A 72,089-nucleotide genomic window follows, 5' to 3' on the forward strand; every position below is an offset into this window, starting at 1 on the left:
GCTAATGGTGCCACGTCACCACGGTTACTGTTGCTAATCTACCGTTAGATCAAACCGGTCCAAAATTCAAATTCAAAGTTTGGTAAATAATAAAAGTTTTCAAACATTAAAATAAAAATGTTCGGTTTGTACTAAATATTGCATGTGTAAGTATGGTGTAATAAACACATTTTTATAAAATGCCTAAATAATTTAAATTGAATAAAAACAGGAAAGAAAATAAATAAAAGAAAGGAAATACAAAAGAGAAAACAAACAAAAGAAGAGAGAGGGAAGAAAACCCCCTGGACCGTGGCCCAACTGGGCCAACCCACCAGGCCCAGCCGGCCACCCACCCCCACTCCTTATCCCCTCACCCCCGTAACCCACTCCACTGACACCCCACTCCCCCCCCCCCCACGAAAATATCTGCCCCCTCTCTCCCCGATTGGATCGGGATCGGGGGAGGAGGTCGCTGCCCCCACGCCAGGACGCCGTCGCTGCCGGAGCTCCTCGTCGGACGGCCTCACCGGAGCGCTCCCTCGCGGGTCTGCCTCAACAACATCGACGCCGTCGTCCCCGTCCCCCCCCCCTCGACACCCACTGCCCCGTTCCCTACGCCCCAATGTGAGCCCGCCGCCGCGCTCGTCTCCGCGCGCCCTCGCTCCCTCTCTCCCTCCCTCGCGCGACCCCGCCTGCGCGCGCGCTCGCGCTCGTCACCGCGGCCGCTACCGCCGCCCACGCGCCCCCGCTCGACCACACTCCGGCCGCCCCTGCTCCCCCCCCCCCGCTCCGCCCGCCTCCTAGCCGTGGCCAAGCCCACTCGCGGATGCGGCTTGCCAAGGCCACGACGCCGCGCCCTTGCCTCTACCGACCGCGGGCGTTGCTTCCCCCCCTGAGCCCAGCGCCGACCGCGCCCGGCCCCGCCGCTCACCGCACCGCCTGGGGCCACAGCTCCCCCCGCATGCTCTCTGCCGCTTGTCGCAGTCGCCGCTCGCGCCTTGCTCCCGCTTCCCGCCTCGTTGCTCACCGAGGCCACCGGCCCGTGCGGCCATAGCCTCGCCCCTACTCGGGTCGTCCTGGTCCTGACCGCGCCCGCCGCTGCCATCCCGCCGGCGTCCCCCTCCGGCGAGCAACCGCGCCGTGCCGTCCCCTCGCGTTGGCCGTTGCTCGGGCTGCGGTCGTGCCCGCAGCAACCGTTCGGGCTACACCCGATAACCACGCCCGATAGGCCCCCTGGGCCTATGACGTTGGGGCCCCACGCCCAGAAAAAAAGGAATTAAATAAAAAAATTAATCAATTAAGATAATTAATTAAAATAATTAATCTAAATTAAGCCTAATTAATTAACCTAATCACTTTAATTAATTTAACTAAACATGTTTAGTTAACTAAGTCAGTGACCAGTGGGACCCACACGTCAGCGATCCAGTCAACACCTCTGTTGACTGCTGACGTCATGATGACATCAGCAAACATTGTTCTGGATAATGTTGATTTAAATTAATTAAATAAATTCTAGAAAATGATTAAATCTTTAGAAAATCATATAAAATAATCCGTATCTCGGATGAAAATACTTTCTACATGAAAGTTGCTCAGAACGACGAGACGAATCCGGATACGCAGCCCGTTCATCCGCCACACATCCCTAACATATCGAACTCGCAACTTTCCCCCTCCGTTTCATCTGTCCAAAAATGCGAAACATCGGGAATACTTTCCCGGATGTTCCCCCCCCCCCTTCGCCAGTACCACCTACTGCCGCGTTAGGGCACACCTAGCACCGCTCATTGTCATGTCATGCATCGTCATGCTTATGTTTGCATTGTATTTACTGTTTATTCCCCCTCTTCTCTCCGGTAGACTACGAGACCGACGCTGCTGCTGCCCCGTTCGACTACGGAGTTGACGACCCCTCCTACTTGCCAGAGCAACCAGGCAAGCCCCTCCCCCCCTTGATCACCAGATCGCCTATTCTTCTCTATACTTCTTGCATTAGAGTAGTGTAGCATGTTACTGCTTTCCGGTAATCCTATCCGGAGGCATAGCCTGTCCTTGATACTACTGTTGTTACCTTTACCTGCAATCCTACATGCTTAGTATAGGATGCTAGTTTTCCATCGGTGGCCCTACATTCTTGTCCGTCTGCTGTGCTATACTATCGGGCCGTTATCACTTGGGCGGTGATCACGGGTATATACTTATATACTCTATACATGATACCTGTGGTGACTAAAGTCGGGTCGGCTCGTAGGAGTACCCGTAAGTGGATCTTTGTGGCGGAGCGACAGGGTAGGTTGAGACCACCTAGGCGAGAGGTGGGCCTGGCCCTGGTCGGCATCCGCGGATACTTAAAAATAACACGCTTAACGAGTTCTTGGTTTTTGATCTAAGTCTGGCCATTTGGTCTATACGCACTAACCAGCTACGCGGGAACAGTTATGGGCACTCGACGTTGTGGTATCAGCCGAAGCTCTTCTTGACGTCAGCAACGGAGCGGCGCGCGCCAGATTGGACTGGAACGCCTGCTAGGCTAGGTCTTCTTCCGGCCGCCCTCGCAACGTGCAGGTGTGCAATGGGCGATGGGCCCAGACCCCTGCGCGCATAGGATTTAGACCGGCGTGCTGACCTCTCTGTTGAGCCTAGGTGGGGCTGCGACGTATTGATCTTCCGAGGCCGGGCATGACCCAGAAAAGTGTGTCCGGCCAAATGGGATCGAGCGTGTTGGGTTATGTGGTGCACCCCTGCAGGGAAGTTTATCTATTCGAATAGCCGTTTCCCTCGGTAAAAGGACGACCCGAAGTTGTACCTTGACCTTATGACAACTAGAACCGGATACTTAATAAAATACACCCTTCCAAGTGCCAGATACAACCCGGTGATCGCTCTCTAACAGGGCGACGAGGAGGGGATCGCCGGGTAGGATTATGCTATGCGATGCTACTCGGAGGACTTCAATCTACTCTTTTCTACATGCTGCAAGATGGAGGCTGCCAGAAGCGTAGTCTTCGACAGGACTAGCTATCTCCCTTATTCTGGCATTCTGCAGTTCAGTCCATTGATATGGCCCTTTACACATATACCCATGCATATGTAGTGTAGCTCCTTGCTTGCGAGTACTTTGGATGAGTACTCACGATTGCTTTCCTTCCTCTTTTCCCCTTTCCTTTCTACCTGATTGTCGCAACCAGAGGCTGGAGTCCAGGAGCCAGACGCCACCGTCGACGACGACTCCTACGACACTGGAGGTGCCTACTACTACGTGCAACCCGCTGACGACGACCAGGAGTAGTTAGGAGGATCCCAGGCAGGAGGCCTGCGCCTCTTTCGATCTGTATCCCAGTTTGTGCTAGCCTTCTTAAGGCAAACTTGTTTAACTTATGTCTGTGCTCAGATATTGTTGCTTCCGCTGACTCATCTATGATCGAGCACTTGTATTCGAGCCCTCGAGGCCCCTGGCTTGTATTATGATGCTTGTATGACTTCTTTATGTTGTAGAGTTGTGTTGTGATATCTTCCCGTGAGTCCCTGATCTTGATCTTACACATTTGCGTGTATGATTAGTGTACGATTGAATCGGGGGCGTCACAAGTTGGTATCAGAGCCGACTGCCTGTAGGAATCCCCCTTTCCACACTCCTTGGCCGAAGTCGAGTCTAGACATTACAAAACTTTTACTAACATGGCTGTGTGTCTTACGGGCCCACGTCGCCATTGGGTGGTACTAGGATCTTTTACTCCTCGACCTTTACTCTGGGACTCTGAACTCTCTTCTACTCGGGTTAAACGAATTTACTAACTCTAACACTAGGATCCCGTGACCGCATTCACCCCAAAGTTGGATAAGCCATAGTTATTACTTAGAATAGTATTTTGAACAATTCACACACTGTCATTTGACTCCTTTGAAACATCTTTGCTTTCAGATGGAACCCACGAGGCAGGTCGTGCGCCACACGACGGCCATTGGTGCCTCGGAATCACCTGCTGTGCTAGCTGAGATTATGACCTATCTGGGTTATCGCTGGCACCCTGAGTTAACCAGGAGCAGTACCGTGCCATCGTCCACCTCTACTCGCGGGAGTATGACTCCACTACTGTGCTGCACACCGCTCATGGTGTTGGAGTGACCATCGATATGGCTATCCACGATGCTACCTATGCTGCTCTGACACGTCTTCGTGGAGAGTATCGGGAGTTGGACACCTCCCCTTTCAGGCACAGTGCTATCGCATCTGATGTTGGTGCGGAGGGATACTATACTGCTGCCTACTCCACTGTCACCCGAGAGCCCTTCTACCATCAGAACCTGGTTCTGCATGCTGATGGGCTGGATCGAGCTAACCGTGCTCTTCGCCACGAGTTGTACACCACCCGTCAGCACCTTTACCGTGCTCTGACGCTGTTGCACCCCTTTGTCCGATCTAGGGAGCTGCCCCGTTCTGCGATCTACCCAGCCAGGACTGTGATGCCCCAGGGTGTTGGCTGGCCAGATGTGGGAGGCCACTCTCCCGCACTTGGACCTCTTCTGCCACCTGAGCGTCAGGTTCTGCACAAGAGTATTCGCGGACCCCAGGTTGCTGACGTGGAGTTCCCGATGCGACACTACTAGATTTCAAGCTACACCTACCTCCACAGTACCTCTTGGGACTGATGTAGGCTTGCTTGTTAGTGTTAGATGCATTCGTCGCGAGCCTGTGTGCCGCCTATGTTGTTTTAGTCTATGTACTGAACTCTGTGTACTGAACTCTATGCATGACCCCTTTTGTAAGTTATGCCGACTACTATGTAGTAGCTATCGTGCTCCTTTCATTAGCATGTTTCATCATGAATGATTCTTGTCTTTGCAAATTTCTCAATGCTGAACTACCCCTGTTATATATTAGCAGGATGGTTAGACCAAGTGGTCGTGGTAGTGGTGGCAGTGCCCCACCACCACCTGAGTACATGGCTGGTATGATCCAAAAGTTCGAACTGAACCGCCAATTCATGGAAAATATGATGGCTCAGTTTCCTCGCCCCAATATGGACCAGCAACCAACCCCAGTAACTCTGCAGGATTTCATGCGCCTCAACCCAACCGTGTACCGCAGCTCAACTCAGCCTCTAGATGCTGATGACTGGCTCCATGACATCACCTATGAGATGGAGTCGGCCGATGTAGCCCCTGCCAGCTATGTCACCTTTTGCTTCCTTCTTCCTGAAGGAACCCACAGCTCAATGGTGGGACAGCCACAGGCGTACTCTGCCAGCTGGAACAATCATCACCTGGCCAGACTTCCAAGCAGCTTTCTGTGCCCGCTTCATTCCTCAGGGAGTCATGGACCGGAAGAAGCGTGAGTTCCGCAACCTCACCCAAGGCAACAAAACTGTTGAAGCTTATCAGCGGGAGTTTTTGGACTTGTCCCGCTATGCTGAAGAGGACATTGCAACTGATGCCCGTAGACAGGAGAAGTTCCGTGACGGCCTTCAAGCTGACATCAAGCTCGCACTTCTAGTGCATGACTTTGGTGATTTCGCCACCTTGGTGAACGAGGCCATCAATGTCGAAATTGGTCTGCAGGAATACCAGAGCTCTCACAGGCACAACCGTGACACGGTCTCATCTTCGGGCCCGCCCTCACAGAAGCGTAAGATATGGATCCCGAACAGCATGTACCGTCCAAATGCATCTGCCCCAAGGCAGACCTATGCTGCACCTCGTCTGCCTCCACCACCATCTAGGCAGTCAAGACTTCTAGCTCCACCACCCCAAGCTCCTATTCCCACTCCCAATAATGGTTTGTGCTTCAGGTGTGGTCAACCAGGACACCATGCTAGAGAATGCAACCAGAACCAGAATCAACTGGCCCTTCCAGCAACTGGCCATGGAAGCAACCAGCCCCGCAGCAACAAGGCCAAGTCTTATGGTCGTGTTCATGCCAACCACGTTGATCTCAATGAAGCTCAAGACCAGCCTGCTACTGTGATGGGTACACTCCTCGTAAATTCAGTACCAGCATCCGTTTTATTTGATACAGGTGCATCACATTCATTCTTGTCAGAAGATTTTGCATTCATGCATGGCATTAAAAGCGAAGACATGAATGCTTCACTATTAGTACACACCCCTGCGGGCCAATGTCGAACCTCCATGATTTGCAACGACGTCCACGTTGAAATCGAAGGACTGGAATTTCTTGTCTCTCCCATTGTACGGAAGTCCTGTAGCATTGATCTCATTCTGGGAATAAATTGGTTAAAAGCGCATACTGCTTCAATCGTTTGCACCACTAAGACCGCCCATCTCCTACACCCTTCAGATGAAATAGTTACTTACCAAGCTCATCTGGTGCAAAATGCCGAGGCAAGGCTCTATGCATTGAATGATTGAACGCTGCACCACTCGAGGGCTTTGAAAACATTCCCGTCGTGCGTGAATTCCTCGACGTCTTTCCCGAAGAACTTCCAGGGATTCCCCCTGCTAAAGCTGTCTAATTCATCATCGACTTGAAACCAGGCACCACTCCTATAGCCAAGCGACCCTACAAGATGCCGCCGCATGAACTCCTTGAGCTTAAGGAGGAAATCGACAAATCTCTTCGCAAAGGATTCATTCGCCCAAGTTGCTCTCCTTGGGGAGCACCTTCTCTCTTTGTCAAGAAGAAGGATGGGACAAACCGATTAGTTCAAGACTACCGTCCTATAAACCAAGCTACCATTCAGAATAAATATCCTCTTCCTCGGATCAATGATCTGTATGATCAACTGGCGGGTTCATCAATGTTCTCTAAACTCGACTTGAGGTTGGGTTACCACCAGATCCGTGTTCGTGAAGAGGATATCCCAAAGACCGCCTTCGTGACACGATATGGTTCATACGAGTACACCGTCATGTCTTTTGGTTTAACCAATGCTCCAGCCACCTTCTCTCGTCTGATGAACTATATATTCATGGATTACCTCGACAAGTTCGCCGTGGTTTATCTGGATGATATCATGTTATTTTCCAAGAACGAAGAGGAACATGCTGAACATCTTCGGCTTGTGCTGAAAAAGCTACGAGAGCATCAACTATATGCCAAGTTCTCCAAATGTGAATTCTGGCTACCCGAAGTAACCTATCCTGGGCATGTCATCTCTAAGGATGGTATTGCCATCAACCCTGTACGAGTCCAGGCTATCCTTGATTGGACTCCTCCCAAGAACGTTAAGCAAGTCAGAAGTTTTCTCGGTCTCGCCAGCTATTGCCGCCGATTCGTCGAGAACTTCTCCAAGATCGCCAGGCCTCTGACTAACCTGTTGCATAAGGGCGTCAAGTTCCAATGGACAGACTAATGTCAGTAAAGTTTCCAGGCACTCAAAGACAAGTTGACTTCTGCCCCAGTTCTAGCTCCACCTGATACTAAGAAGGACTTCGTCATTTACTGCGACGCTTCCCGTCAAGGATTAGGCTGTGTCCTAATGCAAGACCGCAAAGTGATTGCTTATGCCTCTCGGCAATTGCGCCCTCACGAAGAGAACTACCCAGTTCACGACCTCGAACTTACTGCTGTCATTCATGCGCTGAAGCAGTGGTGACATTACCTTCTCGGTAATCGTTGTGAGATCTTCACTGACCACCAAAGTCTGAAGTATCTGTTTACTCAGCCAGACCTGAACCTCCGTCAGCAGAGATGGATGGAGCTTGTTGAAGACTTTTACTTGGGTATTTCCTATACTCCAGGCAAGGCTAATGTAATGGCTGATGCCTTGAGCCGCAAGTCTTACTGCAACCACCTCCAGGTTCACAAAGTTCAGCCCTCGCTTGTTGAAGAATTCAGGAAGCTGAACCTCCATATTGTTCCTCCGGGTGCACTCGCTCCCCCTCCTAAGGAGTTTCGCAAGATGAACCTCCGTGTTGTTTCCCAGGGTTCCCTCAATACCCTGGCCGTTGAACCAGATCTCTTGGACTCCATCAAGAGAATACATGGATGTGACTCTGAAGCCCACAAGATTAAGCGCTACCTCGCAGAAGGAAAGCCCTCATTCTTCACTATTGCTGAAGATGGCACTTTGTACTTCAAGGGCCTCCTAGTGGTGCCATGTGCAGAGAAAAACCTGGATATGACTCAGGAAGTTATGAAAGAAGCTCATGATACGCCTCTATGTATCCATCCTGGTAGTACAAAGATGTACCAAGACATCCGTCAAAGATTCTGGTGGTCTAATATGAATCAAGACATTGCTCGTTATGTTGCTGAGTGTGACGTTTGCTGTCGTATCAAAGCAGAACATCAAAGGCCTGCTGGAACTCTGCAACCTATCTCTATTCCTGAATGGAAATGGGACCATGTTGAGATGGACTTCGTCATTGGATTTCCCAAATCACAGAAAGGTAATGATGCTATTCTTGTCGTCATTGACCGACTTTCCAAAGCTGCACATTTTCTGGCGGTCAAAGAAACGATCACTGCTAGTCAGCTGGCAACGCTCTATATGTCTAGGATTGTTTCACTCCATGGTATTCCATTGGTTATCAGCTCAGACCGTGGCAGCTTATTCACTTCAAGATTCTGGGCAAGTTTCCAAGAAGCTATGGGAACTCATCTGTCATTCAGTACTGCGTTTCATCCTCAGTCGCAAGGGCAAGTTGAACGCGTCAACCAAGTTCTCAAAGACATGCTTCGAGCTTGTGTTATTTCCTTCGGCAAGAAATGGGAGGAATCTCTCCCGTATGCTGAGTTCTCTTATAATAATAGCTATCAAGCTAGTCTGAAGATGGCCCCCTTCGAAGTGTTATATGGACGAAAGTGCCGAACCCCTCTGAACTGGTCAGAAACTAGGGAACGTCCACTCTTTGGTCCGGATATTATCCAACACGCCGAAGAACAAGTCCGCATTATTCGTGAGAATCTCAAGACTGCTCAGTCACGTCAGAAGAGTCAGTATGACCGTCATCATAAAGACATGGTCTATCAACCTGGCGAAAAGGCTTATCTTCGAGTCACACCAATGAAGGGTGCTCACCGCTTTGGAATCAAGGGCAAACTAGCTCCTCGATATATTGGCCCATTCACTATTCTCGAAAGGCGTGGAAAAGTGGCATACCAACTGGAGCTTCCGTCGAACCTTTCTCAGGTTCACGATGTGTTCCATGTGTCACAGCTCCGCCGTTGCTTCAAGGACCTAATCCGAGCAGTGGATCATGGAGTGCTCGAATTGCAGCAGGACCTCTCCTATAAGGAGCATCCAGTCCGCATTCTCGACCAAGCTGAACGCCGAACACGTCAGAAGGCGATCAAGTTCCTCAAAGTCCAGTGGTCGCACCATTCTGAAGATGAAGCCACTTGGGAACGCGAGGATCGCCTGCGTGATGAATACCCCGCACTGTTTCCTTCTACCTCCTAAATCTCGAGACGAGATTTCTTGTAGTGGAGGAGTTTTGTAATGCCCGGATAATCAAGCTACAGTAATACCATGCTAATGGTGCCATGTCACCACGGTTACTGTTGCTAATCTACCGTTAGATCAAACCGGTCCAAAATTCAAATTCAAAGTTTGGTAAATAATAAAAGTTTTCAAACATTAAAATAAAAATGTTCGGTTTGTACTAAATATTGCATGTGTAAGTATGGTGTAATAAACACATTTTTATAAAATGCCTAAATAATTTAAATTGAATTAAAACAGGAAAGTAAATAAATAAAAGAAAGGAAATACAAAAGAGAAAACAAACAAAAGAAGAGAGAGGGAAGAAAACCCCCCTGGACCGTGGCCCAACTGGGCCAACCCACCAGGCCCAGCCGGCCACCCACCCCCACTCCTTATCACCTCACCCCCGTAACCCACTCCACCGACACCCCACTTCCCCTCCCCCACGAAAATATCTGCCCCCTCTCTCCCCGATTGGATCGGGACCGGGGGAGGAGGTCGCTACCCCCGCGCCAGGACGCCGTCGCCGCCGGAGCTCCTCGTCGGACGGCCTCACCGGAGCGCTCCCTCGCCAGTCTGCCTCAACTACATTGACGCCGTCGTCCCCGTCCCCCCCTCGACACCCACTGCCCCGTTCCCTACGCCCCAATGTGAGCCCGCCGCCGCGCTCGTCTCCGCGCGCCCTCGCTCCCTCTCTCCCTCCCTCGCACGACTCCGCCTGCGCGCGCGCTCGCGCTCGTCACCGTGGCCGCTACCGCCGCCCACGCGCCCCCGCTCGACCACGCTCCGGCCGCCCCTGCTCCCCCCCCCCCCCCGCTCCGCCCGCCTCCTGGCCGTGGCCAAGCCCACTCGCAGATGCGGCTTGCCAAGGCCACGACGCCCCGCCCTTGCCTCTACCGACCGCGGGCGTTGCTTTCCCCCCCTGAGCCCTGCGCCGACCGCGCCCGGCCCCGCCGCTCACCGCACCGCCTGGGGACACACCTCCCCCCGCATGCTCTCTGCCGCCTGTCGCAGTCGCCGCTCGCGCCTTGCTCCCGCTTCCCGCGTCTCTGCGAGCCGAGGCCACCGGCCCGTGCGGCCATAGCCTCGCCCACCGCCTGCCCTTGCTCGGGTCGTCCTGGTCCTGACCGCGCCCGCCGCTGCCATCCCGCCGGCGTCCCCCTCCGGCGAGCAACCGCGCCGTGCCGTCCCCTCGCGTTGGCCGTTGCTCGGGCTGCGGTCGTGCCCGCAGCAACCGTTCGGGCTATACCCGATAACCACGCCTGATAGGCCCCCTGGGCCTATGACGTTGGGGCCCCACGCCCAGAAAAAAAGGAATTAAATAAAAATAAATAATAATAATATAATTAATCAATTAAGATAATTAATTAAAATAATTAATCCCTTTAATTAATCTAAATTAAGCCTAATTAATTAACCTAATCACTTTAATTAATTTAACTAAACATGTTTAGTTAACTAAGTTAGTGACCAGTGGGACCCACACGTCAGCGATCCAGTCAACACCTCTGTTGACTGCTGACGTCATGCTGATGTCATGATGATGTCAGCAAACACTGTTCTGGATAATGTTGATTTACATTAATTAAATAAATTCTAAAAAATGATTAAATCTTTAGAAAATCATATAAAATAATCCGTATCTCGAATGAAAATACTTTCTACATGAAAGTTGCTCAGAACGACGAGACGAATCCGAATACGCAGCCTGTTCGTCCGCCACACATCCCTAACATATCGAACTCGCAACTTTCCCCCTCCGTTTCATCTGTCCGAAAATGCGAAACATCGGGAATACTTTCCCGGATGTTCCCCCCTTCGCCAGTACCACCTACTGCCGCGTTAGGGCACACCTAGCACCGCTCATTGTCATGTCACGCATCGTCATGCTTATGTTTGCATTGTATTTACTTTTTCTTCCCCCCTCTTCTCTCTGGTAGACTACGAGACAGACGCTGCTGCTGCCCCGTTCGACTACGGAGTTGACGACCCCTCCTACTTGCCAGAGCAACCAGGCAAGCCCCCCCCCCTTGATCACCAGATATCGCCTATTCTTCTCTATCTGCTTGCATTAGAGTAGTGTAGCATGTTACCGCTTTCCGTTAATCCTATCCGGATGCATAGCCTGTCCTTGATACTACTGTTGTTACCTTTACCTGCAATCCTACATGCTTAGTATAGGATGCTAGTTTTCCATCAGTGGCCCTACATTCTTGTCCGTCTGCTGTGCTATACTACCGGGTCGTGATCACTTGGGCGGTGATCATGGGTATATACTTATATACTCTATACATGATACCTGTGGTGACTAAAGTCGGGTCGGCTCGTAGGAGTACCCGCAAGTGGATCTTTGTGGCGGAGCGATAGGGCAGGTTGAGACCACCTAGGCGAGAGGTGGGCCTGGCCCTGGTCGGCATCCGCGGATACTTAAAAATAACACGCTTAACGAGTTCTTGGTTTTTGATCTGAGTCTGGCCATTTGTTCTATACGCACTAACCAGCTACGCGGGAACAGTTATGGGCACTCGACGTCTTGGTATCAGCCGAAGCTCTTCTTGACGTCAGCGACGGGGCGGCGCGCGCCGGATTGGACTGGAACGCCTGCTAGGCTAGGTCTGCTTCCGGCCGCCCTCGCAACATGCAGGTGTGCAATGGGCGATGGGCCCAGACCCCTGCGCGCATAGGATTTAGACCGGCGTGCTGACCTCTCTGTTGAGCCTAGGTGGGGCTGCGACGTGTTGATCTTCCGAGGCCGGGTATGACCCAGAAAAATGTGTTCGGCCAAATGGGATGGAGCGTGTTGGGTTATGTGGTGCACCCCTGCAGGGAAGTTTATCTATTCGAATAGCCGTGTCCCTCGGTAAAAGGACGACCCAGAGTTGTACCTTGACCTTATGACAACTAGAACCGGATACTTAATAAAATACACCCTTCCAAGTGCCAGATACAACCCGGTGATCGCTCTCTAACAGGGCGACGAGGAGGGGATCGCCGGGTAGGATTATGCTATGCGATGCTACTCGGAGGACTTCAATCTACTCTTTTCTACATGCTGCAAGATGGAGGCTGCCAGAAGCGTAGTCTTCGACAGGACTAGCTATCCCCCCTTATTCTGGCATTCTGCAGTTCAGTCCATTGATATGGCCCTTTACACATATACCCATGCATATGTAGTGTAGCTCCTTGCTTGCGAGTACTTTGGATGAGTACTCATGGTTGCTTTCCTTCCTCTTTTCCCCTTTTCTTTCTACCTGATTGTCGCAACCAGAGGCTGGAGTCCAGGATTTGCCCACTCAACTTTAAAAGAAATGTTTGTGCCATTAAAAAGAACTCCATAACATTTCAAAAATGTTCATGTAAGACTAAAAGTTTGTTTGCGCAATGTTAAATAAATGCCATGACATATGAAAAACGTTCACTCATTTTTTTCAAAAGGAAACAAACAGGAATATAAAAAGGAAAATAAGAAGGGTTATAAAGTAGAAGAAACCCCGAAAAGCAAAAAGAGCACATGGGAAAACCAAAAACTAGTAGAGAGTAAAAAAGGAAAAACGGGATGGATGTTTTTCAAAACCAGACGGAAGGTTCCCAAATCTGTGAACCATCCAAGAAATGTGTTGTTAGGCCGATCCTGTCATGAAAATACCATAGGGAAGCACTTCATCTATCTCGTAATAAGCGAGACATAGCATTTGTGGGCGGTACCTTGGTCGGTACTCCTGAGACATCGATCATATTTTTTTGGATTAAAGAAACCAAATTTGTTTACAACCAAAACACACCAAAACCACCGAGAGAACATAGCTCAAGAGAGCCCTAAACCTAGCTGACAAAGCCAAGATAAACCACCACCACACACCCAATCCCATATTACAAAACCAAAAGGGCAGAGACCATCTAACACAAAACAAACTCAGCGCTCTGGAAGAACAAACCCACGCAGGGGAGGAATATACCGATATCGGTCATTGGGCCACACTATGCCCCGATGAATCGACGATACCGACCGACGCAGCATCACCGGGTTGCAGCTGCAGTTGCACCTGGTCGGGCGGCACGCAAGGACGGCAACATCGCTGTCCATCCGTACGGCGATGCGGAAGAGCTGAAGCGAGCCCCGAATTTGCGTGTCCCCGCTTACTTTAACTAGTTATTTCAATTTTCTACTAGCTGCTTTAACTATAACCCCATCTCTATTTATTGGCTTGAACAAGATACGCCTTATTTGAATTGACTGAAAATTATAATTTAGAAAAGAAAAGTCTTTATTTGGGATTCCTGGTATTCTACGACTATTTTTCAGACTAATTATGAATTCTTTTCTTGGTCATTGAGATTCGTGAATAATTTAGAGTACTGCTACCTCTTGAGCATGCGTTGGTTTTCCCTTGAAGAGGAAACGGTGATGCAGCAAAGTAACGTAAGTATTTCCCTCAGTTTTTGAGAACCAAGGTATCAATCCAGTAGGAGGATACACGCAAATTGCCTCGTATCTACACAAACAAATAAGAACCTTGCAACCAATGCGATAAAGGGGTTGTCAATCCCTTCACGGCCACTTGCAAAAGTGAGATCTGATAGAGATAATAAGATAAATATTTTTGGTATTTTTATGATATAGATTGGAAAGTAAAGATTGCAAAATAAAATAGATCGGAGACTTATATGATGGAAAATAGACCCGGGGGCCATAGGTTTCACTAGTGGCTTCTCTCAAGATAGCATAATCTACGGTGGGTGAACAAATTACTGTCGAGCAATTGATAGAAAAGCGCATAGTTATGAGAATATCTAGGCATGACCATGTATATAGGCATCACGTCCGCGACAAGTAGACCGAAATGATTCTGCATCTACTACTATTACTCCACACATCAACCGCTATCCAGCATGCATCTAGAGTATTAAGTTCATAAGAACAGAGTAACGCATTAGGCAAGATGACATGATGTAGAGGGATAAACTCAAGCAATATGATATAAACCCCATCTTTTTATCCTCGATGGCAACAATACAATACGTGCCTTGCTGCCCCTGCTGTCACTGGGAAAGGACACTACAAGATTGAACCCAAAACTAAGCACTTCTCCTATTGCAAAAAAGATCAATCTAGTAGGCCAAACCAAACTGATAATTCGAAGACTTGCAAAGATATCAAATCATACATATAAGAATTCAGAGAAGAACCAAATATTGTTCATAGACAATCTTGATCATAAACCCACAATTCATCGGATCTCGACAAACACACCGCAAAAAGAATTACATCGAATAGATCTCCAAGAGAATCGAAGAGAACTTTGTATTGAGATCCAAAGAGAGAGAAGAAGCCATCTAGCTAATAACTATGGACCCGAAGGTCTATGGTAAACTACTCACACATCATCGGAGAGGCTATGGTGCTGATGTAGAAGCCCTCCGTGATCGATTCCCCCTCCGGCGGAGCGCCGGAAAAGGCCCCAAGATGGGATCTCACGGGTACAGAAGGTTGCGGCGGTGGAAATAGGGTTTCGTGGTGCTCTCAGATGTTCTCGGGGTATATGAGTATATATAGGCGAAAGAAGTAGGTCGGTGGAGCCACGAGGGTGGGGGCGCGCCTACCCCCCTGGGCGCGCCTCCCTGCCTCGTGGCCGCCTTGTTGCTTCCTTGACATCCACTCCAAGTCTCCTGGATCACGTTTGTTCCAAAAATAACTCTCCCGAAGGTTTCATTCCGTTTGATATTCCTTTTCTGCGAAACACTGAAATAGGCAAAAAAACAGCAATTTGCACTTCGCCTTTGGTTAGTAGGTTAGTCCCAAAAATAATATAAAAGTGTATAATAAAGCCCATTAAACATCCAAAACAGATAATATAATAGCATGGAACAATCAAAAATTATAAATACGTTGGAGACGTATCAAGTACTATTTAGGGATAGATGGTAGATCATTTTTTATCCCCTTGAACAAATCGAAATGATTGAAGTTTTTCTATTTGAAATCGTCTTAGGCCTAATTCCTATTACTTTAGCGGGATAATTCGTGACTGCGTACTTGCAATACAGGCGTGGGGATCAGTTGGATCTTTGATTGAGTCATGTTTTTTTGATTGACCTCCTGCAGACCAGAGAGGAGGTCAAATTGAAATTGGAGTTACAATTCAATTTTGTTAAGTTATTTTACTCTGCTTCGACATAAGATAGATGGAATCATGCTCTGTAGGATTTGAACCTACGACATCGGGTTTTGGAGACCCGCGTTCTACCAAACTAAACTAAGAACGCTTTCATTCATTCAAAAAGAGAATCTTTTTCTATTCCTAATGTATCTCACGTACGTATAGTCTCCACAAATTCAAGTTATACCCACTTTACTTTAATTGATCTCGTCACTACTGCCTGTAAAGAAGAAAGAAGTAATAGGTAGGGACAACTATGGACATCACTATGGAAACTCGAAGTTATCCCAAAGGTGCAAGTATTTTGGTGGCGAGTGCTTAAGAAAATTCTGCCAGTTGAAGATACTCTCAAGAGAAGACATATAAAACAGATTAGTAGATGCAATGTGTATCTTGCGGAGGACGAAGATCTCATGCATGCGCTAGTGCACTGCTCGCATGCACGGCGATTTTGGGAGGAGGCGCAAGCTCTATTTGACTTCCGACTTCCAAGGCTATATCCTGATACTTGGTCACGTGATATTGCCTGTGACCCACGGTTTTCTGATCATGAAAGAGCAAAAATAGTCACAGTAATGTGAACTATATGGCACTCCAGGAACCGCTGGGTTCATGATCAAGACCAACTAGATCCTGCCACTGCTATGAGGAGGATTAGAGAGGACTTGGCACTTCTCGATCTCCCTAGACAACATGTGGCACTACTACCGGTCATGGCTGGAGACCACCAGAGGGGCAATGGATCAAAATTAACTGTGATGGAGCGACAAGTGTGGATACAGGCAGGGGCGGTGCGGGGGGCGTGGCCAGCTCTCTCACTTCCTTACTTGGTGCCTGGTGCAAACCGTTTGAGGGGGTTTCAAATCCTCTGATCATGGAGGCTTTGTCGCTTCAAGAGGGAGTCATCTTTGCCAAGCTAAGAGGGCATACTCATGTCATATTTGAGGCCGATTGCTTGCAGGTGGTGAACCTCTAGAATTCTCGTCACATAGACCGTTCTGTTGTGGCACCTATCGTTGAAGAAATTGGAGAGTTAGCTTCAGATTTTGCTGCTTTTATAGTTCAACATGTATTTAGGGCAGCCAACTTACCGTCCCACTTATGTGCTAAACATGCATGCTCACTTGTGGTCACCGAGAGCTGGTTCGACTCGGTTCCGTCTTTCCTGATCAGTAGCCTCTTAGCTGACTGTCCCAGGAGCACTTTTGTTGAATAATAAAGCTCTCAAATATTTCCCCGAAAAAAGGGATGACAGGCGCGAGCGCATGGCCGTGATGCATGCGCAGGCGCACCGCGCACAGCACCCGGGCACGGTGGTTGCTCGCCGCGGCCCAGCTGTCGGGCCCCTGAATCGTTGGGCTACGCAAGGGGCCTTTTTCAGGCGCTGCTCTTTTTCTTTTTTGAGGGATTCAGGCGGTGCTCTTTGTCTCGAGAGCCTTCCCCGGTGGCTCCCTCCGGCCGAGAAAAAGTTGGGTGATCCGATGGATCGAGAGCCCTGCTGCCGTAGGCTTGGCACAACCAACCACCGCCAATTTCCGACTCGGTGCTCAAGTATCCGCCGGAATCGCGTAACCACCGTACTACTTGTACCGGCACTATCAATCATGGACAAAGAAAAGTGCCGCAGGCGCTCGTGTCGTGTGAGTCGGGGATGATCTGACAGTTGCTCGTTATAACAGGAAAAATGTGCCGCCGGTGTAGAAGCACCGAGGAGCGTCGCACCAGTCACCGAATCGTAATCGCCTTAAACTGACTGATGATAACGGGCAGGGACGTAGCATTACGACAGTGCACTCGTCAAAACGGCACCAGCGCTATCTATCGTCCAATTGTACGTACAAGAAATATGTTCGCACCATGACCATGCATGCCACCCCCATATCATAAGGCCATGCTGCTATCTTATCACCCGCCAGCTGGTAGTAAGGCAGAACGAAAGCCGATCGTTCCCTGTCATCGGTCCTGTCTAACTTGAAGAAACAGAGTAGTAGTAGTACTAGTATCCAGGAGATCGGGTGCTGCACATAGAGAGCGCTACACCGCTCATATGGGGAGAGGAGAACTCCCCCTCACGTCGCCTTCCCCTGGACGACGCCAAGGCCCCTGAACCCTAGCGCCGCAGGCCACCCCACGCGCCTCCTTCTGCCGCCGCTGCTGCCGGCGTCGGCCGCGGTGGCGGCGGGCCCGGCGCCAAAGGCACCTGGGCGGGTGTTGCTGCGGGATCCCATCTGAGGCTGCAGGGGCGGCACCTCTCGTGGGAGTCCGAAGGCGGCGTCTAGGGCGGCGACCCCATGCCGTGCGGCGGTGGCCGACGCACCATAGCCGGCAGAGCGGCGACCCTGAGATGGACGGCGGCGGTGGCAGCGCCCCATCTGGCGGGGTTGGCTGATCTGGGTGGAGATGGTGACGGCGGCGGCTGCGGATCCAACGCCCCGATTGGATCCGCCGCGGGTTGGCCTTCCGCCGACTGGCAGCGCGTGGAGGGACTGGTGAGGAGATGACGGATCTCCACCGGATTACCGACGACGGCGTGCGTCTTCGTGGCGAGGCTTCGCTCGGTTCCAGCCAGCCGCAAGATCGGGACGACGTGGCTTCCAGTGAAATCGCACCTGACTGCGGTCATGGCGGACGATGGCAGTGTCTCGGACGTCGTTCCCTTCTCGAGGCATCGTCGTTGCAGGTCACGTCAACCTGATCAGGAGGTTCCGAGGGAAACCCTAGATCTGGGTCTATCGGATTGGACAATGACGACGTCGCTGTCGTTCTCCTTCCTGGGGGCATCGTTTTGGAGTAAGTGCTGGCTGGAGGGGACAAGAGGAGGTGCGGCATGGCATCTGGCACGTCGACAACGGTGGGTCTTAGCGGCATGGAGCAGCGGGGTCTCGTCGGTGGGCGTGTGTTGATGGACGAGCGTAGGATGGTGGCGTTCTCTGGCATCGTGGTGGCGTCGACGGCAGCTAGACGTGGCAAGGTAGATGCAGCAGTACATCACTGAAGATAGATTGGTGGCAAGTGGCGGCGGCGCCCTCATACCCGGCAGGCGTCCTGGTTCAGGAGTGCGCCGGACTGGTGGGTGCACCGTGCGCCATACCCGGCAGACGTCCTGGTTGAGGAGCGCGCTGGGCTGGTGGGTGCACCGTGTCCCATACCCGGCAGGCGTCCTGGTTGGGACCTCAAATCTTATATGTTAGGCCAACTCCACCGCGCGACCCCATTCTGTCCGGCCCCGTCCGTTTGGGGTAAAAGGGACAAACGAGGCGGCCCAGCGCGCGACGGTCCGGACCCATCTGGTCTGTTTTGTGTCCGGGCCGATCCATTTCGAGCGCAAACTTGCACCGAGTTTGGGTCGCGGCGGACACCAAACGGACGCGTGCCTCGTTCGGGTCGGGGCCGCGTGGCAGGCGGCCACCTACCTCCCACCCGCCTACATCAATGCGCACGCGCGGGCGGCCCCGCCTGTCATCCGCCCAGGCGAACGGTCGCGGTCCTTCTTAAATGAAAACCCGTGGACCGGTCGTCGTCCACACTGCCCCACTCCACCCCGCGGCCTCCTCGAAACCCGACAACCCCAGACCCCAAACCCTAGCCTCGAACTCGCCGGCCGGCCGCTCGGCTATGGAACTACGGCCGCAAAGGCAAGCACGACCGTGAGCACCGAGCGGCTGCTCCCCAGGCGCGGGGGCGTACGCGGGTGCGCGGCCTGACGCCCACGCTGTCGCCATCTCCATCGCCACCACCACCTCCTCGCATGACAGCGGAGGAGGAGGCTCGTCTCATGGCGCGTGTGCTGGAGGACTCCATGCACACGCACGACGAGCGCCAATGGGAGGGCCTTGAGGAGATGACGGCCCTCTCCGGGGCCGGCGATGTCGCAATCCCCGAGCTGGAGATGGTGCCGAAGGAGGAGGTGATGGAGGAGCCGCCGGTGGCCGTGTTCCACCCGGGCCTGGTGGGCCAGGGGTGGAGCTGGTTGTGCACGGCAAAGCAGATGGCGGCCGCCGTGGGGGGCGTGAACTGGTGCCCCACACCGCCGCGGTCACCGGAGCGGGACGCCTCGCCGTGGGAGGAGGTGGTGTAGGCACCTGCCACCTTCCACCACGCCGCCCCCGTGCAGCAAGGACCGCCGGCCCACCTGTGGACGCCGCCGGACTACGTCGACCTCGTCAGCGACGACGGCGACACTGGCGGCCACTGAAGACGGCGATGGCCACGGCATCGACGGGCGCGGCAGGAGCGCGCGGGTGGCGTTTTTTATTTTGTTTTTATGTTAATTATGGAACTGGACCATTTAAGTGGACCGTGAAACTAGGCCGTTTTGTGGCCGTGACCCCTAAATATGTTTTTAAGTTTTTTTAACTGCGTTTATTTACTTTTTTAGGTATTTTATTTAAGTTTTTTTTGTTTTTTTAATCACGTCCATCCCAGACATGATTTGGGGTGCGACCGCGCGTTGGGCTCACCCATGACCCAACGGACAAACGCGGACATGGGCGAACCCATTGCCGCCCCAAAAGGACAAAATCCGGCCAAACCGGATGTCCATTTGAGGTCGTGCGGTGGAGTTGGCCTTAGGTTTGGCTGCGAGGTCTGTGTATTATCCCTTCATCTATTGGATAGGAGTAGTGACAGATGTTGCCTAGATGGTGACTTTAGTTTTACTGTTGTATGACTTTATAATGTCTTGCGGGGCTACGGCCTCCCACGCCAGGAATCCTCGCAAAGCATGACCAAAAAGTTCGCATTTATTCCGCGTCCTCCCCATCACCTTCTCTTCACTCCCAGGACACTGGCCACTCCCCCGGTCACCACAGCCATCGAACCCACCACAAACACGCGCGCGCGCATCATGTGCACGTTCGTCTCGCCATCGTCGGCCATGCACCTTCGCAGCCAACTCCGCCGTGGGCGCGTCGCCGCCGCCGCCGCCGCCGCCATCCTGCTCGTGATCGGCCTCGGCGCCGGGTTCACGGGGGCGGACACCGACACGTTCATCTACGCGGGGTGCTCGCCGTCCAAGTACCAGCCGGGGACCCCCTACGAGGGCAACCTCAAGTCGCTCCTCGCCTCCATCACCGACGCGGCGCCCAACGCCGCGTACAGCAGCTTCGCCAACGGCACGGGCGACGGCGCCGCCGCGTACGGGCTCTACCAGTGCCGCGGCGACCTGGGCAACGCCGAGTGCGCGGCGTGCGTGCGGGACGCGCTGGCGCAGCTCGGCCAGGTGTGCCCGGGCGCCTACGCGGCGTCGCTGCAGCTGGAGGGGTGCTACGTGCGCTACGACGGCACCAACTTCGTGGGCCGGCCGGACACGGCCATGGTGTACCGCAAGTGCAGCGCCAGCACCAGCGCCGACGCCGGCTTCCTCCGGGACCGGGACGCCGTGCTGGGCGCGCTCCAGGCCGCGGCGGCCGACGGGTACAGGGTGGGCAGCTCCGGTAGCGTGCAGGGGGTCTCGCAGTGCCTGGGCGACCTGGCCGCCGCCGACTGCACGGGGTGCCTCGCGCAGGCGGTCGGGCAGCTCAAGGGCGCCTGCGGCACGGCGCTCGCCGCCGACGTGCACCTGGCGCAGTGCTACGTCCGGTACTGGGCCAGCGGCTACTACTTCCGGCCGTCACAAGGTACGTTACCAGGCCATGCACCTCCTCTGTTCGTCTGAACTTTGAACCGACGAATGAAATATTGCCAGAATTCGTTACTCTCTCTGAAAAACTACCTCGTGATGCCATGATGTCACCGTTAGATGGTATCAACTGCCAATTGGCGGAGCAAGTTGCAGTGTTGGAATTGATTCCGATGGGCAATGGGTAAACTTACCAAAGTTGATAAGTGAGATCGGTCGGAATATGTCCTCTGACATCCTCTTTTTCATCTATCTAACTTAATGGGCTTGCACGATGGATGGCCTTATCACAGCATGTCCACTTGTCTACTACAATCACCGTACCAAGGTGTAAACTAGGAGCACATACAGTACTTAATTTTTTTTTTTTGCGGGGACATACAGTACTTAATTAGCTGCTAGTAGATCAAATAGGTCTGTGTGTGTCCCGGTTAGCACCAGAGAAAGGGACATGAGATCAGTCACTCGATTGCAGAGAACACCAAAGCTTGCCATCATCATTTGGAACACCGCTTAGTCAGCCATATCAGCCGCTAAGCTCCACGGACACCATTTAGTCGTATCCCTAAGATATGCTAATCATCGGAATCCATTAGGCGAGACAAACAGTGCCATTAAGGCGATCTGAACTTTGACGTGACATCAACAAGTCATGATGATACGTTCTCTCGTCCAATAAAACAGCAAAGGCGATTGCCATCACATTATCATGGATTTTTTTTTTCCGAGAACACATTGTCATGGATTCGACCTTTTGATCTAGAGGTTCAAAGAACTTTCTGATGGCCACCAAACGACACTGGTTTCTTCAGCATGTCGGGCCTAGGGCTGCGGCCGCGATAGGCGCGCACATTGTGGGACTGGCAATAGACCTTGCCGGCGGGCGGCGGCTGACGGCGAGGGCCGGCCAACCACTCCTATTCTGAATATATTCCCGATAAACTAGATGAAAAGAGCCACTCGGCCAGAGTGCGCATCTGACTTTGTACTAGTACTACTGTACATGCTTATTCTAATCCGATCGTCTGGTTTTCTTTTGGTGATAAGAAGATTATTCGCAAGATGACGTGGGGCGGACTCTGGCCATAATCATAGGCATCTTGGCAGGGCTGGCCCTCATCGTGGTCTTCATCTCCTTCCTCAAGAAATCATGTAAGGCCTCCTCGAAAACTTTCTCTTGTTTTCAGTTCGTAGAGCATCTGAATGCCCTTCTATATTATACTTACCAATCGCAGCGAGTGCTTGTCAAAAAGCAGAGTCTGAAGAACTAAGTCACTAACCCGCTGAAAACTGGTGTATCAATGCAGGTTAATTAATCTAACTAGGTCGCCTCCTGGAAGAACCGTCAGTTCTCGCATACTGGCATACGGGCCCGAGACCGAACGACTTGCGAAAGACAGATCCACGCTAGCATCAAGGGAGCTTCACAAAGATCTTGATCTCATCTTGTCAGCATTAGCTTATGTAAGTGATCTTGGTAGGGCTGCCTGTAGGAGGAGCACTACCTTACTGCAATGGGTCATCAGTTTTGGTCCACTAATCATGGCTCACCTGTTTATTATTACCAAATCAGATGGCACTGCCAACCATTGTCACGAAAAAAAAAAGATGGCACTGTCATGCAAAGACATTGACACACTTTTGCTACATAGTAATAATTGCCTTTCAATTGATTGCAGTCAAATTCGATTTACAAAGGCACGACCATACACTACTGATTAACCCAATACCACAGGGGCGCCATTGTTGGGCGGTTTCTTCTTTCTTGTATGTATACGGTATACCAATGTGTGTATGTACACCATACGAGGTCTAGCTAGGAACCTCCGGAGCTCTGGCTGCTGCTGCTGCCATGTAGTAGTACTGCACTGCAAGCGGATCAGGCGCTGTAGCCTCGAACCAACGGGCTCCACCTCCCCATGTCGTAGCCGTCGCAAGCGCTGATGCTCGCCTCCTTCATCTCGGCCTCGGAGACGCCATTGTTGCACATGTTTGCGAACGCCCTCGTGTGTTTCATGCCGTACTGAGTGAGTGATCCGCACTGGGACTCGAACACTTGCACCTGACGGTTGGCATCAAGTACAGACTACAGAGTAAGCTCAACCGGAAACAGAAAGAGTGCAGAGTAAGAAACTGTCACACTCACCATCGTCTTCAGACAATCCCAATCGTCGACCAATGGCTGGCCAGAGCCTCTAGCAGCCTCGAGCACCAAAGGCCCCTTGTCGAACCCAAAGACAAGCTTCCCGATGAAATCGATACTGCTGTCCAGATGCTTCCTGTGCAGCACGGTTTCTTTGACCTCCCTGAGGGCCCTCTGCTTCTCTTCTGATCCCCCATTCAACTTCTCATACTGAAAGCGAGAAGATAGATTAGCAGACAAATTAGTCAAAACTAAACACATGAAACTTAGTAGTGTAACAGAGAAGATGAACTAGACAAGATATACTAAGCGGGATTTTTGTTACCTTCTTCCACATGAAGAGAATATCGGCATCTCTTTGCTTGATTGCACCCTTGAGGCTGGGCATAGGCAGCGGCCTGTTTCTGATGCTTGACTTCGCCGGATCGAAACCTTGGTAGAGGAAAAGCATGTCCTCCTTGAAAGTCTTGTCGCCATACTCCATGACATGAGAACCTCTAATGGACTCATTTCGGGGTGCCGTTCTCGCTTTAACCACCTCGTACTGCTGCTTGATGGTTTCGTTCTTTAGATTTTGAGTTTCACTGCAAATTAATCAGGATCGAATGGTTAAGAATAGCAAGCAAGCGTCATGATTGTGGACAACTGATACAAACTTGTACATTGTACCACATATATTACAGCTAGCTGATGCTTATTACATACCTGTCTTCCATCCAAGAAACACTGTATAAGTCACCTAAACAGGTAAAATATTCAGGAGGAGGTGGCGTTCCATCATCAGGGCAGTATGCTGCCCAGCTACTTTCTACCGCATTTGATGCCGCTGTAACATAAATATTCTGATCTTGTGGCATCAAACCCTCAAAGATGCTGCCACTTTCACACGCTTCAACATATATGACCTGCCAAAATTGTAGTAATTCTCATTAGAGATGGGACTCAAAGCATACATGCCGTTTCAGATTAAAAATATATATAGTATAATTTTGAAGGGAAAAAGAAAAGAAAGGATACATACCATTTTCGAATAGCTTTTGGAAGCATGCTTTTGCCGTAACACTTTGATGAAGTCGTCAGCATAAACATCTGGCCCGTTGGGCATACCTACATGAAAACTTGATAAAGTTAGCAAAGTTATAGCACAAAACATATCAGCTGAACTACAAGGTCGTTTATGTGGGATTATGTATGCATGTACCAAGTGAACCAGGAGACCCATGATCCGAGTAGAAGATGAAGATGTGATCCTCTGGTTTGCTGTTTATCACCTTCCTACTCCCTCCGGTAACCGCGGTTTTGTTCCCCAGGAGAACCGCATAAAAGTTCTTAGCAGTGACCTGGTCACCAGTGTAGTCCTGTAGAAAAGTTGATCATCAGTCATTGGTAGGAATTTAGGAATACATCGAACAACACTCTTGTTTGAATTAAAGGGAACTAATGATGTATACCTTGGGAACACCATGGTAAACATCTTTGCCTTTGGGATGGTTGATGACGGTTCCACGCCTTGGGTTGTCGGGGCTGTTGGCGATGTCATCGTACATAAACACCACAATGTTCTCATCCTTTAGCCCCCCCTTCTTCAGGATCTGGTACGCGTGGCACACATCGGCCTATACGTCGTGCAAGTGTGCAACACCACAAACAATCGTTGAGCAAGCACACGCTATCAGAATTTTCATATTCGAAATGGATGAATGGTATACGAGCTGCATTGAGGACTCTCGTCTCACCTGGTGCCGGTAGTTCTCGTAGCCGGAGGAGCCGGCAACGAGCACGGCCCACTTCGTCACCTCTTCACCCGCCGCCGACGCGGCAGGGCCAGGCGCAGGGGCAGGGGCATGCCCATTCTCCGTCGGCAGCCGGATCAGCGGCTCCGAGTTCCCCTTGGCCGCATCCGCCAGGAGCGGGAGGAGTCCACAAACCCACCACGCAGCCATCGCCACCCTCGAGTTCATCATGTGCGTGTGCTAGAGCCTAGAGAGGAAGAGAAGGCAGAGAGTGAAGTGTGATCGTTCCGGCGGGGGCTGGGGCCGCATTTTATAGCCGCGGCGGCGTGCAGTGCGCGCAGGGGGTGAAGTGTGATCGTCGATCGCCTGGCAGTTCGCTCGCGCGGGCGCGCAGGCGCAGCGCCTCCGTATCCGTAGTGGGATTTGCGTGGCGTGCACAATTTCCCATTTTTGACTTGATAATGCCCGCCTAAAACTAGCTAAAATGCCGTGATCTCGGCCGTGGCCAACCACGGCGGTCGCAGGTTAGCGTGATGAATTAGCGGACGATGATAAGAGGAAAGGACAGGGGAGTAGACCCTCGCACGCTACTGTTTCTTCATGATGCAGCTTTTGCAAATGATGGAAGGATGACAGAGGAGCGTGATCAACTCACGATGACGCGGACGGACTTCTCAGCTAGTAGTAGAAATGAAAACCTAGGATGTGCGAAGAAACTGCCCACTCAGCACCGGCGATGGCGGTTAGCACCATGAATTAGCCGGCGACACAGCTCCGTGGTTTGGGGCGGCAGCCTCCCAGCTGCATCCATCGCACGGAATGGGAAAGGAGAGGTACGGACGCCTTGCGCACCGAGGCTCCAAATTTGTAGCAGGTGATCTTCCCACGGTACTGCTTCCTGCAAAAATGGCCACCGGGCAGTGCCTGTTGAGGTGGCGAAAGGAGAACACGGCCTAGCTAGTCAAGCAAGCAGGCGCATGATGTGAACCGACTTTTTGAAGAAGAAATATACTCCTATATAAGTAGAATGTGCGACCACATGAAAGGGACAGCGTATGCACTTCTTCGCTGCGGCTGAAAACGTGAAGGACTCGCCTAGTCCAGATCCTTAGAGCAACTCCAAGGGGCCGACCCAAACGGACAAAACGCCGTCCGTTTGGGTCGGCCCGGCGGACACAAACGTCCGGCGCTGTGTTTGGGTCGGTGCAAGCGCCCAACGCTGGCCCGACCCATTTCGTCCGCGCGTCAAAAAAATATTGCAAGCATTTTAAAAATAAATACATGCATTTAATTAAACATAAAAGCCGGTCACGAAGGCCGGCGATAGTCCACATTACATTAATTAAACACTAAAAACTAGACGACGCGCTGCCCTAGGCGTCCTCGTCGGCGGCGGCGTCTGCGTCGGGACCGGTGAGGTCGATCAACGTCGGCGCAGGGCCGGCCCAGGGGAACGCCGTGTTCCAGAGGGCGGCGATGTCGGGCTGTGCCGCTGCCTGGGCCTGGCGCGCCTCCTCTTCGGCCTCGCGCTCGAGCATCTGCAGGCGCTCGTCCGCCAGCCGAACGCGGCGCCAGTGGTCGAGGTAGGCCGCCTCCTGCTTCTTCGTCGCCCCGAGCCAGATCGGCGGAGCGCTGACCCACTCGCGCACTACTCCGGTCCAGGAGTAGCGCTCGAGGTAGGCCGGCTCCTCTGGCTCGGCTTTGGGCGGGGACGGCGGTGTCACCGGCGGCACAACGCAGTTGCCCGCCGCGGAGAGGGCCATGGCCTCCGCCATGGCAGCCTCGAAAGCCGCTTCATCCGCCTCCCTCCACCGCTCCTCCTCCTCGCTCTCCTTAATGGCCGCCTGGTAGGCGGCCTCGGCCTCCTGGTCCTCGTCGCGGACGACGAGCGCGGGTGGCGGCAGGCTGTGGTCGACGCCGCGTCGCCTCGCCTCCTCGTGCTCGAAGGCGAACCATCGAGCCCAGTTGGGCGAGTCGACGGCGAAGTGCGGTTCGGCGCGCTGCTCCGACGTCAGCAACGCCCGCAGGCGCCGCACCTCCTCCGCATGGGCCCTCACCGTCCACTGCGCCGCCGGCACTGGGATCCTCTCCGGATCCAAATGCCAGTCATGCGGCAGCGTCACGTCGGGGTACGGTAGAGGCACGCGGTGGTGCCAGTGCCACTTGGCCTGGTGCAACGGCACGTTGATGCGCTGCCTCTGCCGGGGAGCGCGCGCCGGCGCGGGGAGGGCGGGGAGGGAGGGGGAATGGCGAGCGGGGGCCTTGCCCTTGCGGCTGCTGCCGATGCCGGAGAAGAAGCCCATGCTGGCGGTGGCTAGGGTTCTCGCCGGCGTAGGGGCAGGGGTGGCCAGATGGGGACGGGGGGTGAGTGGTAGTGGATGAGGACGGCCCCGCCGCACGCCCGGCTTAAAAAAGGACGACCGCCGTCGCTGACGCATGGGCCCAAGGTGGGCGGTCGTCATAAATTATGTTGACCGTCGTAGTTGGATGGCCGCCAGGTGAGGACGCGGCGGACGGCGAGGAGACGCGCGGCGCGTCCGCGCCGACGCATTCCAGGCGCAATTTTGGGCCGGAAATGGGTCGGTGCAGACGCCAGGCGGACACGATTTGAGTTTGGGTCGGTGCGTTGGGCCGCCACTTTTGTCCGCGCCGATCCAAACGGACGCGGGCGGACGAAATGGATCGCCCCATTGGAGTTGCTCTTATCATAGCAAATTAGCAATTAGAAAATGTAACAAATATATGTTTGTACACTGTGGTTTTTAATAGACTACGTACGTGTCCGTGCATTACCACGGGGTTCAAATATTTTTTAGCACAATATGACAACCATCCAAAGCAAATATTCATGCAAAACAAATCACAAAATGAAATAATGTTTTGCTTATATAAAGCGTAAATTGTTTGTCACTTAAACTGGAAAAATAGGTATGAGCCCGTGATTGATCTGCTTTGTTGGGTCACCAAAGATAAGTATTGATTGATATTTATTTGTCTACAGACCAGAATTTATTGCTATTTATTTACTTACCAAAGATTGGGTTGCTGAAAGATAGGAAGGGACGGGAAACCGGGAAAAACTGGTAAAGGATGGGAGGTTGGATGAAGTGACGGTGGAAACAAAGTGAAAAATGAAACCTTACATTTATTTTTAGTATTAGAACTCCCTCCCTCCCCCGCGGCCCCGCGTCGCTCCCAGGGGGCGACTCGGGTGGCGAAACCCTAGCCGCCAGCTCAAACTCCCCTCCTCCCCTCCCTCCCCTCGCCGTTGCCGGAGGATACCGGCGGGCGAAGCCCTCGCCGGTGGACGGCGGCGGCGGGGCCCTTGTCCGTGAGCTCGCGCGCTGCTGTTTTTGCGCTGGAGCGGCGGGAGCGCGCGGTGGCAAGGCAGGCGGTCGTCTGCGCTCAGGGGAGGCCGTGATAGTGTGGAACGCATGCGCGGTGGCGCTGCTGTGGCAGCGGCCGGCCGCTGCTGCGAGCTGCAGAGATGAGGGCGCCCAGATCTGGGCTGCGCATTTCTGCCCCCAACCCACCCGTCCCCCTCCTTCCACCCCTCCCGGCCGCCGTCAGTGGTAGCCGCTGGGCGGGTGAGCACGCGCGCGACAGTCCTTGACGGCTGCTGCTCTGCTGTGCCCCGGCGGTTCCTGGCGGCGGAGGCTGCGGGCCGGCGCGGCGGCGGCGCGGTGCAGGTGGCTGTTGTCGCCTGCTCGTCGCGCTCCCGGCGGTGGCCGGCCTGCTGGCGCTGCGCCGGTCGGTGCTCCTCCTGCGACTACAATGTTCCTAGGCGTCCCTCCATGTGTGCTGGTCTTCTCCGACGTTCTTCTCCAAGTCCGGTCTGCCATTGCATCTGAGGTCCTTGTTCATGGGTCTGGGCGAAATCCCCGCGCGGCGACGGCCTGCACTGCCAACGGCGACGCCCGAGGGTGCCGTCACCTCCTTGGAGGCGTTGGCATGACCCTGACCAGATCTCCTCCTCGAGCACCGAGAGAAATCCCAGGTCCGGCCTCCCGGACCGGGCAGCGGCGGCGTCTCAGCGCCGTTCCCCTTTTGTAGGCGCTGCTTTGGCTGCAAGTGGAGTTTGATGCGGCAGATGGAGGCTAGTGATGCATTGCTCTGGCATAGACTGCTACACAAGGAGCAGATCGCAATGTATGCTAGCGCCCGCGCTTCTCCAACGGTTGCTACACCAGTTCCTGTTGAGTCCTGCCCTTCACCCGCTGACTCTCTAGGGACATGGGTGAGAGGTACGTTGGCCTGGGCAGTCCTGGAGCTGCAATCGTCCCTGGAGCTGTCTGGCAATGGCAGTGACGCTGCCCTGCTGGGCGAGGCCTAATGTTGTTGTGTGCCTGTAGTTGAGGGCACCTCCTCACCTATTTGTAGTCGTTTGGTGAGGACGGTCGTGTGTATATATATATGTGTGTGTGTGTGTGTGTCCCTCCTTTCTGGAGGTTGTACCCCTGATGTCTTCATGCTCAATGAAATGAAACGCAAAGTCTCTTGCGTTTTCTCGAAAAAAATTAGTATTATTAGAGATTAGAGAAGTAGAGAAGAGATAGAGAAATGTTGGATGTTGTAGTAATGGCTTTGACCCTACTTAAGGTCCCTCTTCATATATAACTAAACAGTAATAAACTCAGCTAGCTACGCCTTCTCAAAGCGATTTGACATCCTCAACCCTCCGATCAAACTTATTGAGAGTCCAGATTACTCCAGCGTCCCGTGGTACCTTTTTTGCCCCGTCACAGCGCATTCACCGGACGACCCAACATAACCGGGCCTCTACTCCGCAAACCGACCTGGGCGCGTTGTTATTAATCGGGCTGACATCCTATGTAGGTTGCGAGTTTGTTGCGAGAGGATGACGCACCAAAGATTCTCATCCCCGTGCGGCCGGCGGCGGTGTAGGCCATGGCGATGGAGCTCATGGTTCGTACGCATCTCCCCTTTTCGCTTCCCTTCGCATAACCTTCCTGACGATGCAGATCGGTGCCGCGGTAGTACCTTCTTCCCTTCCATGGTAGAGCCTCGATGAGGGAAGAGAAGACGCCAAGGAGGCACCACCGCCCGAAAACTTCTCAGCGAGTTGTGCCAGATGCAAGGAAGGACACCCAAAGATGGTTCGCTTTCCAGTCTGATCCGTCCAAATCTCCTGCTTCTCAACAAAAAAAAAATCCCGCGCAGGCCACATACAGGTAGTGGCAGCTTCTCGGTGCTCTAACGGTCTCGCCTCATCCCGTGTATTGATGTTGATTTTGTTTATGATATATTGTACAATATTCGTGGAGCGGTGTGGCATCTCAAGGTCTAGGGTGCATCCAAACAACTGGCTGCCTTGGTTTCAATGAATTCACCACGATTATGCATGCACTTCTTGCTATCATACATGTTCATTGATCAGCATATCCTACTCCACACCGAAAAAGAAGACATACCCTACTGGAGGAAGGTTCATGTTGCTTAGTGACACTTCTGATGTGATTGTCGGCTCATCTCTCTGCCGCAATGGAGGAATGAGATTACTCAAGACAACCAAAAGGTACAAGTGATAATGACATGTTTCTACAAGTTAAGCATTTGCTACATAGGGTTGATCCTGATATTGGTTGCAAAAACTGAACCCTGAAACATTAACTTATACCATGGAGAAACATATGAAGCAAACCATCTTATCTGGTAAAGGTTTTCTGAGGCACAAGCATCTTCAACTGACCATAGGTTCAGCTCTAAGGGATGAAACAAGGTAGTGTGAAATCTTTTCTTCTTCGTTTGTAGGTGCCAATATTGGACCAGAGCCGAGAGCCATCAGATTTATTGCTGTCATGGTATATTTTAGTAGTCATTGGTGTGTGTTCTTCCGAAGATGTTTATTTTTGATGGCACTCTTATATTTTCTCTGTCTTAGTTCGTACTTAACGTTCTCTTGTTTGGATTCTATGCTGCAGTTCAGTGCTCATTGAACCCAACTTAAATTCAGCGGGGCCATTGATTTTTGTCATTTTCTTTAGCCTGAACTACCACTTAGAGATTCTGTTGCTTGTATTCTTGTACGTGTGGAAGGATGTCCACTACTGTTTTAGCATTACAGATCGAGGATGAAGTCTAAGGTTGAGTATAGCTGGCTTAACGTACGTTGCGACAACCATATTGGCGTATTTGCTATACAAATATCTATGTCGTCTTGGTTATATAATTCTTTGGTGGAGTGTGTAAATCAGTGTTTTATTATTTTATGGACTTTGCTAACTTCCATCCAGTAGGACGTTAAGCAACAGATCCGATCATAACTTACATGCATGCGGCTTTTAATAAACACACCCGAACGCGGCTCTTAATAAACACACCCGAACGTATCATGCATGCAAATAGCTTCTATGTTGTTGGCCTCCTTTCTCTCTCCGTGCATGCATGCGGCTCTTAATCATACATGCATGAAAAACAGAACTAATCATGTCAGCATATTCTTTTCAAAATTCAAAATGTTTTGTTGCCCAAACCATCGACCGAATTGAAAAGTTGTCTTCATATAAAAGATTCGTCGCGACAAGACCTTCGAAACTAGATCCCATGTTGGTATGTTTCGACGAATTTTTTTTCTAGGTCAAAAGTTACCGGACCTAGGCTAAATAATTTATCACGTCTGTGGTACGTCAGTTACCATCCATGTTACATAAAAATTATCGGGGCATAAAAATGACTCCCCCAACATTCTCTCCACATGTAAATGCACCAGAGCACATGAAAGCTGATGTCATTGTAGATTCTCACTATTTCGAAATTGTAAAATGTTCTATAGCTCAAACTGTCGTTTCTGATTAAAAAATAGTTTCACATACAAAATACCCCGCGACGAGAATTTTGAAACTAGATCCCATGTTGGCAAGTTTTGATCACTTTTTTCATCAAAAAGTTACCGTAAGTTATCAGTTATATTATATGAATATTATAGTGTTATTTATGCAGAAGTGACCGGGGATGTGTTTTCAACGACTTCTTTCCCCCGTGTCAAAGTTACGTGGTATTTGTACCTAAGTTATCAGGTCCGTGATGCATACATTACCATGCTATTTGCATAGAAGTAACCGGGGTATGTTTCAACAAATTTTTATTCGGGTCTAAAGTTACCGTGCCGTTTGTACCTGAGTTATCAGGTTTGCCGTGCTTATACATGAATTACCGGGGGGGGGGGGGGGTGTATTCAACTATTTTTTCCAACGTCCTCCCCCATCCCTCAACACCGCCGCCAAAGTTACCAGGACTAGGGAACATAAGTTATCTGGTTTGCCATGTGTGAGTTATCATTCTATTCTCACAAGAAGTTACCGGGGGTATATTTCATCAACAGCGCTCCCCTCACCCGGTCGCCATATTTACCAAGACCGGGGTATATAAGTTATCAGGTCTGTGATGTGACCGGTGTGTAAATTATCAAGGTTTTTACACATAAGCTGCGAGGGGATGTTTTCAAATAGCTATTTTCCTTCAGGTAAAAGTTATCACATTGTTTGTGTATGAGTTATCTGGTCTGTGATGTGTAAATTATGTTGATATCTACACATAAGCTATCGGGGGTGTATTATACCACATGTAGCTCGATAACTACAAAATTAACCATGTTGATAACTATAGTACATCTAGCCCGATAACTACATAATAACCATGTTGATAACTATAGTAAATCTAGCCCGATAACTACGTAGTAACCATGTTGGTAACTATAGTACATCTATGCGATAACCACATAATAACCATGTTAGTAACTATAACGCATAATAACCATGTTATGGGATGGAGCATCTTGTCCACTCTTCAAAAGTTTGGTGCGAAAGAGGATGGACGATGGAGATTCCTAATCTACTTAACTCCTCCCATATCAAGTGCAAACTGAAGCATTGTTTTAAGAAATCAGATGGTTGATTGAACACTCTTTTTCATGATCTAAGATTATTTCCTCTGAATCGTCATCATTGCGTGCTTATGAAACGATAAATAAAACAAATAAGAAAGAAATAGGGAGACAAGGACGTGATGGAGATTCCTCAAAGAACAAAGAAAAAGAAAACATCAGGGAATGGTCAAAATAGTGCGATATGCTTGCTTTTGCACAACAATTAGTCCAGCTGGGCTGGTTATTACGTGTTCCACGTTAGCTGCTTGGTGAAGGTTCGAAACACAAATTTAGCATCATTTTTTTTACTATAAAAATCCTTGTAAACAAAGTCTACCAATAGATTTAGCGCACATAAAAAAATCATGGTGGATCTTCCAATCCAGAGACAAAATCAAGGTGGTCAAGTCAACGTATCCAGAAATCTTCCCTCTAAACGCGCCACCAAGTTAGCAACTCTGAGATTTTTAATCTTAAACAGAGCCTCTATGCATTAAGAATGGAACCTGCGCATTTTTCAACAACGCAACCTGGTTGGAATGGTTAGTGTGGTCAGGAGGTCGCAGGTTCGATTCCCATTTGCGCCCCTTCCTTTTTCTCGTTCCGAACATGCGTTACACTTTAGGCGAAATAGCTTTTCCGTTATTTTATATATTTTATTTATGGATTCGTTGCATCAATCATCGCTATGTATTTTTTTATTGTTTTCTAACTTACCCCATTTTTCTTGTTGGTACTCGTATGTCATTTGTCTCCACTTCTAATTCACGGCCAAACTTTGAATACAATGTGACTTGACTCTAATTCACAGCCAAACAAAAAAAAAGTGACTTAATTGCAATTTACATCCAAACTTTAAATATGGTACAACTTTTCAATTTTTTGTGAATTTCACCGTATATATTTTCTTTCATATTTCTACATGTTTTCTTAAAAATAGGCGGGCGCGGCAACGGGAGCCCTTCATGTTTTAGTCCTACGTATGATGCCACATGAATCGGTCAACACGAGTCAAGGAGGCTAACAATAGTCCAAGCTTCCGTGAGACCAAACAATCCATCCCGGTCAACAAAAGTCCAAGCAAATTCTCATGGTCAACAAGTCAAAGTAAGAAAAACTCATAGAAAAGCTAAAACTCAAACAACGAAGCCTTTATGTTAGAATAGAACTTGTAATAGAACTAGATGACCAGTTGCGCCAAATGGCGCAGAGACCCGTTTAAAACCATGTTTGTGTTGAAAATATTTGCATTGTTTCAATAAACGTATATTTGAGTACATTTGGTAAGAACTTATACCCCTATATATAAAGGAAATTAAATGCAAATATTTTCTTAAGGTAATAATGCCACAAACTAGATCATCGGTAGGTCAAGATAGTTGAGTCTACAATTAGAAACTCCGAGTAGCCGTAAACTTGCATTAAAAAATAGTAAACACAAGTGACACAATAAAATGTACTTAATACATGAACTCGTGAACATTGTGTACATGAGAAGTTAATAGAAATAGTGGTCAATTACATCATATAATTTGGTTCTATACTCTTTTGTGTATATATCCTGAATGCTACCCCTTTGTGATCAACTCTTTGTACTTCGAATCAAATGGCACAGCTACTACCCCTTGTGGAAAAAGAAAGGACTCTGTAATACTCATAAACGTAAAAGGAAAACATCATGTGATGCATCTCAACCTGCGCAAAACAATGTAAAAACCATACATGCTATCTACATACTCTCATTGTCTAGCAAAGCATAAGTAGCTGAGGGACCCTGTACAAAAGAATTGACAAGTAGCAAGAAAGAAGCATGCCATCAACTGTCTAGACAACCATAAAACAATAAGTGGCAAAAGCCCCATCAGAATTAGGATTTGCCGACCAGTTTATGAGCTAAAGTTGAGCATTCACCAGTCGATAAAACATATTAAGCATCAGCTATTAAACAAAATCTATTTTCCTAATAAGACAACACAGATATGAAATGTGCAAACTCTATTTTGCCATCCAGTTTATGAGCTAAAGTGGAAAGCTATGGTCACAAATGCATAAATAAGCAATATAGAAAATTAGTTAAACATATTCTGTTTTTTCCTTGAAATACCTTAAGGAGCCCGCTAATTCCATGTGTGCTTTGAAAAAAAGTACAATGTATTACTTGTTTTAGTCGTGGGCAAACACATTCTGCATTTTTAGAAGCATGTGTATTTTGAAGTAATCTTCTGTGTGAGCAAGGATGCATGGTAAAAAATTATGGCCTTGCACATAAAAAAAGAAATAGAGAAGGAAAAGCAATCAAAAAAGAAAAAAATACAACGGAGCCGAATAGAACCCTTGGAAGCATCTCAGGGGAAGTAATAGGCCTAGGAAAGCAGTAGAAGACCAGCGTGCAGGGTAGCCTGCTCATAGGCGTGCATAAAACCACATTGCACTGTGTTCCATGAGAAAGCCCTCAGTGGAACCCCCTCTGGGGCGGTGTGAAGACACTGTCAAAGCCCGCTATCTTGCTCCCTCCATATGCTCTAGATGACCAGAGAGATAAAAGCGTTCATAGTTTTGTTTTGCTCACCCTGCATTCTTGACCAAGCATCCTGCCACCAGGCCTGGAGAGCAAGAGTAGTAGGGAGTGACATCGTTTCAGAATCATTATAAAAATAAAAATAAAATACCTAAAGGCCGTAAATAGAAAAGAACATAAATTCTTGAGTATTCACCGAGGCATCTATATGTAAATCTGGAAGAGACAAAAATCAAAGACATCACAACATAAAACAGGATAGAGAAATTCATCGAGATCACATGGACATGCTGGCTGCGTGTATGAGTCAAATGTATACAGAAACAAGACCAAGAGGCCAACTTGTTGCTATTTCAATGCACACAAAGCCGTATCTTGTATGAATCTACAAAATAGCCACAACTTCTGAATAAGACGGAGCACAATTCTAAAATATTATTCGATGGATGATTGCAAAACGAACAAAACGGTTATATCCTACTGTTGTTTGAGGTTTCATAATTCGAGAAGAAAAACATGATCTTTAACCAACAACACAACAATGTAACAAAACGGTTCCCCTTGTAGTGCTCGTTCTGGCCCAAGATGAGCGAACGCCTTGACTGTATGAACCGTGGACACACACAGCAGCTGGCCTGGTTGCACTCATCCAACTTGACAGCATGCCTCGAGTACTCGCTCAGGGTGCCCCTACTGGTCTGGTTCCAGACATGGCTCAGGATGAAGATGCCCAGCCGGTAGCACGGCTGTCAAGGCTCATCAGAGCCGGGTCTTGAACACGAAGGGCCGGTTGACCCAGCCCTGCCAGGTCTTGAACGCCTACAGCAGCAAAGGTGAATAATCCTCTCAGTTACTAAAAAATATGTGTTGAGGATTTGGGAATAGTGTCATTCCTGCAGCAGAAAAGAAATCACCAGCATATCTGCCGCTACTTTTTTCGTGAAGATGCCACTACCTATTGTGAAGTTTAATATCAATGGACCAATACTCATTTCAAACTACGAAAATAGAATGCCGACAGAGACCAATGATATTCAACTATCTAACAATCTCATGAGTTAAAAAGAGGAAGGCAAGAATATAGAAACATCTATGCGATTTGACTACAGTTCAAACAAAACCTACATACGTATACATAGGTAGCCATATGGAGTTGTAAACCAAGACAATGGCCACCCAAGGCAGAACATCAAACAGTGACAAAGGAACATCAAAGCATTATATAGAACGCCTGGAAATACACAGAGCAGAGAGCCTAATGCTTGAACTCTGATGGAGTTATCAATATAAGCTTTAAATACTATTGTGAAGGAGCTTTACCTAGGCTGTAGCACCAAAGACATGAATCCAAACGAAACTAACCATTATAATTAAGTCCCAAGAGCCTAGTATTTAGAAACCTATAACTCTGGGTGAACACAAGATCATTCATACAGTCAATCCGCTAATAACTAAGCAACACGTAGTAGTTATCTTCCTGCTAGTAAAGAGAACCAACCAAACAATGAATATGCCTAGCCTTCAAAGAAAAAAATTGCCTGAAGGAATAACCTTGGCAGATAATTTATAAATACACCTCGAAAATCATCACCAAGTTTAACAGGTACGTATTACTTTAAATCAAGAGAACACAAAAGGATCATGTAACATGGTTCTTACCTTCTACCATTTTGGAAATTATTGTACGCTGAAATCTACAACTTCTGCTAGACAATGAACATATGTTAAGAAGAAAAGTATAGTTTAGGAAGGTGTGCATAACAAAATATGGAGCGCGCGTCCCCTCCCCCATTCTCTTCTACCCTGTAATGACAGAGAGTAAAATTCATCAGTTCTCCGACTCTCTATGAATCAAGCTTTTGTTCCTAGGATGCACAACCAATAAAAAGCATTACAATTTTATAAGGCACGAACAACTGTACCTTGAAGCACGATCAACATGCAGGACCTAGCTCGTAATTCTATTTAGGAATCATCATCTTCATAAAGTAACAAGTAAACTTGGTCATCCATGCATCGACTGTAGCTTGCTTGCTAATTTTCACCTATGTCACAAATAAGACAATCATGTTCAAACGGAAGGTGAAAGCAGTACACATTCAGTTTCTTATTTAATTTAGTATACTAATAAAATCTCTATGAAGAAGCAGACCAACTGCTGGAAATAAACTGGCATGGAACGAAATCAATGCCACAAAACCATATAGACATGCATGCTTCGGCCTTGCAGATGATGACTGGGATATGAAAAAAGATAGAAAAATGCATTGAAAGCTTGGACCTAAAATGTAGATTACCCCTTTGATCTACCGATGGGAAATACACGTAAGCATCAACCAAATGCAATCACAGTCAAGTATGATTTCTTTAATCTATTTAGGGTGTTTTTCACGTACTGTGCAAGTAGCAGGGGGATGTTCTTCAGTAACAACATCTTATTAGCTTCAGATGACGCCCATTGACACTATACTGCTAATTTTAGTTAAGTTGTGATCCTAATATTTGGGTAAAAAATCACATGGAAAGCTCAAACCGAACCGGGATTATCGATCTGCATATTATAACCTACCAAAGTTACCATGACAATGCAGATAGTCTGGAGGCTAACTTAAGAATGTAAAAAAATATTATAGACATTTCATGACATCAAGCAATTACTGGTTGCGCTTTTAAACAGAAAATACATGATGGATCATTACATACAGCTACGATTATAAAGGTACACTATGTTTTCTAACAAATGAAAAGACAACTTTTACCGTCTATAATTATAATTCAATTCTTTGTCGATAAGAAAGCAACCATCATTGTGGATACCTTTATATGCTTCCAGTGATCCTGTGAGCATATGCTAATACTCCTTAACATAAATCTCACTTGTCATCGCCATCGTCACTGTCTTGCTGGAATAACATCCTCTATCTGCAAACTGAAATAATAGCAACATCAAATCCATCTTGAAGGTCTCACTCTGGACCTTCCCCCTGTTGATCTGCACAGGCATGGCATTCCATTAAGCAAGCAAACTCAACAATCCACACCATGCATATAATATCTCAAGTAAACTTCTTCAGGAAATTCACAGCACACTTCAACCCACTTGATTTATACACATGAACTTAACGGGATATGAGCATTTACACACAACAATTCATGGTTAATGTGGAACTGAAGCGACAAATTGAGACAATCAAAATCTTACCTTAATGAATAAGCCGGGCAAGGAGGAGACTTCAGGGGCAACCACTTGTGTAATCTGAACAACAAAATGACCATATTCATTAAATATCACATTCAACATACCCTCAAATCGACTGATGTAGATTATTGGTCTAAACTAAAAAAAGAAAAGCTAACAGGGGCTCTTCTCCTTGTGCAGACGTGTACTGAATTGGAAGGTTGACTTGCCTAAAGTACTGCCGAACGACAGCATGCATAGCACTGACCCAAACATGCAGTTACAGCTAATCAAAAGAGGAGAGCAACAGGAAGGAAGAATGAACCTACGGACGCGTGGGCTGTACAGAGCCATCTCTGGCCCAGCGCGGTATGAACGATGATCAGCTGTTCCTTCCGGTGACCCTCTCTCGGCCGCCGCCGCACATCCCTCTCCTCTTTCCTCTCTATTTCTCCCTCCTCTCCTTCCTTCTCTCTCTCCCTCTCATCTTCTCTCTCTCTTGTAGATCAAATCGAGCGCCGCCGCCGTCGCCCTTTGACTGCAGGTCGTCGCCGCTGTTGGAGAAGCTCACCTCCGTGCCCGCACGAGATGAGGAGGGGTGGGCAACGATGGCGTAGGAGAGGAGAAGCCAGCGCTGCCGGATGCCCTGCATGGGAGCCACCTTGTCTTCGGACGGGGCGTGCTCCTCGAGCTCTCCTAGGAGGCGACTGAGGTGGGAGGAGGAGGAGGAGGCGTCGACGACTGAGGTGGGAGGAGGAGGGGGCGGCGGCTAGGGTTGGGACGATAGGAGGAGGAGAGGAGGAGGAGGGGGTCGGGCGTGGGAGGACGTGGGGTCATTTCTTTTCTTTCGCTGCCGCTTTTTCGTTCACTGCCGCCCGAGTCGCAGGACTATTCACAGTCTGACGTGGATGCCGCGATTGTGACTACCAACCCGCTCATCCTTTATAAGTTCAATTAGGACTCCTACTCGGTTTGTAATAGGGCTAGGTTAGGTGCGGCTTATGCTCTTATATATACCTCTTGTACTGGCACAATATTGCATCAACAATTATTCAATAGTTATTCAATAGAATTCTACATGGTATCAGACTTTCGATCCTAGGGTATGGCTAACCCGCCAGCCCCGCCACCGCCGCCGCCGCCCGGCTACTTCGAGCCGCGCACCGCCATCGTCGCCGCCAAGGTCGCTGCGGCCACAGCCTCCCCCGCTTCTACCTCTACTCTAGATTTACTCCCACCAATACCCCCTTCCATCTTCTTCATTGACACCATCTCCGATATTGGCCCCTACATCCCCATAACCCTAGACCTTGCTGCTCACAACTATTATCATTGGCGTCACCTCTTCGACGTCCACCTTGGGCGATGTAATCTCCGCTCTTACGTTGCCGACGACTCTCTTCCTCAACGTCATGATCCGCAATGGGTCAAGGATGATCTCGCCATTATTCAATGGATGTACATGCGAGTCTCCACAGAGATCTTCAATCTCGTCCACTGTGAAGGTGCCTCCGCCGCCGATCTATGGGCGACCCTTCGTCAGTTCGTTCAGGACAACATCGACGCTCGCACCAACAATCTCCACACCGAGCTTCATAATACGGTGCAAGGTGATTCACCAGTCGGCGTCTACTGCCAACGCCTCAAGGCGATCGCGGATGAACTCCGCGAACTTGGTGATCCGATCGACGATCGCCAGCTCATCAATGTCCTCCTCGTCGGCCTCAGTGAGCGGTTCGAGAAGCAGGTCTCCTTCATCCCTATGATGCATCCCGATCCCTCCTTCGCCGAGGTTCGCTCGATGCTCCAATGGGCCGATCATGCCCTAACTACGAAGACTCCCGTCCTCAGGTCTTCACTGCTTCTCCTCGCCCGCCTGCGTCCACGCCGCCACCGCCACCTCCACCAACAGCACCTCCTCAACCATCCGGCTGGCGTCGAAGTCCCAACTACCGGGGCAAAAACCCTAGGCCGCCGCAGTTCCGCACGGTGCCCGCTCCTGCTCCGCCCCCGGCTCCACCAACTGCACCACCGCCGCTCCCGGCTTCATCAACCACACCACCACTGCCGCCCGGATGGCGCCCATCTCCTGATCCGTGGACAGGGCTAGTCCAGGAGTGGCCTATGCCCTGGTCCGCCCCTACGCCATATGGTGCCCCGTGTGACGCCCAGATAATTAAGCTACAGTAACCCTCTACTACTGATGCCACGTCACCACGATTACTAATGTTAATCTCGCGTTGATTCGAACCGATTCAAAATTCAATTTTAAAACAAAGTTAAATAATTAAAAATTTCGAAAGTCAAAACTAAAAAGTTCTAGATGTAGCAAATAATTCATATGTAATTGTGGTGAAGAAACCACATTCCTATAAAATATTTAAGTGCTCTAAAATAAATAAGAAAGCAACATAAAGAAGTAATTAAATGCCTATTTATAATTAAAAAAAATTAAACTATTTTATTTTGGATTTCAAATTTTGTGGCAGTGGACTAGATTGAAATACTAATCTAGGTACAACTTTTGTATTTTATAAAACAAAAATAAACTGGTAAATAAAATAAGACAAAAAGGGAAAATAAGTAAAGAGAAAAAGAAAATAGAAAACAACCCCCCCATGGGCAACTTTCCCCCTCCGGTTCATCTGTCCGAAAACGCGAAACACCAGGGATACTTTCCCCGATGTTTTCCCCCTTCGCCGGTATCACCTCCTACTGCGTTAGGGCACACCTAGCACCGCTCATTGTCATGTCATGCATCGGCATGCATTTGTTTGCATTATATTTATTGTTTCTTCCCCCTCTTCTCTCGCTAGACGCCGAGACCGACGCCGCTGCTACCCAGTACGACTACGGTGTTGACGACCCCTCCTTCTTCGCTGAGCTTCCAGGCAAGCCCCCCCTTTGATCACCAGATATCGCCTATTCCTTCTCTCTACTACTTGCATTAGAGTAGTGTAGCATGTTACTGCTTTCGGTTAATCCTATTCTGTGCATACTCTGTCTTTGCTACTACTGTTGTTACCTTTACCTGCAATCCTAAATGCTTAGTATAGGATGCTAGTATTCCATCAGTGGCCCTACATTCTTGTACGTCTGCCATGCTATAGTACTGGGCCATGATCACTCGGGAGGTGATCATGGGTATATACTTATATACATAATATATGATACATGTGGTGACTAAAGTCGGGTCGACTCGTAGAGTACCCGCGAGTTATTCACGGATTGGGGGCTGAAAGGAGCTTTGTCCCGACGGCCCTCTGGGTGGATCTTTGTGGCGGAGCGACAGGGCAGGTTGAGACCACCTAGGTGAGAGGTGGGCCTAGCCCTGGTCGGTGTTCGCGGTTACTTCAAAATAACACGCTTAACGAGATCTTGGTATTTGATCTGAGTCTGGCCACTGGCCTATACGCACTAACCAACTACGCGGGAACAGTTATGGGCACTCGACGTCGTGGTATCAGCCGAAGCCTTCTTGACGTCAGCGACTGAGCGGCGCGCGCCGGATTGGACCGTAAGCCTGCGCTTGTATTAAGGGGGCTAGGTCTGCTTCCGGCCGCGTTCGCAATGTGCAGGTGTGCAATGGGCCCAGACCCCTGCGTGCATAGGATTTAGACCGGCGTGCTGACCTCCCTGTTGTGCCTAGGTGGGGCTGCGACGTGTTGATCTTTCGAGGCCGGGCATGACCCAGGAAAGTGTGTCCGGCCAAAGGGGATCGAGCGTGTTGGGTAATGTGGTGCACCCCTGCAGGGAGGTTTCTCTATTCGAATAGCCGTGTCCCTCGGTAAAAGGGCGACCCGGAGTTGTACCTTGACCTTATGACAACTAGAACCGGATACTTAATAAAACACACCCTTCCAAGTGCCAGATATAACCCGGTGATCGCTCTCACCACTACAAAAAAAATACACTTCCGTGATGATACGTGTTTGTCACAGTAGGTCGCGTTTTTTTGTCATGCATGTACATCCATGACAAATTTATGACAGAATCAAGATAGGCATACATGTGCTGTCGTAGAAGTATTCCATGACATTACCAAAAATATCATCACGGAAGTGTCCACTTCCATGACGATAAATCGCGCGTCACAGAAGTGCTTTCGTCAAGGGTGACCGACACGTGGCATCCACCGTAACGGAACGCCGTTAAGCTATCGGGTCGGGTTTTGGATCCGATAACCCATTAACAGCCCCGACCAATGGGGATTTTCCACGTGTAAAATCATCATTGGCTAGAGGAAACACGTGTCGGCTCATCGTTGGGACAGATGTCATCAACTCACTGGACAGAAGGTGCCTATGATACGTCGACACGTGGCACGGCCCAACAGTGGCCCATTCCTGTGAAAAGGCCGGCCCGTTTGACTTGGTCAAAAGCTGGCGGGCCGGCCCATGGAAAGCCTGTTAACGGCATGTTCGCATATAGCCCATTTACAGCCCGCTAACCCAAGGCCCGTTACGCCCTATCCGAATTAGGCCCAGTAGCGTCATCTGGGCATCCAATATGATTCCAGCCCATTTTCACTTCTGGCCCATGTATAGCCCATGACGTCTTTCGGCCCATATGCGGCCCTTTGTAACTCTTGGCCCATTAGCGGCCCGTGCTGAAACTGGCCCGTAATGAACAGTGTATTACTTTACACCCATTAACGGCCCGTGGTGAAACTGGCCCGTAATGAACAGTGTATCACTCTATACCCATTAACGGCCCGTTATTCCGTTGTGCCGTTTCCAGCCCAAGTTAACTTTCAGCCTTCTGAGGGCCCATTTATTCTTGGGCTCATTTGCAGCATTCGATTACTTACGGCCCGTTACTGCCATTTTCTGCTTGTGGGCCAAATTCAGCCCGTCGTTACAGTCGGCCCGTTTGTGGACCGTTAGTCTGTTGGGCCATTTTCATAGCATCACCAAATACGGCCTATTAACGATGGCCCGTTATGGTCGGCCCATGAACGGACGATTCCAACTCTAGCCCGTTTACGGCCATAATGCGGTCTGTTTGGCCCATGTTTGGCCAATCGATCATACGGCCCGTATAAGGCCCATTGATGATACGGCCCGCAGAAGGCCCATTGTCTCTACGGCCCGTAGAAGGCCCATTGTTTCTACGGCCCGTAGAAGGCCCACTGTTTCTACGGCCAGTAGGAGGCCCAGTGTCACTACAGTAAATATTAGCCATGGTTATTGTGGCCTAGTTTTAAAAAGTAGGTTATTGCAACCACTAGCTAACCGCGGAAAAAGAACTGCAATGACTACAAGCAAACAAATAAACAAGACAACAAGGAAATAAATAAGCAAGCAACTAACGCTAGGCTATCATGGCTATTACACATATTACATCCACTGGGCATCAAAGTTCGCCACCAGTGCAAATATAGGGAACAAAGCAGCATATCATATACACTGGTTGTCAAAGTTGGCGACCAGCGCAAATAAATGCCACAGCAAAACAAATCCAGAACTGAAACCACTTCAGAAGATCTCAAGAAACAATATCCTGGGTACCCATAATGCTGGCAAGATGCTTAGCAAGCTTATTAACTTTCTCTTGTTTGGCGCTTAAATCCTCCAGCGCTTGCTGTTGCACCAGAAAATATGCGTCTGAATTCTACAGGGACTTCCTCAGTCCTTCAGCTTCCTGTCGCAGCACATCTGATCGATGTCTTTCAACTTGAAGTTGAGACTCAAGAAGACGAACTGATTCAGGCAGCGAGTTCGAAGAGCTTGTGCCAGCAGTAGTGGCCAGTAACTCGAACACTACATCAAGACAGGACTTTTGGGTTCCCTCACTGTCGTCAAGATAGTTTTTATCAGCTTTCTTGGAGACCAATAGGGATGTCTCACTATCTTGAACCTTATCTGCATTACTTCCTTTACCATTGGATAACGCGGTACTGTTTTCCAATATTTTGTCCGCATTCTAAAAGAGAAACAAGCAGACACATCACATGTTTACCATGTTGTATATGAAACTCATTTTGGTAAATGAGTTCAGTAGTAAAGTGGACAGGATAACAGCATGAAACAAACATATATCTATGTACCATGGTCACTTTATGGTCTATATCATTCTAGTTTTTGTTGCCAAATCAAGATAGAGACACAGTTCAAATAATATTTGTTCAAGACAAAGCAGAATAGACAGAATATAAGTGTGGGTAACTATAGAGCAATAACAACACTTGTAATGTGCATGACATGAGAACATAACTGTTTATTCAATTGAAACTGAAATCAACATAGAGCAGGTTACAACAGCAAACCAGTTAAAGAAACAGGTTTAAAACATACCTGTTGCGCCATTGGAGTTTCAATTCCATCCTTCAAATTTGAAAGTAGTTGGTATGAGTAAATACAGTAATGCAAGAGCAAAGGAGTATGAACCATAGCTACAGAACCTGACCTGAGAACAAATCTTCTTCTCCTTTAAGCGTTGAGTTGGGATTCAGAGTGGTGGTCCTCGTGCTTTGGGCACTGCAGTTCCCTTACTAACTGCTCGTGTTTGGGTGCTCTGTGGTGGAGATGGTGCTGTGTCAACTGGAACTGGGTTACTATCTGCTGGGGTTGGGGTTAGAAGGGGTGTAGCTGGTTCTCTGTCCAACTGGGTAGGGGTACAATCTGCGAGAGTCTGGGTTATGTGTGGTGGATCTGGTCCTTGGGCAAGTACAACCGTGGTTCTATCTGCATCAACTGGTAGCACTATCTTTTCTGAAGACCGTGTTGTTACTCCCTTAGATACTGCCATCACGCTCTCCAATTCAAATGGCTGATAAACAAGAAAAGTAATTGAAAGTATAGACATTGTATGATAGACAGGTGCAATGGATAGTGGGGAATAAAAGAGGGCATGAAATAATTCATATTTATGTTGTCTAACCAAACAGGATAGCATGACACAATTTCACATATATGATGGCTAACTAAACAGGATATCATGACACAATTTCACATTATGATGGCTAACTAAAAAAGATGGAAAGACATAGTTCAAAATATGAGACTATGTAAATAGGATGACATGACATAACTATACAATGTGTTTATTAAATAGGTTGGCATGCCATAATTCATATACATTCACGGATAGAATGCCATAATTCAAAATATGATGACTGTAAACACTAAACAGGATGAGATGATATAACTATATATGTCTTGATTAAATGGGTTGCCATGCCATAATTCAGATAGATGATGTGTATGTACTATGTAAACATGATGGCATGATATAATTCAAATATATGATTTATATAGTAAGCAAGTAAGTAGATGGCAATCCATATATGATGTAAAAACTAAGCAATGCAAGACAACATGCATGACATGGGTAATATAACCCTGCCAAGTTTGAGCATAGACCTCAGGGGGGAAATAGGACTGGTCATCAGTCTCTGAATCCTCCTCTGAGGAGCTCTCCGTAACCAGCAAGATGTCTGCTTCAGCAGGTAGCATTGTCTGCTCTGAATACCTTGTTTTCACTCCAGATACTTCCATCACCGCTTCAAATGGCTGATGCACAGGAAGAGTAGTTGAATATACAAACGTTGTCGACAAATGGAACACGTAATACAAAAAAATGATAGCATGATATAATTCACATACATGATGATTGGCTAAACAGCATGGCATTGCATAATTCACATATATAATGCCTTTGCAACAAGATAGCATTGTATAATTCACATATATAATGTCTTGCAACAAGATGGCAATGCATAATTCACATATATGGTAATTAGACACTGAACATGTGGCATTCACACAAAGCATGTCTAAACTAATCAAATGAGATAGCAATGCGAGACACCATACGCACGATATGAGCAACATAACCCTGCCAAGTTAGAGCATACACCTCGGGGGGGGGGGGGGGGCGGGGATAGGACTGGTCATCTGTCTCTGAATCCTCCTCTGAGGAGCTATCCGTAACCAGCGAGATATGTGCTTCGTCAGATAGCATAGTCTGCTCTGAAGACCTTGTTTTCACTCCAGAATTTGCCATCACTGTGTCAAATGGCTGATGCACACGAAGAGCAGTTGAATGTACTAACATTGTTGACAAATGTAATATGTAACGAAAAAAAGGATGGCCTGATATAATTTACATATAAGATGACTGGCTAAGCAGGATGGCATTGCAAAATTCACATATATGATGCCTGGCTAAACAAGATGGCGTTGGATAATTCACATAAACGATGAATAAACTAAACAGATGGCATTCGCACAAAGGATGTCTAAACTAAGCAGATGACATATTTGATGTATAAAGTAAGCAATGCAAGACACCATATGCATGATATAACCAACATCAGCATGCCAAGTTAGAGAGAAGACCTCAGGGGGTAAATAGGAGTTGTCTTCTCCTTCTGAATCCCCCTCAGAACAGATATCTTCCTCTCGATTACAATCCGAAATGCATGGAGGGGGGCTGCCTTTGCACCTACCATGGAGCGACGTCTGCATGAAATTTTATTGCCACGCAAGGCTCGTCTCTTTTGCTCTACATGTTCAGTTCCATTGTTTACAATAACTGTCATGCATAGGAATAAAACATAGTGAGATTATGTAAGGAGTGCATGCAGAAATCTAGAGTGATGGTAGCAACCTGTGGATAGACCCAAAACCAATAATAGTTGGCAGATAATGGCTTCAGTTAAAAATACAGATAATGGCTTCTTTACTGTTTGTTTCCCACCCAACATGAAACTCATAGTAGACACCGGAGATTAACCAGATAGTAGATAGATACTATTGATAGCGGCCCCGATATGTACCCCACAACCATTTAAAAACTCAAGTTTGACCATTACTTTGGAGCTGACTCAGAGTCTAATCGGTGAACAAGACGATAAAGTAGCATGTAATATTAAGCGATGCATAACGTAAGCAGACACGAAAGAGTGCGACCTCTCTTGCGGACCCGTGTAGTCCTCGAGGTCATCTGCTCGGTTGATGACGGTAATGCAGTTTTCATGGCTCCAGCGGCGGGGAAGAAGATCTGAGGCGGCGAAAGACAATCTGGAGGCTAGATCCCTGCTGTGCTGGACCCTTCTGTCGTTGGAGCAGCTAAGCTGGGGTGGACGACGGTGCAGCAGGAGCGGGACAAACCACCCAAGGTTTTCTTTGACAACTATCTGTAAGAGAAGTAATTCTGTAAGGGCTCGTTTGAATTGGAGGATTCCAACAATGCAGGGATAGGAAATAGACACGAATAGGATAGGAATGCACGTGCAAAACAGAGAATTTAAAAACACAGGATTTCTGCCAATCTGGGTGTTTGATTCACAACAATTGGAAGATCACAGGATGCAAAGAAGCATGGTGAGATTAAGTCAAACCACAAGAAAATGTACGGTTATAATGCTATTATGCTACTGTCTCTTAGTCTTGTGCTTCATGAATAGGAATTTGAAAAGGAGGACAAGTGAAAATTAAAATTCCTACGTTTTTTCTTTCAAGGAGACACTAAAGGAACAAATCCGTGTGCTCAGTGGGCAATATATATAACATGTAGAGTAAAAAGGAGATGCAACAAGTGTACAACCTCTTTGGCGAAGCCATGTCGATCTCAGCGTGATTGGGTTGCCGGTGAGGATGCTCCGGCTGACTTTGCTGTCGGAGGAGGGGAAGAAGATCTTAGGCGTCTGGAGATGGAGCCCGAGGTACTGCTCCGATGTGATGGAGGGTTTCATCGTTGGAGCAGCTCCGGTGAGTTGTACGACGCCGAGGCTGAAGCAGGACAAGAGAGATAACGAACAACGTTAACCTGAGTGGAATTCTAATAGCATCTCCAATAAATGACGTAAAATACATAACCACAAAGTGCTAGATGTAAAATACATCAGCCGCTCATCTCTGAACTTAACTGTCGAAACTGAACTTAACAGTCAAAACTGAACTTAACTGTCGAAACTGAACTTAACTGCCGAAACTGAATTTTGCTGTCGAAACTGAACGCACTAGCAAGGTGAGGCTACACGTCGGTCGACTGACTTTTTCATCTCTGGTTAGTCGATTTTGCAGCCGTTGGATACGAAATCAAGGGCCTGCGGTTCATCTTCAACCTCCACCCCCCTGAGCCGCCAGCCACCACCGGCCAAACAGCAGCCCCCCGCCGCCCGCGGCCGGTGGTGCGCCGCCCCGCCCGCCCCGAAAACACTCCCCACCGCCGGTCCGCCGCCGCCCCGGCCATCCCTCTAGGCCCCCCGTGCCGAGCTTTTTCTCCGACGATCCCCACGCCACCGCCCCGCCAACGCCCCGCCACCGCCGGCGACCACCGCTCCCATCCTGAACCCTAAGATAGATAGTGGGGTACCTCTCCAGCGAGCCCTCCTCGCTGCGACTGGTTCTTCCTTCACCCCGGCAAGCCCCCCCACCCCCTGAAAATCGACTGACCCAAAAGTCGATTCAGTCGACTGAAGTGTAGCTAAATCGGAGCAGCATCGCAAGCAAGAGCAAGAGCGAGAGCAGCAGCGCGAGCAAGAGCAATAGCAAGAGCAGACCAGGCAGGGGGCCGAGAGCAAGAGCAGAGCAGCAGCATGAGCGAGAGCTAAAGCAGCAGCAGCTCCTACTGATGTGGATGTCGCCGCCAAGGGAGCGACGCCGTGGAGGAAGTGGTTGGCGACGCCACCGTGGATGGAGCCGCGCCGTGTCGGCTCAGGACCGAGCGCCGGCAGCACCGTGCGATTGAATCAAGAAGAAAATGCGGCGATTAGTGTACAACCTCTTTGGTGGCGCTGATTAGGCTGCAGCTTCATCCGAGGAAACGGTGACGATGATGCTCTTCCGGTGGTGCAGGTGAAGACGGCGGTGTGGGAATGGAGGTGGTGCGAAAGATGAGGGGAACGCCGGGGCAGCTCCTTGGAGGTGGAGGACGGGGTGGCTGAACCGACGGGACGATGAGATCGACGACGGATCCTCATCCGGTACGGTGGATGAGGGACGTCGAGATGTTGCTGTGGACGACGTCGTTGGGGAAGAGGCTCCGGCTGGGTGGCGGATGGAGCAGGGTGTGGGGTTTCGTCGCGGGTTTTCGCGGCCTTGGTGTACGAATGGGTGGGCGGATGGGATGGCAGTGGGGAACCATGGCTTAGAGACGCGCTTGTCCGAAATGTGGGGTAAGTTACGAAAGTACCCCCACCGATTTGAGGCGGTTCTTTCGGTTTAGGGGTACCACGGGCATTTCGCGTGTCGGGATTTCACAGGAGGTGGGAGTTTTCGCGCGCGTTGTAATTTCAGAATAGCAAGGCGCGGGTTGAGATGGAGGGAGTTGTCGGAGCACAACGAGACAAAGATATATCTTAAATATTTCATGCTAACAAGGCGCGGGTTGAAATTTCCGGACAAGCCTAACGTGTACTGTACCAAATCAATGCGCACTACAAATGTCATTCAAAACTTTGAATTCATGTTATGTTCAATTAAAATATTTCGCTACGTGTAAAATGCATGCAACCTACTACTCAAATGAACGTTTTAGTGCATTCCAAACGTATATACTACCACTTCAATATGAACTAAATTTGAATTCATTTCTCTATTTGAATAAGATCTACAGTAATGATTGTTGTGAAGTCAAAGCATTTGAATTCGTTTCTCTGTTTTAATAAGATCTACAATCATCATTATTGTCAAGTTAAACCATCGTTTGTGTATTATCTTCACAGCACACCACATGATTAGTCTCGAGTTACATATGAACTATGTGTACTATATGAACTCGAACTAGATTTTTGAATCCACTTTATTTTGATTTCAAATCACATTACATTTCTAGCTCTAGCTAGATCTTCATAATCTAAACCATGTCTCATATGTATAATGTGTTTATCACATTATGTATGGTGCCCCGCCCCCTACGCATACAAGTATTTAGATGTGAGTTGCAAACACCACACATTACCACAAATTCAAATAAAATGTGAGAATGTTCGATATATAGTATTGTTTAGATTGTTCGATATTTAGTTGTAAGCTGCAAACGCCACACATTATCACAAATTCGAATAAAATGTGAGATTGTTTGATGTATAGTATAGTTTAGATTGTTCGGCATTTAGCTGTGAGTTGCAAATGCCATGCATTATCACATTATGGTATAACATGTGCACAGCACATGTATCACCGCTATATTCATGCATGCAATGTTTAAAACACTATGATCTCCTATTCAAATATATGAATCCGCTTTCATATCAAATTATGATCTTTGTTAGTCTTTTACACCCACACAATCCTCTAACCTTTGTAGCTACCACTAACTTTCTCTCGTGCATGCACACGCCCTCCTTGCCCTCCCCCTCCCTCGGCTTTCTATCCACCGGGCACATTCAGTTTTTTCTTTAGGTCGTTCTCCCAGAGTCTCCACAACTCCTTTTCGACACACACCGATCGATAAACCTCTCCAGCGATGCCTGCCCACAACATACACACACACCTTCAATCTCCTCCTTTATGTGTCCTTGCCTTGTGTCTCTCATGCGGTCAGACACACGTGTAAACTCTCGCCCCTCTTTTCATCGATCCCACAACCGCACACTCCTCCCCCTATCTAGCTAGTAGTTGGGCCTCTCGCACCACCTCCTAGCTCCATTCTCTCTATCTATCCGTCTTGCTGGGCCTTATTTGCCTCTAACAAATGGACGTACACCGACCGATCTCTCGCTATACATATAGCTAGCTAGGTCCTTATAACTCGTTTTTACCCACACGTCAATCGATCTACCTCATTAGTTGTGTCTCTCCCTTCCTCCGACAAACAACAATTGATCTACCGATCTAGTTAGGTTTGCTTACCAAACACATGGTTCCCCTTCATCATCCATGGATGCGTCCCGATAGATCTATCACGCACAGGCACACACAGAAACACATCCCCACTCTTATTGATAACATTGTAGTTCCACCCTCAGTTTGTCTAGTAGGCCTCTCCCACCATCTTCAAGAAGCAACTCCATCACCCATCCAGCACTCTACCCCTCTCCCTCCCTCTCCCTCCCTCTCTCTCTCTCCTCTCTCTCTCTGTCCCATCATATTTCCCGTCCTTCAGTTATGTATGGATGTCGACCGATCTCCCTCAAGACATAGCTGGGTCTCTCCTTCTCAACACATATACGAGTCGTTCCACCTCTATAGTTAGGCCTCTGCCTACCCCTCCCCCACCCGCCTCCCCCCACACACACCGATACATCGAGCGCTCTAGTCATGTCTCCCTGCCACACCCAAACTTGACATGTGCCCTCTAACATTCCGGTAGGCCAGTCGCCCTATATCTTTGACTTGCACACACACACAATTTCGATGGCTCTCTTCATCGATCTCGCACCCACCCACTTGATCCTCTCTTCGACTCTATCGATAGCTATGACCGCTCCCTCTCTTCTCGTGGATTGCCCAACCCTCTATGTATGATATGGATAGGCTTCCATTTCACACACATTGCATGCAAAATTTTGTTTGAGATGTCATCGACACATATTCCCACAAATAATTCACGAAATCAACCCCCCACCCGACCCCCACCCCAAAATAAAAAACACTCACGAACGTGGTTTGTATCTCTCACACACACCCATGTAGGTGGGGGACATGCACGAAGAGAAGAGGTGCATGCATGGCGCACGTACTCCCGTCTCTTTCCCAACCACACCCACGCGGGTACACGGTGGAGCTCATTTCTGTACGAAAAAGGCAGCCCACGTGGTAATTTGGCACGTGTACTGGTTGTCCACCTTGTGGAGGGAGGATCGTCTACCACGGGTGAACAAACAAATTGCGACTTGACGTGTTATGTTAAAAAAAGAGGCAAACCATGTGGGGCCTACCTTAGAGGCAAGGCTCTATACACTGGAGTACTTTTGATGTGTCCCGTCAACTCGCAGAACGAGGAGAAGCTTGCTTAGTACGCCGTCTCCCCCCCCCACGGGCGCGGTGGCTCGCAGGATGAGGTGAAGCTTGCTCCGCCTTACGCCCGCTCCCTCGCCCATGCGCGCGGTGGCTCGCAGGACGAGGAGAAAAATTTACTACTCCCTCCGTTTACTCCTCGTCCCTACTACCTTGGTTATAAAGATTATATCATATTGTTTGGAATATATATGTCCTTTAGTAGATTTCAATATGAACTACTAGTACATACTCCAAACACTGATGTATATAGACGTATTTTAGAGTGTAGATTCACTCATTTTGCTCCGTATGTAGCACTCTCCCTCGCCCCTCGACCCTCGCCCACGTGGTGGACGTGCAACAATTCATTCGGTCTCATATAGCCAGAACGATATATACTGCACTACCATTATTGCTCAACTTCCCGAAGAGGCGAAGAGCCAATCGCAAGGTTAATATTTTGGAGATGCCAAGCGCAAGGTTATAGGAGAACGAGTAGTAGGTGCCGCATCATTTATAAATAAAGTTTTTTCTTCTTCAGTGGCACGTACGCAATATGATAGGTTCATATGGAGAGAAAAGGAAACCGCTCCACTATATACATAGTCAGGACGGGCCAGCCTACACGGTTGCTTGCTGGGGTTGCTCTCTTCACACTCTCTCGCACAAAACGACTGTGGCCACATCTCTAACATCCCGGCGGATCACGTCCGCTTGGGGAAGGGGTGGATGCTTAGTGTAGATGCGGTGGCCGTCGCCGACGGCGAAAACCCACTGTCGACACGTCCCGATCAGGGGTCCCCGCCGTTCTCTCTCACAAAGCCGGTGAGGTTGCCTTCGTCCCTTGCTTACTGCCGCGACGTGGGCAGTTGCCGCCTCCCGCCGCCCTCCTCAAGGTTGAGCTACCTCCCTCAGGTACAACTCCCTTTACAGCCGGCTTGCACCACTGCTCCAGCTGCCCACATCACTCCCTGTGGATATTTCTCTACTTCTTTGCCCCGCACATACCTCTACTGGCTTCTACGTACTCTATTTGTGATGACTTTATGTCTCATCAACTAGTCCCAGTAATCTTATTCTAATCACGCTTCTTCAATTTCTTTGCCACAGGGATGCTCATCTCGATTTTGGTGAAACTGCACAAAATGATCCGATGGTCAAAAGGTTGCAAACTTCATTTATTAGGAAGCTTGAACGTTGCCAGCAAATTGAAGCCTGGTCAGGGTTCACGGTTCAAGGGCTAGGGACTGCATGGATCGTTTTTTTCTTTAGCTGCCTCTGTTCCAAAATAAGTGTCAACTTTAGTAGTAGTACAACTTTGTACTAAAGTTTGCACAAAGTTGAGACACTTATTTTGGAACGGAGGGAGTACATATTTGCTATGATCTGTCAATCATTGAGATGCAATAGCATGCATGTTAGTCTCCTTTGTATTTGATGAAATGTTGCAACGGGCAACCTTGGACGCAAGATACATGTAACAGAAGCTGGAAGCTTCATAGCATTGTACGAATTTATCTCGCTGATAAATTACAGTACGTACTATACTAGTACTTCCTCCGTTCCTAAATATAAGTCTTTGTAGAGATTTCACCATGAACCACATGCGGATGTATATAGATGCATTTTTAGTGTAGATTCATTCATTTTGTTCTGTATGTAGTGGAATCTCTACAAAGACTTATCTACTAGTAATAGCTAGCCCCCACTACTAGGAATTATCTATCCTCTCCTTGAGCCACATCATCAAAATTGATGCAGCCGTTAGATGAAGTAAATCAGTCCATAATAGCCGTCTGATCTAGACGTTGAGAGGCTCCGCACTAAGCCACATGCAAGCATGCAGAAATACCGTGGCACATGCATGTGAGTGGGTTTTAAATCACATCAACATGTCTTCATGCAAGCATGCACCGGTAGCATGCATGTAAGTGAGCTTTTAAGTCCCATTAACATGTCAAAAAGAAAAATATAATCCCATTATGCAGTAGGAGTTGGCTGATCTTTTTTCCTTACGTGGGATGATCTAAATGATGATGGGAGTTTATTTAGTTTGGCTACCACATTTGTCATGCGGTTATAGAGTTTTTTTTCGTTCTATGAAATCGATAATTTTGGGCAGAGAGATATACCGCTGTTCCGCGGCAACACGCAGGGACTCATCTAGTAATATTTAGGAACAGAGGGAGTACTATGTAAAGAGTTAGGTGTCGCACGGTGATAGTGTGAGGTGGGCCATGTAATCACTGAGCCTGCGTGTTTTCACTGCTCTTGCACACCTCCGCTGTAAGAATGGAGAAAATTGTAATCTAGTAGTAGTACCTCCTTTCGCCGAAAGCGTGGGACATCCAGCAGTCCTACCACCTCAGTAATAAAGACCAATGAGCCGTCAAATCACATAGACCCAGCAGTAAGTTGGACGGACGAAGCAACCATCACTCTTGCGCCAGTGAGAGGTCGCGTCCGCTCTGCCCGGGCAAGAATGCGGCACCGATTCTTTGGAGCGGCGCTGACCGTTTCGGGTGGCAAGCGCGCGCGGGCGATGGAGGGGCTTTGGGTGGGCCAGGCTGGTCAGGAGAGGGCGTGGCAGCTGTCCGCATGTCCCTACCGAACACGCCCGAAAACGAGAGGATGCACCGACTCTCGCGACTAAAATCGTACACTACACAACATCTCTCTATAGGAGTAGGTCGATCTGTCGCTCTCTCTAACACACACATGCTGTTAAACACACACACACACACACATACACACACACGCACACGCACACACCTTGGTCCCGTTGCACCTTCTAACGTGACTTATTACACCTAGACGGAGGGAGTAGTAAGTATACGAGATACGGTGGCACACTGACTTAAGTCGAATACAAGTGCCCAAAATTTGTGTGCATGTTATAATAAGGATTCACTTAAAATAGTACGTGAGCGAACAGAGGGATCAATTGGACAGTGTTCCCGAGCAGTAGCGAGATGTGTGAGGTAAGATACACCGCTGGCGCTTTTAATTTTTCTTATTAATTTGTTTGTTTCACCCTCTGACTGGTGGGACCCAACGTACTACATGGAGAGAGGTAAGGTGACTAAGGCTGCATGCACCACTATGGATAGTCTTACCACCAAAGCCACATGACACGATTATGATTGAAATCCCAATGACTCCCACACACACAAAAAAACACGGCATGCTTGTCACACGATTGCAGGAATGTATAAAAGGTTATTTCCCTCTCGTTGAACATAACGGGAGGGTTGTGTAGCTGGTTAGCCTGTTCGCTCATCAAACTTGAGGTCTCGGGTTCGATAACTACATTTGAGCATAATTTGTGCCAGGAGGATTCTTTGACTGGTCACAATGTTTTCTAGGGTTTGCACGCTTCACACTCTCTCTCCAGTATATATATACACGCTGGAGCCTCAGCGCTTGTAGTTGCTCTCTTCACACTCTCTCGCCCTCTCCAGATCTAAACAAGACTTCGTTGGCCTCTCTCTCCCCTCACAGTTGCTCAAAGAGCTGGCAGGATCCGTCCGTCGGGAAGGGAAGGAGGCTTAACGCTGTCGCCGTCGGTGAGGGACTACCGGCGCAGCTGTTCACTTTCCACCCAGCGGCTGCGCGGGTGGGCCTCCGACCCCTTCTTCTTCGCCGTCGTCCCGTCGCCCACCGAACCATGCCCCAAGAACCTTAAGGTATAATTTACTTACTCCACATGCATTGCTCTAGCTGCATGTATACCATGAATCTAGGACGTGGTTCAAAGAGGAAAGGAGTGGGGGAAAGTAGTGGGAAAAGTTGTATATAGCATGAATCTATGACATGGTTCAAAGAGGAAATGAAGGGGGAAAGTTGTATAGCATGAATCTAGGACGTGGTTCAAAGAGGAAAGGAATGGGGGAAAGTAGTGGGGAAAGTTGTATCGCATAAATCTAGGACGTGGTTCAAAGAGGAAAGGAAGGGGCGAAAGTACTAGTTCAAAAAGGAAAGGAAGGGACAAGGCTGTAGAGTTTGAGCAGGACTAGATTTGCTGCGCTCACATAGGGAAAGGTGTCTAAAGATAACAAAACTGGGACCAACACAAATATGCTCCTTGGTTGTTTGTTCTTTGTTGCAACAGATTGTGCATGACCACAGTACATCGGTAGATGCCCATGGTGCTGGTGCGTCCACTGTCCCGTGCAACTCATTAGCTGTTGTTAATCTAAGGCCTTGTTTGGTTAAAACTCCCTAGTCCCTACCTGCTTGGTTCCAGGGACTAAACATGGACTAGAGGTTATTAAATGACATGCTAAAAGACCATGTTACCCCTAGTAATGAACTAATAGAGACAAGGTGTGATGCATGGCAGGGGCAACTGTTGGAAAAAGTCCCAAAAAGACTCCCTCGGGGTCTTCTTTCTTTAGTCCCAAATGCCCACTTTTAGTCCCTAAAATTCCCTCCTGTTTGGTTTAGATGGGATTGACACGGAGTTTTTTTAGTCCCTACACCAAAATGTCCCTGTAAACAAACACCCTCTAATAATGCCGCTGGAAAATTGATGCAATGCCACAGTTAAAAGCAAATTACATGTTTAACGAATTTTATTGTTAATATAATCTCTATGTTAATATTAATCAATGCCACCGTTTTAGAAATGCTACTGTCTTGCTTTCTTTCCCATTTAGATAAGGTAGATGCTTCTTTTTGTTGGCTTCTGTGTCATCCACCGTTATTGACCACTAATTATTTCCTTTGCACCTCTATGTAAACAGGGTTATCTACTTCACCTCGTTGCCATTGTGACCTTTTGTTGCACTGCACAAAACACTTTTGTTTTACGAGTGTTTTGTGCAGTTCAACAAAAATGTCACACCGACAACGTTGCTTGATTGCTTGATCTTAGTGGAACTGCACAAGAGGAGATCTTACTTCCTATCCGTTAAGGCGAATTTGGTACAGTTTGAAACTGTCAATTCATAGTACAGTTTGCTTTATACTAATAACTTTTTTGTATTTGTGCAAACAGGGGTGCTCAGCTTGATTTCAATGAGAACTGCACAAAATGTTCATGAATACATCGAATCATTCATTTCCACCACAAGAAAGGAGGTGCCGATAAGTTCAAGGCGTTGCAACATATAAGGGCGAAATCATACAAGCTACGCGCGAATTTGGTTGATTTTGGTGGAACTGCACAAAAAGAACAGCTGGTTTATTTAGCACGAGGTGCCATGTCAATGTCCGAACTGGTGGCAAGCCCTGCCCATTCCACAATCGTAGGCATTTGATATTTTGGAATGGGACAACCTTGTCAAATTTTGCTCATTGATTTTAGCAAGACATGTGTTTGATATTTTCGAATGGGACGCCCTTTGCTGTCAGCAGCGTCGATCAATTTTTTCTTTATTCTTTAGTTGTGAAGTAAATATTGCCTCTGACATGTGAGTCGCTGAGATGCATAATCATCGATTGTTTTGAATGTTCTCTATGAATTGCCAGGCCTATGTGTTTGATTACAATGTACAGAAACGCTAAAAAGCTGCTCAAACTCTTTGTACTCCTTCTGTTCCTTTTTACTTCGCACATTGTGAAAGTGCATAGTTTTTTTGTATAAGATTGGTCAAAGTAGAGATACTTTAACTGCAGACAAAACTTGTATGCAGACTAGAAAGGACCGGAGGGAGTACATGTGAAACTGCTGCAAACGAGGTGATCACCCTGGGAATAATGCTAGTATGTATTGTTTTGCATGTTCATCCAATGCCAGTGATACAGGAATTCGAACTAATCGAAATAAATTCATTCATACACGGTCGGATTTCATATAAACATGCCGGATTTCATTACATTTCATACATTCTTCAACTAAAAAGGGGTTCGCTGGAGGTATAATTAATTAACCGAAGCTACCCACCTGTGTCCCGCTGAGCCGAACAGAAGCTTCAGTGACTTAACTGCAGGTGCAGTTGCGTAACTGACATGTGGCCTGTTGGGCCCACGTGTCAGTCAGCCAACTTCACCAGCAGTTAAGTAGAAGCAGCTTCTTCTCCAGCGCAGCTCTCCGACTCCACGTCGCCGCCAAGAAGCTAACCGGCCGTCAATGGTAAACCCGCCTAGCTTGGCTTCAACCGGAGGGTAGTAGCGGTGGCCTTACTTGGACCCGAGTGGCGGCAACCTACCGTGTTCTACTCTTCCTCGTTTTCTGTGTGGCGCGGCCTCGTTGGCAGTGGAGCGGGGCCTCGGCGGAGCCGGCGATGTCCTCTGTCTCGTTGCCGGCGGGCGGCGCCTCAGCGGAGCGGTGGAAATCCTCCCCCACGTTGCCGGCAGGGTGGGGCCTCGGCTGAGCCGGCGATCTCCTCTGCCTCGTTGTTGGCGGGGCGGGGCCTCGGCGGAGCCGGCGGTGTCCTCTGCCTTGTTGTTGGCGCCGCGGGGCCTCGGCGGAGCAGGGCCTCGTCGACGCCAGCGGAGCGGGGACTCGTCGGAGCCGACATTGTCCTCTGCCTCGTCCTTGGTCTCGCCAAACAGCGCCTCGCCCGCTTCATCGCCCTCTTTGCTAGCCTCTTTGTAGGCGGCCGCAGCCTCCACCACCCGCATGCGGTACCGCCAGCGCTCGAGGCGGCCCTTGCGGGCGGAGTGGTACGAGTCGAGCAGCGCCTCCTACTTCGCCCGCTCCGCGATGATCTGCTCCTCCGCCTGCGGGTGCTCCTGGAGGAGATGGTGGTTGTAGGCGGCGTCGGCCTGCGCCTCCCGGAACTGCTCCTCACGCATCTGCCTCACCCTGTCCGTATATTGGGCACGGGCCTCGCCGATGGTCATGGTGCAATGCACCGGCGAGGATGGCGCGGAGGAGGGGGTTGGCGCCGGATCGTCGACTACCATGTTCTCCATTGGGACGTCGTCGTCCTCCGGCTGCCTGCCGGCCAGCCTGTCGGCAGCAATGGCTGCCATCTCCTTGTGGTCCGTCGTCCGCCCATCCCGAAGAGCGCTGGAGCGCGAGGAGCCATGGTGGGCAGTAGTGGTGTGGACAGGAGAAAGGAAACGGATGCGGATGACTGCGGCTATGGACGGCGCAGCAGTTTATATAGCAATGGTGGGCGGGCGGAGGGACGGACGTGTGGCGCTGGAGTAGCCGCCTCGGCAACCGCGTATCATTAATGTGGGCGGCAGATGGACGGACGGACGACACTTGTGTCGTGTGAAGGCGGAGCAATCGCCTGCACCGGGAAGCGAGGTGGGCGGCGCTGACTGTTTCGGGCGGAAAGCGCGCGCGGGCGAGGAGATGACTTTACTTGGAGAGGATGACAATGGGGACCCACCAGGTCCATAGCCTCACGTACGCAAGTGCCTCCTTATTATATATATAACTATAATTTATTTTGCTTCCTCCTGGTTTCCTGACATCACGGTCCCACACCATTGTCAACCTATGTAGTAGTCAATAAACGAGAGAATTGCACAAGAAGCGGCCGACAGCTGGGACCAAGCAGCTCAAGCAGTATTTGTGTTTTTGAGGTGTGAGCACTGCAGAGTTTTTCGATGTTTAGCCCAGATATTAATTTTTCTCCTCTGAACAACAACGAAAACATCGCTGCAGGTATTAACTGGGCGGGCTGTGGCCCGTCTAGCCCAGGCCAGATATCCAGCCCAGATATTAATTTTTTTCTAGCTGAAAATGGCTAGCCCAGCTATACTTTTTTTAGGAATATCCAGGCAAGGTCAAGTTTTTATTCTCCGCCCCGCTGGGCTGCAAATCTTTCCTAGGAGGGATGCATTAGGCTTAACAAAAAAAGGGCTTTAAGAAATAATAAATGGGATGTAATTATAAAAACTGGGCAGTAACTATAAAAAATGCACCAAACACGTGATTACTTTATAAAATATTATTTTTGGATATTGAAAATTTTAATTTCATTAATTGTTGCGAGCGCAATGTTTCGTTGGATTTTTACGTAATATAAATTTATATTGAAATTGTATTTAATCTGACTAGAAATTTTGGGATAAAAATATTTCGAATCCCATCAAAATGTGGGAAATTTTATTGAATTCTGTTTTGAACGGTTGGTTGAAATGGGCTGTACTTTTAACAAACTGTAAATGGGCTGTAGTAAATTCCATTAGAATTCAAAAATGGGCTACACATTCTTACAAATCTCAAATGGGCTATAATTTCTCTGCCACACACTTCTGGCCTTACTAAGTTGACGCGTCCCCTAAAAAAACAGAGTTGACGCGTATGCAAGGCTTTCTCAACTTATAGTCAACACACGGTTCTAGCAGCAGTGGCCGTTGGATGTCCATCCAACGGATGCCGTGCTTCTTCTTCAATCTCGGATATTCTAGCTTCACTCGCCCAAAAAATGATTCCTCCCCCTGACATCTGGGGCGCACCGTTTCGGAAGCTGACCTGTGGGCCTACTAAGTTGACGTACCAAGGGCTTTGTCAACTTAGTCAATATAAACGATTCTAGCTGCAGTGACCGTACGATGTCCATTCAATGGCCGTCGTGCTTCTTCAACCTCTGGTCTTCTTGCTCCAGCCGCCCAAAGCAGTTTCGGTCGTGCCGCCTGCTCCTGCCTCCCGTGGCCGGCTGTGCTGCCGCCGAGGCCTCACCGCCCCCTACTACTCCCACCGCTGGCCAGGCCATCCCTCCACTCACCCACACCCCCTGTTATTCTGCGGCGACGGCAGCGCAGCCGAACCAGTGAACCCTCGTACTCCTCTTCGCGTGTGCATCCACTGCCGCGTCTTCCCCGGCTCCGCGTCGTCCCCTTCCTAGGCCTCGCCGTCGTCCACCGCCTTGGTGCTCTCGGCGCGGCGTGGTCAACGTGGTCAAGGAATGACTTCCATTGGACGTGGACTATACCTGGAGAGGTTGACAGTTGGGTCCACGGCAGCCGCAAGGAAGTGCCTCCTTATTACGCGCAAAATAATTATTCCTCCACCTGACAGCGGGGACCCACCGGACGGGCCACCGTATTTCACGAAAAAATGATTCGCCCCCTGACTGCTGGGACCCAGGAGCTACATCTTCGCACGCAAGGAAGTGCGTCCGAAAAAAAACGATTCGCCCCCCTGACTGCTGGGACCCACCAGCTACATCTTCGCACGCAAGGAAGTGCGTCCGAAAAAAATGATTCGCCCCCCGACTGCTGGGACCCACCAGCTACACCTTCGCATGCAAGGAAGTGCGTCCGGGCAAAAAAAAAACGATTCGCCCCCCTGACTGCTGGGACCCAGCAGCTACACCTTCGCACGCAAGGAAGTGCGTCCGGGCAAAACAAAAACAAAACGATTCGCCCCCCTGACTGCTGGGACCCACCAGCTACATCTTCGCAGGCAAGGAAGTGCCTGACAGTTGGGACCCACCTGGTCGAAGCGTACGTAGCGTTGTCATTCTGGTCGCGAACGTGTACGTACATAGTGGTCGATGTAGAGGCGCGTATGTGTCGTAGTAGAGGCGCACACGTGTCGTAGTAGAGGCGCGCACATAGCATGTACACGTACGTACAGCAGCCAGGGTGGAAGAAAGAAAATACGGCCACCTATGTGCACATACGGGCAGGGTCTCGAACGCCTACTCGTGCATACGTACGACCAGGGCTCGTGTACATGGCTGGGTCGAAACGGAGAAACAGCGTCGTCATCGTGTTCATGGGGAGGCAACGGAACGCGTCGTGTTCATGGGGAGGCAACGGAATGCGTCGTGTTCATGGGGAGGCAACGGAATGCGTCGTGTTCATCGGGAGGCAACGGAATGCATCGTGTTCATCGGGAGGCAACGGAACGCGTGGGAGCCAACCGGCTGGGGCGGAACAGAATGCGTGGTCGTGTTCATCGGGAGGGCTTGGACGGAACAGGCGATGGAAACGAGGCCTGGCGTACCGCAGAACGGAGGAAACGGACCTCCTATGTTTGGAACGGGGTCCTGTTGATCGGGAGGGGTGTGGCGTACCGCAAAACGGAGGAAACGGACCTCCTACGGTCGAAACGGGGGTCTTGTTGATTGGGAGGGGTGTGGCGTACCACAAAATGGACGAAACGGACCTCCTACGGTCGAAACGGGGGTCCTGTTGATCGGGAGGGTGTGGCGTACCGCAAAACGGACGAAACGGACCTCCTACGGTCGAAACGGGGGTCCTGTTGATCGGGAGGGGTGTGGCGTACCGCAAAACGGACGAAACGGACCTCCTACGGTCGAAACGGGGGTCCTGTTCATCGGGAGGGGTGTGGCGTACCGCAAAACGGGACTCCACGGGATACTATTCATCTCCACCATCGACCTCCTCCAGCCTCCACGGGCTACCGTCGACCTCCTCCAGCCTCCACGGGCTCCTGTTCATCCAGCCTCCACCGCGCGCTACTCCACCGGCTACTGTTCAACCACCCCTCCACGGGCACCCCTCCACCGTCTACTGTTCATCTAGCCCTCCACACCACGGGGTCCTGTTCAACCACCCCTCCACGGGCACCCCTCCACCGTCTACTGTTCATCCAGCCCTCCACCACACCACGGGGTCCTGTTCATCCAGAGGCAACGCCACCGCTCACTGTTCATCCAACGCCCCCCCTCCCGCAACGCTCACTGTTCATCCAATCAATCGGCTTCAGTTAGCAGCAGTAGCGAAGGAATCGCTCGATCGGGTTCAGTTAACAGCCATCGATCGATCGCTCGGGTTCAGTAATGCGTAGCCTGCAGTGCAATCGCTCGGGTTCAGTTAGAGCCCAACGCCTCGCTCGGGTTCAGTTAGAGCCAACACCTCGCACACACGCGCGTACGTGTACGAGAGAAACGCGCATCGCTCGGCCCCGACCTCCCACCGTAACCGGGAACTCCCCGAAATTTTCCTCCCCCTCGCTTCTACCACGGTTTTTTCCGTCATGGACGGCCCAAAGAATGTCATGCAGCTGCGTCTCCGGCCCGCCCAGGACGAAAAGCCCATTTTTTGTATTAGAAGTAGGAGCCCACCACATCTATGATGATACCGGGTTTTGTCACAATTATCGTCATAGAAGTGTCATATGTATGACAGAAAAAAATTTCGTTCGGCCCAAAATGTCACGGATGTGTCTTTTTTTTGTAGTTCACACAGGGCGACGAGGGGAGGATCGCCGGGTAGGATTATGCTATGCGATGATACTTGGTGAACTTACTATCTACTCTCTTCTACATGCTGCAAGATGGAGTCTTCCAGAAGCGTAGTCTTCGACAGGACTAGCTATCGCCCTCTTATTCTGGCATTCTGCAGTACAGTCCACCGATATGGCCCCTTTACACATATACCCATGCATATGTAGTGTAGATCGATCCTTGCTTGCGAGTACTTTGGATGAGTACTCACGGTTGGTTTGCTCACCCTTTCCCCCCTTTTCCTTTCTTCCTGGTTGTCGCAACCAGATGCTGGAGCCCAGGAGCCAGACGCCACCGTCGACGACGACTCCTACTACACCAGAGGTGCCTACTACTACGTGCAGGCCGCTGACGACGACCAGGAGTAGTTTAGGAGGATCCCAGGCAGGAGGCATGCGCCTCTTTCGATCTGTATCCCAGTTTGTGCTAGCCTTCTTAAGGCAAACTTATTTACTTATGTCTGTACTCAGATATTGTTACTTCCGCTGACTCGTCTATGATCAAGCACTTGTGTTCGAGCCCTCGAGGCCCCTGGCTTGTATTATGATGCTTGTATGACTTATATTGTTTTAGAGTTGTGTTGTGATATCTTCCCGTGAGTCCCTGATCTTGATCGTACACGTTTGCGTGTATGATTAGTGTACGATTGAATCGGGGGCGTCACAAGTTGGTATCAGAGCCGACTGCCTGTAGGAATCCCCCTTCCACACTCCATGGCCAAAGTTGAGTCTAGTCGATGAAAACTGTTTTACTAACATGGTTGTGCGGTCCATGGGCCCACGTCGCCATTGGGTGGTATTAGGATCTTTTATTCCTCGTCTATACTCTGGGACTTTGATCTCTCTTCTATTCGTGTTAAAATGGTTTTACTAACTCTAACATTAGGATCTCGTGATCACATCCACCTGGAGTGCCCCTTATTACAGATGTTCGTCTGCTGCACCAGAAGAATCCGAAGCTACTCTCCGATGTTCTCTCGAGACTTTATGGCATCGCTTTTGCAATTCCCTTCCATCGATAAACCCGTATGGATAACCACCTATACTTGCCATTCATACAATGTTTCCCAGTTGATCTTGTTACCACAAGATACCCCGAAATTCTCTCTGTTGTTCCAAGAATACTTTGTGCCTACTCCCTTGCAGTTCTTTGCCACCTGAATACCCCTACGGACAATTTCTCACACTTATCGAGTATCCGCTCATCCCCAGTTGATTCATGTATTTCACAGAAGTCCTCGAAATACAATTCGGTTTTCTAAAAATCCTCAGCAGCCTATTGCTCCTGAATTCCTCGCCTTCCTGCATTATGATCATTTCCATATTTCTAGTAATATCCGTTGACATCCTTTGTCACTATCATTTTGAGTCCCTTGATTCAATATGTCTGCGAATACTCGCAATCATCAATTAATCCTTGGACATTATCTTCCCGACTCAGATGTCGTTTCAGATATGATCTGGTTCTTGCCCAATCTAGATTTGATCGGTTGTGCCCCTATGTCTTTTCAACCTATCCATCCTTGATCAAAGCATCTGATTCTTATACGCCGATCTGGAAATCGCAATTTCTTGTATTTAAACATCGAATTATTCAGATGTTCCAATGATCAGATGTCTTTGTGTTCTTTCTTCCTGGGATTGAGTACCGATACTCACATCGGCTCTGTTGAGGACCGCCAAATCCATTTTTGCATTATTATTCGACGATGTCCTTCATATTCAATAACCTTGTGAGTCTTTCCTTGGATACATAATGCCTTTGGTAAATTGTATCCTCTGCTTTTGTCAACCATGCTCTATTATCGGGCTTGTGTTATCTACTATTGAAGATTGTGGTATATGTTCCTAAGATGCCGCGATGGGTTGAACCCATGCCTTTATAATCTGTGTGAACCCGAGAGTTTTCATGAGTCATACTCTTCTGGTATTTTGCCAGATAAAATTTCAACACTACAACTTCTTTGAAGATGAGAAGTGAATGAAAGGTTATGCATTAAATAAGTCGGAGTCGACCTTGAACTTTGTGTTCATGCCCGTGGACCCGATGTGGAACTTAACATGGAAGCTTCTTGCAAAATATTTAATCATTTGGGTAATTCTTTCGGTGTCATTAAATTGGATCCCTTGCAGCTATGGTTCCAACCATATTGTTCTCCTTTGATCTCATTTCTCGGGCAAGTTTAAGCATTTGTCTTCTGTGGATCAATACCCCAGTCCAACCTTGACTTTGATCTACCATCGAGTATGACACTCTGGTATCTTGAGAATATTATGGAACTGCATAACTTCTTATGGGTTCTTCATTAACTGTTATTTCTCACCGCTTCCAATTTTCCTGGGTTCTGGGTTGTCGTCAACCGGGGACACCAAATAGTGAATCGAGTCCGCACTCCGATTCAATAACTCTAAGTAATTTTCGTTTCTTACGAGTTTAATAATCCTTCAAGTCATCCGAAGCCTGATCGGCTATATCATTATCGTGCTAAATTTTAACTGTGCTACCTGGTCCTTCTTCTTGGAGCACAATTTTTGACGATGAGCTAACCTTACGTCAATCTTCCTCGTCATATCATTTCGCCTTGAACAGCAAGCTTGATTCGAGTTTGTTTCATACCCTTGGTTCCGATAACCTTTCACTTCATCATTCCTTTGACTTGATGTCATCGCTGACCTTTTACATCTTCATGAAATCTCTCGACAAATGTGTCGTTATCATCATCGGCATTCCGAGCTCTTCCAGGATATCAATTGAGTTCATGATGAGAAATACCATCCTTGCCCTCGATGATTTGTGTTATCATCGACCACTTTATTGACTTCCCTCCAACACAAACTTGTTCGTGTTTTGTGTTATACCTTGAGTTCCTTGCTATCCAGCATCTGTTCTTCTTTACCTTGGAGTATTACCATCTTTTATGTCAAGAATGTCATGGGAATTTCACCACCTCTTAAGAATACTTGATATAGTAATACTTCTCGCCATCTCCATTCATTTCTTGGTCCCCGTGTTGTTTCTAATCGGAATACCGGCAATTGAACTTTGATGTGTGAGTTCAAAACTTCTAGCAACCCTATTGCTTTGAAGTGAATGGTTGATAGTTTCCTTCTAATTATTTTGTTCATTAAGTCACCATTCTAACATTGATAGTGCAACCCAACCCATATTTTGGGTGCACCTTGCAATCAATGTTTAATTGTGTATGCTTTCCTCGAGCATACACCATTATATCATTTGATCTGACAAATGTTATCTCCTTGTTCACATGATTGTGGAAACCCCTCTTTTTGGAAATCTCAAGGAATGGTCGCTGAGTCCATCAGCCACCTCCTCATCCTCTCCTTGGATTAATGATGAACTCTTGTTTAGGAACTCGCTTCCATAGTTCATTTCCCGAGAATCTTACAATGTCATCCCGTCAATTTGTGTTGCACCTTTTCTTCTCAGACATCCTGAGTCTGAGGTATCCTAACACCAATCAGGTCTGAATCCCAGTCAGATATGATGGTTGGAACATATTTCCAAGAGTTATAACATTGGTTTTTATATGACCCGATGAGGTGATGTCATGCCAAGCACACCTGGCCGAAGTACCTATTGTTATAGTTTCCTTTTTAGCAAGGTTAAGAATTCTTCCATGAGGAAATTGTAAGACTTATTCTATGATTTTTCCTGATGGATCATTTGTGTATCCTAAGTCTGATCTTTACCTGATGACCATGTCAGTGCTATCTCGAAGCATGTTTGTGGTACTCCGATTTTCAATAAGAACATTTGAAGCACAATGCTAAATTTTCATTATCAATTATCCAAACACGGTTGTATGGGTAATGTCTTGAAATTTCTCTCCCCTCTCCTAAAGGATTCTGTACATTATACCCTGTCATGGATATCATGCTCTGCTTGTCATTGGAAAGGATATACCCTTGAAATATGTGTTTAAACACAATTTTCCTTTCCATTGTTCTGTTTAATTTGATGATAACATTTTTCTTTCCATCGTTTTGTTTAACCTTTTTGTGATCTATATGATCTAGGCAGTAATATTCTTCTGCTTATGTAAACACCTTGGTGTACAACCGTGTCAGTAAGACCCTGTTGCTTTTGTTGATGGCATCCCGGTAACCATCGACGGACGAGAACCTTGCCTATTGGTCCGCCTTGTTTAACAAGCAGGAAAATGGTTCTCTTCGCCCCTCACCCTTGGTACCAACATTGTTGCCAACATAACTAACAGGCTAAGCTCTGACCTGCCTTACTATCATGACCGTGCAAGATGTCACCGCTCTTTCTACTTTTATCCCACATGGTGGGCCCATAACCCACAGTTCCACATGATCGAAACCTGACCCTCATGTACATCCCTGATTCAAAGTTATCCCTTGCGCTTGGTTTTGTAGGTAATTCGCGAGCCACCTTCCTAGCGATCTATTCTGGTATCAGATGCAATACTTATTCTCGTTGCCTTGAAACTCTTTCACCTTCTGATTAGGCATCGAACGATTGCCTGGCCGCTTGAAACTCCTTATTGTACCTTCTTACTTTGCTCTCAAGTATAGGGGATCGCAACAGTTTTCGAGGGTAGAGTATTCAACCCAAATTTATTGATTCGACACAAGGGGAGCCAAAGAATATTCTCAAGTATTAGCAGTTGAGTTGTCAATTCAACCACACCTGGATAACTTAATATCTGCAGCAAAGTATTTAGTTGCAAAGTAGTATGGAAGTAACGGTAAAAGTGGCAAAAGTAACGATAGCAGTTTTGTAGTAATTGTAACAGTGGCAACGGCAAGGTAACTAAGCGAAGAACAATATGTGAAAAGCTCGTAGGCATTGGATCAGTGATGGATAACTATGTTGGATGCGATTATTCATGCAACAGTTATAACATAGGGTGACACAGAACTAGCTCCAATTCATCAATGTAATGTAGGCATGTATTCCAAATATAGTCATATGTGCTTATGGAAAAGAACTTGCATGACATCTTTTGTCCTACCCTCCCGTGGCAACGGGGTCCTATTGGAAACTAAGGGATATTAAGGCCTCCTTTTAATAGAGTACCGGACCAAAGCATTAACACATAGTGAATACATGAACTCCTCAAACTATGGTCATCACCGGGAGTGGTCCTGATTATTGTCACTTTGGGGTTGCCGGATCATAACACATACTAGGTGACTATAGACTTGCAAGATAGGATCAAGAACTCACATATATTCATGAAAACATAATAGGTTCACATCTGAAATCATGGCACTCGGGCCCTAGTGACAAGCATTAAGCATAGCAAAGTCATAGCAACATCAATCTCAGAAGATAGTGGATACTAGGGATCAAACCCTAACAAAACTAACTCGATTACATGATAAATCTCATCCAACCCATCACCGTCCAGCAAGCCTATGATGGAATTACTCACGCACGGCGGTGAGCATCAGGAAATTGGTGATGGAGGATGGTTGATGATGATGATGGCGACGGATTCCCCTCTCCGGAGCCCCGAATGGACTCCAGACTAGCCCTCCCGAGAGAGATTAGGGCTTGGCGGCGGCTCCGTATCATAAAACGCGATGAATCCTTCTCTCTGATTTTTTTCTCCCCGAACGTGAATATATAGAGTTGGAGTTGAGGTCGGTGGAGCTCCAGGGGGCCCATGAGGCAAGGGGTGCGCCCAGAGGGGTTGGCGCGCCCCCCACCCTCGTAGACGTGGTGTGGGTCCCTTGGCCTTGATTCTTTCGCCAGTACTTTTTATTATTTCCAAAAATAATCTCCGTGAAGTTTCAGGTCATTCCGAGAACTTTTATTTCTGCACAAAAATAACACCATGGCTATTCTGCTGAAAACAGCGTCAGTCCGGGTTAGTTCCGTTCAAATCATGCAAGTTAGAGTCCAAAACAAGGGCAAAAGTGTTTGGAAAAGTAGATATGACGGAGACATATCAACTCCCCCAAGCTTAAATCTTTGCTTGTCCTCAAGCAGTTCAGTTGATAAACTGAAAGTGATAAAGAAAAACTTTTACAAACTCTGTTTGCTCTTGTTGTTGTAAATATGTAAAGCCAGCATTCAAGTTTTCAGCAAAGATTATGAAATAACCATATTCACAATAACACTTAGGTCTCATGTTTACTCATATCAATGGCATAATCAACTAGCGAGCAATAATAATAAATCTCGGATGACAGCACTTTCTCAAAACAATCATAATATGATATAACAAGATGGTATCTCGCTAGCCCTTCCTGAGACCGCAAAACATAAATGCAGAGCACCTCTAAAGATCAAGGACTGACTAAACATTGTAATTCATGGTAAAAGAGACCCAGTCATAGTCATACCCAATATAAATTAATAGTAATGGATGCAAATGATAGCGGTGCTCTCCAGATGGTGCTTTTTTTAAAAGAGGATGATGACTCAACATAAAAGTAAATAGATAGGCCCTTCGCAAAGGGAAGTAGGGATTTATAGAGGTGCCATAGCTCAATTTTAAAATAGAGATAAATAATATTTTGAGTGGCATACTTTCATTGTCAACATAACAACCGAGAGATCTTGATATCTTCCATGCTACACACATGTCGGAGTAATGGGCCATGGGTAGCCTAACCCGAGTCCCAGAGCCTTTCAAGACATCGGGGCCGGCTGCACCCCTCAAGATGTCAAGACGAAGCGCCGCCTTCTGGTGGCTGGCTCGCTGAACGGCCGACTGCCAGAAGACAGCCATGCTCAGGAAGGTGGCTCCAAGACGGGCCGACTCCTAGCAGGCGGCCTCCAGAGAGGCTGGCTCCTAGCAGTCGGCCCATGGCGCCCTCGAAGTCTGCGCCCGCGTTAAGAAGACAAGACGGTACAAGGCTACAGTGTAGCCCATCACCCCCGTATCCAGGGCCGGGCGTGGACACAGTGCCCCATACAGGCGGAGATCTCCGCCCGGCGCGGCACTGTTGCCACTCCGCCCCTGACATCACTCCTGTCAGGCGGAGCCCTGTTCCCACGACCGCCTGTCGGTACGGCCTGAAGGCGGCGGGCCCTACCAGGCAGCGAGAGCCCGGAAGACAGCGGAGGCCAGACCAGATGGACCCAAGGGAGGCCAGCTCCTGGCAGTCGGCCCGCTCCTTCCCCGGGGTCCCACGCGCCATCAACCAGATAAGACGCAAAGTGGCTACAGTGATCTCTCGCCAGGCGGCGGGACTGTAGCCATGCCCCCCTGACCAAGCGTGCATCATTAGTGTTGCGGCTACAGTAATCAGCAGCCGGCAAGACCCGCGAGCGGCGGAGGCGGCCTGTCGGCTCCGTACCAGACCAGTCGGCGGGGCCCGCCAGGCGGCGGGCCCAACAGTCGGCGGAGAGGCCGGCGACCAGAGAGACTGACAGTCGGGCCCTACACCCGGCCAAATTACCATTGTACCCATGGGGGTAGGCCTATATAAACCCCCCAGGGCACCCATGCAAAGGGTTCGAACATGTTAGAATTAGACTCACACCTAGGGGGGAGGAGAGCAAGCCTTGCCTTCTTCTACCTCTAGCATACAGCTCGAGGAGCACCATTGTACTCATTATGCCTTAGTGATCATGCGGAGACCCCGCAGAGCAGGACTAGGGGTGTTATCTCCTAGGAGAGCCCCGAACCTGGGTAAAGTGCGTCGGCGTTCATGTCTACGCCTCATCCCGCTTCCAGGCACCGGCGACGTTCTACTCGCTCCCACCATGATAAGCCATCCATTGGCATATGTCGCACCCAACCCCCGACATTTGGCGCCCACCGTGGGGCGAGGTGCACTGTCTCCCGGAGACCTATTCTGGACAGGAACCTTGTTCCTTCCTGGCGAGCGCAGCCAGCCCGGCACGCCAGACGGCGTCTGCGCCGACGCGCTGCACGGCGCGGAGGTCGCCTGCGTGGCGAGCTGCCTCGGCGACCTTGTTGGTGATATTCGCCTCTCCGACGAGCCCGTGTCTGATGCGGGCACCGATGGCCCCGAGAGCCGCCTCGTGAGCCTCCTCGATCAGCTCCACGTTGCCAGCGAGCCTGCTGCTGACTTGGAGTCGGTTGGCTCCACCGACCCGATGTTGGTCGACTGCGACACGACGTCGCTTGACGCGTTCCCCACCAACGTGGTGGTCTACGACGAGCCGCTTCCTCGCGCGGACAGCGGCGGCAGCACCGTCACGGAAGTGCTCGTCATCAGCCACGGCGAGCACTCTGGCGGAGGTGGCCAGGATCCGTTGCAGGCGGCGATGCAAGACTTGACTGCGCCCATCCCGGAAGACGCCGACGCCGAGACGCTAGAGGCACGCCGTGTCCAGCTCGTCAAAAGCGCCAACCGGCTGGCCAGCATGAGACGCCTTTCGGAGGCCTACCAGCGAGAGATGGACCATGCCGTCGGCGGCACGCCGGCTCCTGGTGGTCCTAGCCGTATTGGCCTGGTCCGGCAGCGTGGCGCGACCGTCGCCAGCATGTTCGGGACAGATCGTCCCGTCTACGC

General features: G+C 48.9%; 2 protein-coding genes, 1 long non-coding RNA gene, 1 other non-coding gene and 1 pseudogene across 4 annotated transcripts; 2 read left to right on the forward strand and 3 right to left on the reverse strand.

Moving 5' to 3' along the window:
* Window positions 1–15,564: 15,564 nt before the first annotated feature.
* Window positions 15,565–15,638, reverse strand: TRNAW-CCA (transfer RNA tryptophan (anticodon CCA)). Its single transcript has one exon. It is a non-coding gene; the product is annotated as a tRNA-Trp (tRNA).
* A 4,532-nt stretch (window positions 15,639–20,170) lies between these two features.
* Window positions 20,171–22,849, forward strand: LOC109752681 (plasmodesmata-located protein 8). Its single transcript, XM_020311580.4, has 3 exons — window positions 20,171–21,150; window positions 22,203–22,304; window positions 22,460–22,849. The coding sequence occupies exons 1-3, from the start codon at window positions 20,256–20,258 to the stop codon at window positions 22,462–22,464; spliced, it is 1,002 nt and encodes a 333-aa protein (XP_020167169.2). The 5' UTR covers window positions 20,171–20,255; the 3' UTR covers window positions 22,465–22,849.
* On the reverse strand, window positions 22,792–25,303 carry LOC109752680 (vacuolar-processing enzyme beta-isozyme 1-like). Its single transcript, XM_020311579.4, has 8 exons — window positions 25,032–25,303; window positions 24,747–24,911; window positions 24,497–24,653; window positions 24,317–24,402; window positions 24,001–24,200; window positions 23,621–23,879; window positions 23,299–23,505; window positions 22,792–23,214 (listed from the first exon to the last, which is right to left on the reverse strand). Exons 1-8 carry the CDS (start codon window positions 25,257–25,259, stop codon window positions 23,032–23,034), a joined length of 1,485 nt encoding a protein of 494 aa, XP_020167168.1. The 5' UTR covers window positions 25,260–25,303; the 3' UTR covers window positions 22,792–23,031.
* Window positions 25,304–27,406: 2,103 nt separating this feature from the next.
* Window positions 27,407–29,521, forward strand: LOC109752672 (uncharacterized; annotated as a pseudogene).
* A 7,613-nt stretch (window positions 29,522–37,134) lies between these two features.
* LOC123497386 (uncharacterized) lies at window positions 37,135–38,776 on the reverse strand. Its single transcript, XR_006671088.2, has 3 exons — window positions 38,249–38,776; window positions 37,354–37,476; window positions 37,135–37,234 (listed from the first exon to the last, which is right to left on the reverse strand). It is a non-coding gene; the product is annotated as an uncharacterized lncRNA (long non-coding RNA).
* Window positions 38,777–72,089: the final 33,313 nt, after the last annotated feature.

The sequence above is a fragment of the Aegilops tauschii genome, chromosome 2 (genome assembly GCF_002575655.3).
Source record: "Aegilops tauschii subsp. strangulata cultivar AL8/78 chromosome 2, Aet v6.0, whole genome shotgun sequence".
NCBI lineage: Eukaryota > Viridiplantae > Streptophyta > Magnoliopsida > Poales > Poaceae > Aegilops > Aegilops tauschii.

Excerpts from the sequence above, each read along its gene's own strand:
- LOC109752680 (XM_020311579.4), bottom strand. The coding sequence starts at position 25,259 with ATGATGAACTCGAGGGTGGCGATGGCTGCGTGGTGGGTTTGTGGACTC. Across the intron at positions 23,506-23,620 it reads TTCTCTTCATGTGGAAGAAG|TATGAGAAGTTGAATGGGGG; the intron begins GTAACAAAAATC and ends TCTCGCTTTCAG. Across the intron at positions 23,215-23,298 it reads GGGATTGTCTGAAGACGATG|GTGCAAGTGTTCGAGTCCCA; the intron begins GTGAGTGTGACA and ends GCCAACCGTCAG.
- LOC109752681 (XM_020311580.4), top strand. The coding sequence starts at position 20,256 with ATGACCAAAAAGTTCGCATTTATTCCGCGTCCTCCCCATCACCTTCTC. Across the intron at positions 21,151-22,202 it reads CTACTTCCGGCCGTCACAAG|ATTATTCGCAAGATGACGTG; the intron begins GTACGTTACCAG and ends GGTGATAAGAAG.